We start from the raw sequence: 72,089 nt of genomic DNA, 5'->3' as shown, positions 1-72,089 counted from the left end.
TGTAAACATAATTTAGCGGCAGTATTTCAAGGCCTAAAATTACTAAATTAAAAGTGAGAAGAGAATGAAGCTGCATAAAACAATCATAGTTATGATTCAGAACAAGTGCATTTTGACTGTATAGAGCAAAAGGGAACACAAACATCTCCAGTTGCAAAGTTAATGATAACATATGGGCTTTTGTTTTTCAAGGATTTTAGTGAAGATTTACAATTATCATAGGACTGAGTGCAGTTTGTTTGCTCCCCACAAAAGCAGAGATGATTTTTATTGACCAATCTTTGATCCGAGAGATTAAAGAAAGTACTGCATGAGCAGTGAAAAGGATAACACCATGGGGGTCAATAGGCTTACTGCTACTTGGAAATGAAAGTGAACCATTCCATTGGGAGATGGGGTAATTTAGCATTCTTACTAGGAACTCAAGAGTTTTGCCTTTCTTTCTCTCTCTCTCTCTCTCTCTTTTTTTTTTTTAAAGGAAAAAAATTATTATTCTTACAGGTTTCTCCATGACTTAATACTATGGCCATAATATGAGGTCATTTAGAGGGCACTAGATTCTCCAGCATAATTCTGCACAATGCTTTTTAGCCCAAATGGCCTGGCTGTCACATATTCGCACTCCTGATTGAAATGTTTCGGGTAGACTTTTGGAATGCAGTCTGAAGGCTTAGTGACTCAATATTTTCAACATGAATACATTTCTTATCTCATAGAAAGTTTCCATGAACTACAGCAGAGTTAGTCTTTCTGTTCTTCCCTGAAACATTATGAACTTTACAGAAATCTGGTAAAATGGTCTGATTGGAGCAGAATGAAAGTCCAGTCAGTACAGCTTTATTTTCCATAACAGCATCATCATCATCATCATGGCTGTCCCTGACTGTTACAAAAAACCCACAAAGAGGGAGCAAATTTCTCTTCATTTTTCATCTTTAACAGCAATCTTTATGCTTTGCTTTTGCTAAGAAATTTTCCAGGACTGAAGGGTATCTCGCTGCTTGTTTGTTTGGGGGATTCACTTTGCTACAGTATCCAAGGTACTCTAGAGGATGGTAAAGAAATACCCTTGAATGACCCATAGGTTATGATCAGTTAAATTCTGTCAAATTAAACGTATAATGTGTATATACAAAGTTTGTATATTTCTCAAAATAACCATTAATATTGCTCCTTCCTTGAATAGGTGTTGGAAGTAGGGGTGCTGCCACGCTCCCTGGCTTGAAGTAGCAATAACAACCCAAATACATGGTTTCCACCTTCAGCATCCCCACTATAAAAATTATTCCAGCACCCCTGCTTCCTGGTGTATGAGGCTGAGGTTTTTTTGTTCTTTTTTTTTGGGGGGGGGAGGGGAAGAATGTTACATAGAAGACAAAATCATGCTTTTTCACTTTATTAAAGAGAATAAGTGCTGGAACAACAGCTGGTATAATTTTGACTGGGGATGTTCTCAAGTGCTGCTGTTTACATAATATTCACAGAGGCTCATGAGGCCTGGCAGAATTCTCATGTACCACTTCGTTGTCTCTCTGAAAAATTGCCAAAGAAATCTGATTGAAATTGGCCAGTTGTAGTCATTTCACTGTTTGCCAAAGACAGGTTTGAGAGTTTGGACATTTTTTAAAGCTTTACTCAATTTCCTGCAGGTAAATAGTAAATGATGATTAACTGGGGAAGGAAAAGCCTTAACATGTTCTAAGTTCTAGGCTTGCTAAAAGTTTTTGGAAAGCTCATAGTGTTTTAGGAACAAAGAATGTTACCAAATGACACATTTGTTACATGAGCAACTACTTAGAATGCACCACAAAATTTTCATTTGCTAAATATATTAATTTATATCACATAAATGAGCTGATCAATTAAGTTCTTTATATTCACAGCTCCACTGGCTGGGTCGATTTCTCAAGGTTGACTTCCATAATGTTGCTCTTTGACTTAGGCTTTTCCTTATTCCAGAGACCTGCCCACCTCTGTCTTTGTCTTTCTGCTTCTGAGGCTCCATCACTCTGCTTCTAGGACTTGCTCACTGTTTTAAAGACCAAGGCTGAAATCCTAGTGCCATTGAAATCAATAGCAACATTCCTATTGACTTCAACTGGGGTGGCCAAGATTTTTAAAAGAGACTCGTGATTTTTTGGGTGCCTCAGTTTTACCGATCCTTAAATACTATACAATTCATAAACTGAGTCTGAAAATACATGACATGACTCTGTGTTTATAAAATTATAAAACTGTATCAAATTAAGTTAAATGCTTTTGAGCCTTTGTTATGCAGGTGAAAAGCCTAGTCCATCTTCCACTGTAATTGCCTTGTCAGAAACGCATAGACTCATGCGGTAAAACTGTAGGATTCACCTATTGTTATCACACAGCGCTGGACTTGTGTTTTCCAATTCAAAAAGCATGTCTTATTTTTGGGTGTTCACAGGAAGAGGCAAGTGCTAAACATTTCAAATAGGACTAATCCAAAGGGATGGTATTCTTTGTGATACAGTACTTTAAGGGCATCACTGGAAGAAAATGATTACTCTACAAATCTTGTACCAGGGAGCAAACATATACCTTGCTCTCACTGTTGTCATTGAAATACTGAAGCGATATTTGATATCACTGCCAGACTGATGACCATGAATCCTGTTCCTTGTAGTCTTTCTGCCATCTCTCCACTGAGTATAAAAAGATTGGTAAGTATATTAGATACTTGCTTTTGCTTAGTTCATGTTTAATCCTAAAATTATCTCCCAGTGTGAGTCCTCTTGAGTGGCTACTATAGAGAAACAAGACTCAAAAGTTCAGTACTACCTGTCTGAGAAACACCAACAGATTCTTGATACCACCATAAAATGTCGTCATCTTATATGCTATTTTTTCCTCAGTAAAAGAGGAACTGGACTTCAAGGAGGAGGAAGAACTGACCCTTTCGCTTTCAGAAATACATTTGGGAGGTTCATCTTAAACAGCGATCTTTATGCTTTGCTTTTGCTAAGAAATTTTCTAGGGCTGAAGGGTATCTCGCTGCTTGTTTGTTGGGGGGATTCACTTTGCTACAGTATCCAAGGTACTCTAGAGGATGGTAAAGAAATACCTTTGAATGACCCATAGGTTATGATCAGTTAAATTCTGTCAAATTAAACATATAATGCGTATATACAAAGTTTGTATATCTAATATACTTCAGAGCTATCTCAGCAGAGATGGCACGGGGGTGGGGTGGTGGGGGGAGAGAGTTACTGCTTAGAACAGTAAGAGTCCCTTAGGGTGTCAACTTCAACCAAATTTAAAAAAAATGTGTGCCAGCCTCAAGTTAGCATGCTTGAGTTCACTTCACTACAGTCAATGAGGCACCTTAGCACAGTAAGCACAATAGAGACAAAGAGATGCCTTGCAACTGACAGAGAAAAGAGTCCTTTGAGATGAAATGTTAACATAAGAAGTGAAAATGGTTTGTGGTAGTCTCAAGCTGGCTCTTTTGGGTTCACTTTTCTATAGTTACTGAACTATAGTTCTGTACCTTAGCAGAGGAGTCTCAGCAAAATTAGAAAGAGATCCTAAAAAGGACAGAAAGAGAGAGAATGAGAGTGTGAGTGTGTGTGAGAGAGAGAGTTCTTTTTGATAAGAAGCTTAACAAAAGTGGGGGGAAATGGTTTATGTGAATGTTAGTTTTCATGAGGTCTCGAGCTGACACTTGGACTCCCTTTATTATAAACAGTAAGCTACTTTAGCAAACAAAAGAGAATAGAGATAGAGAATGCCAGAAACAACAGAGAGGAGGACCTCTTTGACAGCAACTAATATAACGTGCAATCTCTTATTGTGTTTCCATTTTTGAAATATTTTATTTTCTACAAGGCAGAAAAAAAGCCAACGTTGAAATCTCTGGCAAACTAAAAATGAATTTGGTAGCTAAATTAAACAAATGTTGATATTTTTACTTGCATAAAACCGTAATAGCTTAATTGTGCCCAGTTAAATGACAAGAGGGTCAGAGTAAAGTGCATTGAATTGCCTTTTTTGTTGTCTGCAAAGAACTTACTGTAGCATGCTGTTGATGTTTCACAAATGAAATAATTAATAGCCCAAAACAGGAAATTCTGTTGTAGTAATGAATTACTTTTAAATTCCTCCTCCCACGCTATAGTGAATAGAAAAGGAAAACCATGAAGAGGGAGACATCCTTTACTATAGCCAATAATGATGAAGAATTAACCTGTGTAGGGTTCGCATCTGGGTCATGTGATACTGTTGATTGGGGCAGCCATTTCAAACATATAAACAAAGAAGATGGTTACCTAAGTCTACACAGTCTCTAAATCTCCTTTCCTTTGCGTTCATTCTAGTGATTTGAGTTTCAGAGAGCTTATGTTCTCCTTCTCACTTCTAGTCTAAATTCTGAGAGGAACCTCTTCTGATCCCCATTCTTCTTGGGTTCTGATGCTTAGAAGCGAGCTGTCTGAAAATGTAGAAAATGGTGGGGGGTTTTAAAAAAAGAAAACTGGCATCATCAATAATTTAATCTTTTAATACTCAGCCACTAATACCAGCCAACTTCTGAACCCTCTATGATGACACATTTTTCTCAGAGGAAAGGTCAAATTAGTTTTCAGAGGTTTAGGCTTTGCTAATGGGACTCTAGGGTGCCATCAGCATAGCCAACAACAGCTTTTATTTGGTTTTGTAAGGTGAGTAGATAAAAATCAGGTTTCAAGGCTATAGTTAAAAGGTCTATGGAAATTAGCAGAACATCATTCATCTATGAGTGCCAAAAGGGCCTTTACATTTCTTGCTGACCAGCATTGCCACCCTGAACTTGATGATGTATGAACAGTGCTCACTTTCTTTAGAGTCACGCTTTGGAAGGGAAGGGGAGGCCTGGAATCACAAATTATTTCCCCAATCCATTAGGCCAACTATCAACTTTCTAAAATCAAAAGAAGATTCTTTATAATATACAAATGGATGAATATGAATGAGAAAAAAGCAACTGAACCACAAAGGATGAAGTTTCATGCCAGTGGAACTTGCTCATCATGGATTTGGATGTAATGAAATTTCAATTATGGAGACTCTGAAAACCCCCAACTTTTCCATCACATTTCAGTGTGAAATTCAAAGCAAATCTAGTTATACTGAACTTCTTTTTGTGAAGTTGGTCTGTGGGGAAAAATAACTTCACTCAAAGAGATTTAAGAATAAAGCACCCTTGCACCAAAGTGATTGGAGGCTAGACAGCAATACAATAAAAGTATTCTAAACATTATAAAATGTAGTTAAACAGAGTGTTCATGGATGGGATATAGATGAAAAATGAAATGACATATGCAAACAAATTTCAACCTGTGTCTTGTTGAGTAATTGTTCACTTCACCTATTTGCTATTATTCATGATGTGTGATTGTTCACTTAAGTCATATGTAGCTCATGAAAGCTTATGCTCAAATAAAGTGGTTAGTCTCTAAGGTGCCACAAGTACTCCTTTTCTTTTTAAGTTATATGATGCTTTTTCTGTATCCTAGCTGGATTATGGAAACTTTTTAAATGGGAATAACAAATAATGAATGATGAGTAGTGAAGAGCAAATAACTCACTCACAATATGGATTTTTTTCATGCATGCTAAAGTTCATGAAACTTTGGGGATTCAAAAACCTTTTTAGGAGCATCCAGCAGCCATTCAAATCCTCAACAACAAATGAACAGGATGGGACAAATAACAGCAAACTTGCCATTTTTACTTGCCAAAAATATTCATGAAAAACTTTTCATTAACATTCAGCCAGCCCCAGTTTAGATCTACCACTCAGGCAGCCCCCAGTGTGTGATGTTCCCATAAGCGTCCTAAGGCCTCTCTGGAAACCTGAAGATCAGGTGAGGGTTGCGAGGCTCCTGTGCTTATAAAGGAATCCGGTGTTTACAGGAGATTGAATCTAACGTGATGACTATAATTGAGCTGTGTCTGAGGAATCCAAGGAATCATGGTTCTGCCTATTTGTCTTATTTGGGGTATGTTTTACCACTTACTGTTTACTACCCAGCCCCCGGCCCCAGTCTGGGAAAGTTGCTGGGCAGATGAGAGAAACAGTAGAGGTGGGGAAAGTGACATGATCCCAGATCTGCCCTTCGCTGCCTGAGAGTAATAATAGCTTGTTGAAGGCCACACCCTCTCTGCTCTACACCTGATGGAGATGGCCATGGTCACAACAGTAGCACACATGCACAGGGCTCAGGCTAAGGCAGCAGTCTTCAGGACCAAATGCCTCTCCTGATACCTCATGTCAGCACCAATGAGTGCTGAAACACTCTATCATTTACCCTTATTCTGGTAAGGAAGAGGCAGTGGGCTGCCACAGAAGAAGAGTGCAAAGGGACAAAAATTAGAAAACAAATTAATAGGGAAAATTAAAATAGCAAAAGAACGGAGAGCAGAGACAGAAAAGAACAGGAGAGAGAAAATAGAAAAAAAGAGGACAGCAATCATGTCAAAGATGGGCACCCCTTACCAGTTCATCATAGTGAGGCTGCACTGATATAGGGGCCTATCTGCTCATCACATTGTCTCATTATTTGTGTGCAACATAACATAAAAAGCATACCAGCAGCCCCAACTTTTCAGTATACAATGTTATAATAAGAACAGGAATACCTGTGGCACCTTAAAGACTAACAAATTTATTTGAGCATAAGCATTGGTGGGCCAAAGGGGGCTGTAGCCCACGAAAGCTTATGCTCAAATAAATTTGTTAGTCTCTAAGGTGCCACAAGGACTCGTGTTCTTTTTGCGGATACAGACTAACACGGCTGGTACTCTGAATGTTATAATATTAGTTCACAATGAATATCTAAGTGTCTTGCTACCTGTGATGTGAAAAAATTGTTTCCTGAGTGTTAAGGTGGCAAAAGCAAATTAACTACACAAGCACAAAATCAAAATAGTCCCCATCTCTTTTCCTGGTAGAGAGAGAGAGGTGTGTGCGCGTGCATGCAGTGATGAGCTGCCAGAAGCTGAAGAACAGGTTCCTTCAGTCGCTCTGGTTCTTCGCCGGCACTGAAGGACCTGCCGCCAAAGTGCCACCGAAGGCCTGAAGCGAGTGAAAGACCTGCCACCGAAGTGCCGCCAAAGGCCTGGAGCGAGTGAAGGACCCACCGCCGAAGGCCCGGAGTGCTGCTGGGTGAGTAAAAATTCTCAGGGCAGCTTCCCCAGCTGAGAGCTCGGGTGGGACGGAAAGGACGGTCCCGCGGGACACAATTTGCCCACCCCTTTAAAAACCGGTTCTAAACCGACTTCAAAGTTTAACAACCAGTTCACATGAACCGGTGCGAACTGGCTCCAGCTCACCACTGTGTGTGTGTGAAAGAGAGAGAGAGAGATTGACTTATCCATCTGCTTAGACTATGAAGACAAATCTGAATAAACATGCAGTGTATTAAATGGCCCCCACAAGAACTTGTACTTCTGTTTGGCACATTGTATGCCATCCAGTTTTTTTAAGCTACAGAAGTTCTAACCTACTCCCAGATAGTTCATATATTAATAATTACTGCCAGTATCTGCCAAGAACAGTACAGATACTTACCGTCTTCACTTTTTTTTTTTTAATCGGTCAGTTTCACTGGCTTTGGTTTGGGTGAAGTGAGTCCTAGTGAATCAAATATATGGCATTTTCTCATTTGTATTAATTGATTACTGCTTGCGCGGTCACGGTTCTAGATATTCAAAAGTAAATCCTCTTGCATGTGCTCATTTGGCCAATTAGATCATGACTGAGGGGCTCCCACCTGCCCAAAGATACAGTTGGCACATCCAGATAATATAATGAGGTTTCAGGGGTTTAATCCACCTCTTCTTTCTTGGCTATGATTTACCTTCCATCTTCCATGTATACTGTTGTAGCCCTACTATGCTGACTTTATCCCTGGGAGAATAGTTGGTCTCCTGCTTGTGAGGCTGCAATGATACAGACTCATGGGTATTTGCAGGAGCACTGTGGCCCTCTTTGCTGACAAAGACCAAAAGATGCATCTTCATTCTTCCAAAGTTCCAGCCTAACTAATGGGACTGTCTCTCTGTTGTTCAAACACAGATCACTTGCATGGCAGCACATTTTCATCTACATGAGCAATCAAGCTATCGTGTGTGTACGGTTTTCTTGCTGTTTCTGCTATGTCTCTGCTATCACGTAATGTCCAGCCTGAATTAACACAACTGGAGCAGATGCTAAATGACTGAATCCAAGTCACTTGTGTCCTATTTTACAATTCACTTCATGATCTATGTTAGACTGTGTGAACATTTGATAGCCATCTCAGAGTCACACCATATGCCCTCATGTTTATGGGATATAAATCTGTAATCAACTAGTCAGCTGATGTCACTATTGCTTCGCTCAAATGCCAGTAAAAGAGAATGTATGTGGAAATAAAACCTTGACTATTAAAATGTGTTTTGTGAGTGCAACTGCGGGAAGAATTTGGTCAGGTGCTTCATGTCACATTTTACCAAGGGGGAAAAAAAGATGAAATAAGCAGTGACTAAGGCGCCTGGAAATACGTGGGAATTTTCACCAAGATCTATATAATACATCCTTACTCCACAGCTTTGTTTGCAAGACTTTTTAAAAGAAAACTCAAATATATGAAGAGAGCAATAAGTGTTTCAGTATACTATGTTTCATTACTATGTATTTTTCACTAACCTTTACTTAGTTTCACCCATCTCATCTATATTATTTTTCCCCTTTGAGATTAGAAACATTCACTTTCTCAGGATCTTCACATGCCCTGATTCCAAATATTCTCTAGGTCCACTAAACCATCTTCTCTCCCTTCCAGTGCACTATAATGAAAGAAAATCACACATTTGATCAAGGAAAAATGAATATAATTTTACTTTTAAGTCTTGTATCCTTGGAGTGTCCTTTCACATAGATTCAGCCCCATTGCATAAAGCAAGAGATAGTAGGTTTCAGAGTTTAGCCTCCTTTGAGGCAAATGGGGACAATTCACAGCTCTCCAACTCTAATTCTTTAGCATGTATTTTCAGTAGCTCTGGTGGTGACCCAAATTTTCAGTATTTAGAGAATTGTACATTCGTACACATTTGAACTCTAATGGAATAAGTTTGTGTAGTGGTTAAAGCACAGGACTGGACACAGACTGAGTACTGCTGGTTAGAGTATGGATCTGGCTCATGGTTTTTAAAATATATTCCTCAGTACTGTAAGATCAACAGGTATTCTTCATTCCTCTCTCTCTTTTAAGGACTTGAATCTTCATTGATTTACAGATTACTATGTAAGATAGTGAAAGAGTATTTTTATCGAACTCCTCTCTTAGCATATTATGTATCGTGAATTGTCTCCTCAGAGACAACAGTCCAGTTCATTATGGTTACAATAGACAAATTCCTAAGCATGTGGTCTGCTTTCATGGCCTTGATTTGTACATTTTTTACCTCAGAGACTTGCCACTCATGTTGACACAGATTTGTTGTGCATGATGAAGTGATAAAATCAATGAAGATGACACACATGCTTCTCTAGCTTTCAGAGAGACTTTATTATTTATTGTTTATTATTGTAACTTAAATCCACTCAACAATTTTCTGAAAAGGTACATTTACTTTTTGGATTTGTTTTATTCTGCCTGCAGCTTGGAGGTTGCTCTTAGACATATGGTATATGGGTACCTTTCTAAAAGCTGTACTTGAAAAAGAAGTGAATATAAATCTATGTGCCTTGGCAATAACTATACCCAAGGGGGAAGAAAGGCATTAAGTAAACAATTTTAGCAAAGCATGTAGCCTGAATGCCAAGTATTTCTGTATTATTTTTATCTTGCCTGCCCAACAAAACACCACATCACTATTTAAAGGGCTGAAGAGAGCTACAAAACATTTCTTATTCCTCTGCCTTGGGTTACACTAATAACCAGATTTACATGCACAATTTTGGCTTTTTGCCAGTTTTGTGAAAAGGTAAAAAAAATCACTTTTGCTTGTTTTCAATTTTTAAAATAAAACCCAAATATCACCACGGTGGGAAGTGAAGGGATTAGAGTGTAAATTTTGCATGCTATGACACGACAAACATGGTTCAGCATCAGCGCTCATGCTCTCAGCATGCTGGTGTATTGTAGGTGGTGGCCACCCATCACACTGGGACAATTTTGGAAGTATAGACCTTGAGAAATGGCAAAAAAATAGCTATTGAATGGTGAAAATTGTTTGGGGGGAGCAGAGTGAGGGGAACAACTGATTGGTATCTCGGTGAGGAAAACTGGGACAAGGTTGACAAAGATTTTGGGGTATGTGATATGTGTTTTGGAGAAAGGGAAATATTTAAAATAATATGTAGGGATTGGACAATGATATGGAGAGATGATACAGATAAATAGGGGACAGCGGCATCCGCGTCTACCTACCAAACTTCAAAATATATGTAAGAAAATAGAAAAAGAAACAGCAGCAGGACCATTAGGCTCTTAGTAAAGCGCCTGAAGCATCACCAATGTGATCAAATAAGGGGCTCCACATCTGTTTTAGTGATGGAGCCCCCATATTAGGCACCGTGATGGAGAAATGAGCTTTTCAAAATTTGGGAAGGTGTCTTTATTTTTTGTAAGTGCTATTTTTTTTTGTGATCATAGGCCTGGGGCATAAATAACCAAATGACTGTGTGGATGGCCAGCTCCTGTTACTTTGACTGCACAATAGTATATTTTTTAAAAAGGTGGTGGTGGGGAGACAGCTTGTCAGCTGCCGGAATGGAGTTGGGCCGATTTTCACCAGCTAGGGATCTAGCCCAGTGGCTTTAAACCATGTCTTTGCAGATGTCTGTAGAACAGATGCTAATATTTAAAAAGTATACAAAGTGACTGAACATACGGGATGTTGTCTGGTTGCTGAAGAAGGGACATAGCCAAAGTGAATTTTGTTTGCTCAAGACCTGGGGCCAGAGAACCCAAGTGTGTGAGTGCAACATTCACTTCAGAAGTCTCTTAAAGCTGGGAATTATACAAAGCAGTTCAATTCCAGTGTCTGGAGAAGCCTTTCACTGCATGGGTGTGAGAGCGGGGGTGGTAAACAGTGAGGCAATCAGAAGTTAGACTTTAAAGTATTTGATGCAGGGACCCAATCTACAGCTATGTTTGTATAACTGCACCCCCATTCTGTTTGGGACCTCTGGGCACTACTATAATACAGCTTGAGTCTCAGAGCTTGGGCACAGTGAAAGAAGTGTTTGTGTGTCGGGGGGGGGGGCATCAGGAAACTGATGCTGGTTCCCTGATTCTCAGCCACCATCCCCAGTGCAAGTTAATGCTGCAGAGAGCAATTTTAACTTATGCTACTGATGTAAGGTGCTTCAGTGACCTTTTGCAGTGAAGACCCAGGTGCAGCAAAATTACACTTGATTCCTTCTCCCAACACTCCCTCTCCCTCTCCCTACACAGGTGTTAGGAAGGCATTGCTGGCACAAGAGGCAATACATCAGAACTGCCTCCACCAGTTTTAGGCTTGCAATGTTGCCCATGGGTATGCAGTTTAGTGACTGCAGCTTTCATTGGCTTTCCTTCAGCTCCCTTGAAAATCAGACCACTGCCATTTAGGAGACTAAATACTGATTTAGCAAGCCTAACTTCAGACACCCAGGTTTGAAAATTTTGACTTACAAATAATATGCACAACCCCTGCAACTGTTGGGATGTGAAATGATGGAAATATGATGTGGCATGCAGAGTGACTACAGCTGATGCAGAATATTGCCCGGTTCTGTGATGCCTCTTAGCTAGTCTGGCAAATATATTCTTGTGTTGAACATTGTTTAAGTTTTAAGATTTTCCCCATAAATATGGCTTCACTGTTTGGAAGTATGGGAAACATTCAACACACACCTTGGATCTTCTCAAAATCAGCCTTGATTTGAGTCTGATCTGTATTCATAAAACAATCAGTTTATTTAAATATTCTTTCCATCTGAAAACTTTGTCAAAGCTTCTCTCCCCTCCCCACCCCCACCCCATTTGAACGTGGGAGTTTTCTGAGGCTGCTGCTTATGACTAGTAGGATCAGTTTAAATTGAATCTAAGGTGAACACTGAACAGAGATAGAAAAAGAAGATTTTTTTTTTTTACTCTTGCCTCTGAGTCTGACTTGCAGGCCATTGTCTGGATTAATGGCTGGTCTGTGTGACCCATTGAGAAGGATTTGTTTGTTAAACATACGACCAGGTATAATCAATAAGTTAGCACACCAAAAACCTAGGTTGTCTGGAAGATATAAGAGAAAAGATGATGAGCAACTGGCCTCAACTTTAATTCAGGAAGAAAGAAGAAATGAAAAATTGAGAAGAGCTGAAAAAAGTAAAAAACCTTTCCTTTTGATTGAGGGCATCTGACCATCTGTTGTCAAGGTAGTACGAAACCTTAGGATCCTGCTTGACTCCTCACTACCCCTGCATACATGGTGCATATTGTGCATTTTATCATCGTTGATTAGCCAGGAATCTGTAGCTGAGAATATTGCCACTGAGATATAAGCATTTAGTCAGCTCTAGGATAGATCACTGCAACTTATTCTGCCTGGTGCAGCATGCAGCAGCATGATTGCTGAACAAAAAGATCTGGTGAAGAACATTTCATACTAGTGCTCTGTGAACTCCACTGGTTATTACCTATTTGTTTCTAGATGTAATTAAAAGCCCTAGTCTTAATCTACAAGGGCCTTCATGATCTAAGACCAGGCTCTGCCAGAGGCTGCCTATCCATCCACATTGTATAGTTCCATAGGGATTCTACAACTAGAAAGGCCAAAGATAAAACTCTTGGGCACGGGGGTCTAAGCTTTCTTGGAGGTGGGATCTGGGATCATGAAACACTTTACCAGAGAACATCCTATATATACTGTGTCTAACCATGTTCAGACCAACCAGTCTGATAAGGTCTTCTGCCATCAGGGGCCTCTTCCTCTGATATCAAACCACCTGCTAATTTGTATAAACTGAGTGGAATGATTACTGATGCAGAACTCATAATGAGAGGCAAGGGGTTGCTGTCTGGGAAGGCAATGTAATACTTTTAATCTAATTTTATTTTTAAAATAAAACAGTCATCAGATGGACATGTAAACATGTAATGGACTCTATTTAGAAAAATATATATAGGCTAGGGATAAGTTACATTTTTGTTAAAAGGAATGCTGTGTTCCTATTATCCTGATCACTTTGCTCATTTGTTTTATCACACTTCCCCAAACTTCATCTGTTTTATTTTTTTTGTAAGCTATTAGAAGCCGGGGCCATGTATTCCTTTATGCCCCCAAACCTTCAAAGGCTTATATGTGTGCTTAAGTTTTGTATGAATGTGAGTAGGTCTTCTGATTTCAATTAAACTGTTCGCAGCTAGAGCTTGGTGAAACTTTTTGGACGAAACTTTTTTTCCACTGAAAAATGCAGATTTGGGTCAACTGTAACAGTTTGTGAGTTCACGTTGAATTTGACAAAATGTTTTGGTCAAAAAACCAAAAATTAGAAAAAGAATCTAAACGCTGAGTTTAGACATTTTTTTTAAGTGAAATGTTTTTTCAATTGCAAATTAATTTGTTTTGAAATTTTCTTCAGTTTAATTTTTAAAAAGGTAAAAACAGCCCTCAAAAATGAAACACTTTTCATTTCAACATTTGTTAAACCTGCAACATTTTTTTAAAATACAGAAAAAATCAGTTATTTGTGCATCGCTATTCAAAGCACGTAAAGTTAAGCCAGTGGATGTGCCTTTACAGGATCATGGCCTATGTTAATCCAGTACCTAGGATAATAGGGTCTTGATTCTGACGGCAGCGTTTGTGCTCTACTGATGGCTGAATAATCATTACTTTGCCTATGCACACAATAAAATGTAAGCATGAGAAAACAGTTGTTCCAACCCAATCCGATATTAATTTCAGGGCCTGCAAAGCTGTGCAAAACAGTTCTGAAAAAAAGAAATATGCAAAACATTCCAAATCCAACTTACTTGGCTGTGTTCAGTATGCTCCTAGTCCTTTAACAGAAATGTGATTATTCTCAGATAATCTAGTCAAGTACCTACAGAATTATAAAATGTAATAATACAAACATCTTGTCGTGTATTGTCAAACACAATGAGCAAATGAAAAAATAAAAACCAGGGTACTTAAAATCACATCAGTACTATTCTCAGCCTTGAGTGATTCAGCCCTTCAGTGTTCAACAGTATTATCCTATGCTTTTAAAATGATTTATTTATCAATATATTTTGAAACAGGGAGCTTTTCCATTGTCTCCAGAAACAGCATTATTGAATACTCATGTTTACTTACTGAAGAGCTTTTCACTTGGAATGGAAATGAGTAACATTAGTGCAAGCTTTGTGAAATTTGCCACTTCTCTGATATGTGAAAAGTACTTGAGATAAGGACATGATTTCAATAGTACAGAAGGGGGAGGACGGCACAAACCATAGGCTCTTCAAGAAGAGATATATTGTTTGTCAGTGTCATTTATATTTAACAGACACACTGATTCACTCACGATTCTGTCAGGATTTAATTTTACTGATTCCGTCAAAGATTATCTCTTTTCTTAGCTATGCTAAAACCCATTTGCTGCTCTGTTGTCTCTGTTTGTCAATAAATATTTCAAGGGTGCTAAGCCATAAAGCACTATTGACTAGAGCTGGTGAAGAACTGCTAGGTTCCACTTCAAATTATCTTGGCAAAATCACCTAATGGCGTTTTTTCTGTTTTGCAAATTTGGAGGAAGTCCTATGAATTCTGCTGAGATCCTAAAAATTTTCACTGTACAGTGGCTTTTGCATCAGCTCCCAGTCTGTTAGAATAATAACTTTGTACAGCATGCGTAGTCTACAAGGAACCCTAAATACTGTAGACCATCTGTAAAGTGATTAGGTATGGCTCATTCACCACTGAAATGCAACTGTACCTGACGTGAATCAGAGAATTTACATCACTCAACAGTTTTTAGGAAGGAAATGAAAAAAAAAAACGGAAATGAAAATAATAGAGGAGCAATTTTAAGAATGCAGAATGTAATTGGCCAAGCTAGAATTTGTCCAGGACTCAGGTTAATGCTCCTCTTCTTGCTGGGGATCTACAATGACACAAATGATCAGCAGGATCTTGTTTTTACATTTAATCTAAAAGCAACCATAGCTCATAATCCCCCTTCCCCCAAACCAGCACCATACTTTGGCATTGGTTCAGTACTGATTTAGCCAGAGACAAATGATTCAGCTTGCTTAGGAGCTGTGACAAGATCCTAAGGACACACCATAGGATTACTTGTACATTTAATATTTTTAAGGTATTTGTTTCAAATTCTGGATGTCTAAGAAGATGTTCACTGATGGTCTCCCATACTTGCCTTCATGGAATTCCTGATCCTGAGAGGTGCTGATTGTCCTCAGGCCCTGTTTAATGAGAACTGAGAGTGTTTAGTGCTTCCCAGTAATCTTCCAGCCTCTAACAGGATGCAGGAGGTTTGACTGATTATAAGTTCCTGGGGGACGTGGACCATGTCATCTCTTTGTTCCCCATGCAACCAAACACTATGTTGGTATCCAACAAACAACACATTATGGTATAATAACTGTTGGTTAATGAAAAATGGCTGTAGGGTGGATTTCTTCGTTTGTACTGGTTACCTAAGTTTCCTCATGAGTACCTGGCTTATTTTTATTTAAGACCATGACAGATTCTAATAATGGTAGCATTAAAAGTAAGAGAAGCTGCAGACAACGGCTAAAGTGATCAAAAATAGGGTTAGAAGTTAGAAACTTGGGTGCCTGAAGTAAATCTGTATTTGGACCCATGAACATGTGGCCTGATTTTCTGAGATGCTAAGCACCCCCAGACCCCACTGGCTTAAATGATGGCCATTCAGGACCTCAAAATCAGGTCAGTGTTACTTTCATTTGTGAGAACTAATAAATAAAATGAATATTAAAAATATAAAATATTAAAAATGGGACAGGCTCATAGAATAGCTAGATGGCCAAGCAGCCCGTTTGGTTGTTTTTAACTATGCACATGGTAATGTTAGAGTCACAATTTTTTGACTCCCTTTAAATTTTGTATAGTAGTCAGAAAATTTATGAAAGCTGTTTTTGTCATGATGAAAAAGAGCGTATGGGTCTTTTAGACTTTTACCCATTTTCTGGTCTGCCAAGTATTTTCCCAATCTCCTCATGTACCAATGCAACGTGAGAAGTTTTTAAAACATTTTTAAGGAATGATATTTTTTGCTAGCTTGGTACCCTTAGAAGCTCCTCCCCGCCCCCAGTTTGATAAGATTATGAAAATGACCCGTTTCACAAATGAAAAACAAACAAACCATAAAAAGCTGGGTGGATGGGAGCTAAACTGGAGGCTTGAAACAGCTGTTTAACTATACATCACTATGGAAAAGCAAAATTTTTATACATTACTATATTTAATTTCAAATGAGATAATGTTTTTGAGCCTAATCCTAATCTGCTCCCAAGTATAGCAGACTTGTATATAATGTTTTGTAAATTACCTTTTAAAATATTAGTCTTTTACCTTTTTGTTAACTTGCACACCTCACATGCCTTTTGGGGGGGGTCCTATAGCATAAAATGCCTAGCTACAGGCCACACTGTCTGACAAAAAGTGTCTATATAAGCAGTCATCCTGAAGTGCTGATTCTGTTATTTGATTTGGGATTAAACAGTCTGTTGCAAGCCATCTGTTTCCCTATGCATGTGTCCTTGAGAGGTTAGATTTCTACAGATATTGCCCCATAACTGTAGCTGGTGTCTGAGAGATCAGAATTAGCTGAGACATATGCCACTGAAATTATCTGCCTTATCCTAGAGGACTGTCCAGATTTTGACATTGGTGCCCAAACTGGAGAAAAGTTTACTTTACTCTCATTGTTGCTGGTATAGAATCCTTCTGCTTTTGGCCAAATGCCAGGAGCACAGGATCTGCTGAAGTTTTAACAGTTGATGCTCAGGGTGAACATGAAAAGCTCTACCAGCTTTTCAAGCTGTGGCTCTCCTGAAGAACCTGTTTCTCCATCTGATGCCATATGACACAGGAGAAATCCCTGCTTCTACTATCTGGGCAGCAGCATCCCTAACAGCCATTGTGACAATTAAGATCAGAAGACACTTCTCAATGTGAGTACAGAGTTAGAGAATGACTGTATACTAACAGGAATCTCACACATCTTTAATTCTGTGTGTATGTGTGTTCTGTCTCTCTCTTTCTCTGTATGTATGTAAGTGCATATGTACAAATATAAGGAGCTCTGTGTGTGACAGATACCTTCTCCCCAGCCCATTAATTGGTCTGTCAGTCTGACTGTGAACAATCCCAAAAATGTGGCCTTGGGTTTTGAAGGAAGTGCAGTCTAGTTGTGTGATGGTACTGCTGAAGCTAGTTCAATCCTTTGTGAGCCAGTTGTCTCAGCGATGGACCTGCCACATGTCATCTGCCTATGGTTTGGGCCCTGGTTACCTAGACAATTGCCTTTCTCCCTATACCATGCTGCCCCCGTAATATAAAATATGGTCACGTGCCATTCAGGCCTGAAGAAGTCAATATCACAGTATTGCCAACTTCAAGAGATCAAAAATCATGAGTCGGACCCACCAAACTCATGGGATTTAAAGTAAAAGATTATATTGTGTTTTTAGGTCAGTCTCTTGATTTTTGAACTCTCCCTGCCCATCAGCAGGATACGTGCATGTGACAGTTAGTGTTGCCCACTTTCCCACATGTACTGGATAAGATGATTTTGGCCCCTGCTGCAGGAGTTCTCACTCCCACACCCGCCCATCTCCTGCCCAGCTATGAATCCTGTCCTCCAGTCCCCCACCAGTTCTGTCCCCACCCAACCCCCATCAATTCAGCTGCCCCTCAGTTCAGCCCCCGGCGCCCATCTTTACCACCCCATCACTTCCTCTACCCCTCAACCCCCACCGTTGTTAGCTCACCCTCCCAGCACTCACCCCATCTACTCAGAACCCACCATCAATACAGTCCCCTGGCCATATTTCAGTCCTCCCAGCCTTACCTTTTAGAGTTCTTCACCTGCCCCAAGCCTGTGGGGGCTGAGGTGGAGTGCCATTTCCCAGGCTGGCAGCTGGAGTCTGGCCACCCAGGGCTGGCAGTGATTTCTAAGTAAAATTAAGCCTCATTCATGATATTGAGATAGAACTCGCAAATGTCAGGATTTGTTTTTTTTAGCCACCGCTTTTAAAAAAAAAAAAAAAGTCTTGACATTTGAGAGTTCTATCCCGAGATCATGAGTGAGGCTTAATTTTACATAGAAATCGCATCTCTCACGATAAATGTGCAAGAGCTGGAATGTGTGATGATAATGTTATAAACTTCATCTAAAAGAAATAGGTAGAAATTTGTCTTTTGTAACCTAGTCACAAAATACCACCTTGTGAATACTAAGCTCCCATCTTTGCAACTTAAAATCCACAGCTGAAAAGAATGGCTGGGTTCAGGTACTATATGGGTTTGATTCTTACCTCTGAGTTCTTTTCTTTTCTTTTGAGGAACCTAAGGGGTTATATGGGTTTTTTTCCCTAGATTTGTTTAATGTCCAAGGTGCCTGGATCCCAGTAGTGGTGTATTTTACCTTTTAGTTATAAATCTAAATGAATAAAAGTGGGTGCAGCTATTCCTTTAGATGAAAATTTGCTAGCTAAACCATTATGCGCAGGGAGAACCTACATTTGTGCGCACACAACAGTTGACTGGGCAAGCCATCATTCGCATAATTAGCTGTTGTATATACTGAAATGCAGGTTTTTTATGAGCAAAACTGATGTGCTTGTAAATTTTGGGTGCATTAAGGGGAGCTTGCTGTAAACGTGTCCCCTAAAATTTAGGTTTTTTTATTAAAAATACTTATTAGGCAATGCTCCTGACAGTCTGCAAATTTACATTTCCAGGTAAAGAGGAAGCTTTTAATCTTTTAAAGCGGTGATGGAAATAGAGGGTGCTTAGAAATAGACAGCTACCTAGAGTACCACATCTTAGTGGCAAACTGAAGGGGAAGCTGTCAAAAGTGGAACATGATACTCTTTTCCCCTCTCACTGCTAGAATAGTACCTGGGCTGTTGACGTGATCCAGAGCCAAAACACTTGTTCCAAATCACTCTCTTGTCTTCATCTGCCTGTTCACACTGTTCAAAAGAGTTCACATCTCTGGGCCTTATGACAGTTGAGACACCCTTTTTATTCAACTCGCTCCCATTGGATGTCTCCAATCTATACGGGCAGCAGATGTTGGGCTTCATAAACCCCAGAATCACTTGTCCAGTTGCTCTTTTGAACCACTTGTTGATCTGGCAAGTAAAGAGAACAGCTTCACAGTGCAAGTGGATTACCAGAAGTGGACTTGACACAGCCAGGAGACCTGATAGGTTGTCAAGCTGTGTGTCTGTGTGTAGAGAGAGAGGGAGGGGAGGGTGAATGGAAGAGGAGGAAGGGAGAGAAGCTGGGACTTATGATAGTATTGAGCGACTGCACCAACTGCCCTTTTCTGCCTGGGACACCAGTCAGAAGATTTAGCATGGTGAGGATTTGTACTTTTAATGCTGAAAGTACTCTTTTTGTTTGGAAATGTATGTTTGAACATAGGCAATGCTCAAAAATGTCCCTTAAAAATCATTGAAGGCACACTGCAGTCCAGCCAGAAAAATTATTCTTTTCATTTCATCTCTGCTCATGATTCTTTTCTTGTCATCTTGGATTTAGAAGAATATACCATTTCACCTCTCAGCCCTCTGAGCCCTCTATAATTTAGCTGAACTTGTTTTCTAATATTTCTGTGCTTTCAGGCTGGAGACTTTCGCATACACACACACACACACACACACACACACACACACACACACACACACACACACGTCTCTCATTGCCTTTTGCTAGATGCAGTTTCTTACTGATTTGTAGCAGTTAGCAAAATGAAAGTGGTGAGGGTTTGATTTGAAGGCTAAATATGCCTGGATTCTATCAGTGAATCAGAGGACCAGCCCAAGGCCTATGTCCCCATTAAGCCCCATTTTGAGGACTGAAGTGGGACTTCAGTATTTCATGAGCCTGATATTGGCCCTTTGCCTATGGTTAAATATCAGCCTACAAGAATATGCCAGCCACGGTATATTGAATGATCAGTATTTCAGTACTTTTTCCCAAAAATACTGAAATACTGATCTAATCCCAAAAACTTTAGGGAAAAGAATAAAATGAAAGCAGACGATGTTCTCCCTTTACATAAATATTTGCTTTAAGTCACTTTAAAAACAGTTTGCCAAATTGCAGGGGCACTACCTAGAGCTAAGTAGAAAAAGACAGAACCTCAACTCAGCTTCATCCTTCCACAGGTGCTCCGTAGGCTATAATGATAATTGTAATATTTAGTTCTTATATTGAACTTTTCTATTATCTCCACAATTATTATTTTTGCTAACCTTCCACAGACTTGCTACAGACTGTGCTCAGTCCTGATAGAATTTAACTGTAATATACCTTCGTTCTTTGCCCCATCCTTAAACCCTCTGCTTTTGCCCATTCATAACAAATCGAAGTACTTGCTCCTCTCTGTTTTTCTGAGACATTATCATGAATTTCTGTGATTAGTTTAGTTTTAATACCTGCGTGTTTTCATCTCGTCATCTGAGGGAGGCCTTTCTCATCATTCCACCATTTTGCACCTCTTTCTTTCCACCTCATGGCCAACTGAAAAATATATTCTCCTTATATGTCCCCAAACTCCCCTTTTCATTCTTAAAGAGGCTGTTGTGTAATTGCATCCACTGAAACTTCCTTAGCATGAGTGGCTACATGTTCAAAAAATGAAGCATAAGAGAGAAGGATATCAGAGAATTGTCAGTGGCTGAACATGCTCTTACGTGGGCCTGAAATAGATGTCAGGTGTGGCTGCAAGAAAAGGCTTCTCTCTCTCAAAATTAACTTGCTGCCAATTCTGAAGAATAGAATCAGAGAGGAATTAAAAAACCCATTCAAGAGGAAAGAGTTTGAAGGAGTGTTGCTTTTAAAATCTTTCTGAGGAGAGAGGGTTAGTTTTAGTAATTTATCATAATTATTGCTATTGTGTCAATAGTTCAAGCAATCATCGGAACATTTTAAAAAGACAGTGTTTATTTTTGTTTTCATAGTCTCAGATGTTTCTTTCTAGACATGGTTACAACTTTGATCTATTTCTCCACCTTTGTTCATCTTCCCTCTAGGTGGCTACATCAGATGAGCATTTGTTGTGAGATTTTTCTCTTCATGCCATCAGTCTTCATGGCGTTGTGCCACTTGGCATGTAGCACAAGCACTCGTGGATGACCCAATGTTTTAACTGTCAGTCACCATGAACTACTCTATGAAACAGGCTTACCAGCTCATAAACTGAAAGCAATCCTATTTACTGCCATTTCTAGATTCATAGATTGCTTTCAGCTTGTTACTGTTCTAGCAACACTTAAGGCCAGACACCTACGGTACTTTGTTTTTCTTGATGTTTCTTGGGTAGGGCTGGTCTTGTATTCATGCTTGTAGTTTTTCATCCAGTATAATGGGATTAGACCTTGGGGTGACTATATCAGAACTCCTGACAGGTTTCTAGAATATATTGTGCATGAACAGGTTCAACACAATTTAAAAATTTTGGAACAGTGAAATTAGGAGTGTTACAACTGGTCCCATTGTGCAATTTTTGAAGAAGAATAAGATGGAAAAGAAAATTGTTATCGGAATGGGTTAATTAACTTTTTATATTGTCTCTTCTGCTTATTGGACACTTTCTCAGTCAGCAGTTTTTGCTTCGGTTCTCATTGTGCAGTTTGCTGAAGGTAGATTCATATTCTGAAAGTAAACTTGAAGCTATTAAAGCAGCTAACGTACAGCAATGTCACTGTTTTGTAAATTGAATTAAAGGCATAGGCTACCTATCTGTTGGCAGCAGTGGAAGTGCCTTTTTGTTTGAATTTTACTGTTTAAGCTTTTAGAGTTGCTTTTGAAGATGGAGTGGGGTCAAGGTAGCATAAGATTCACACATTACTGTATTCTTTGAAGATTGAAGAATCTGACACAAGTATGCGTAAAGCTTCCCTGGCTTTGGGCAGTGTGATCATTGTCTTTTATGCATGATAAACTCGTTGACTGTTGATGTGTACTGCTTTTTATGGTACAAAGAATTCATCTATATTTGATTAAAAAGTAAATGAAAATAGAGTAACATCAATTTCATTTGTCAGTACACCTCTCTTGAAGACTCCACAAAGTCGCTAAAATTGCCCTGTGGTGGCTTGGTAATTTGTTTTGTTGTCTTTTTGTCATGACACCTCGCTCTAGAATTGAGCTAGACCAGGTAGATTACTGTATCTCTAATTTACCTATATTGCACCTATCAGCAGGGAATGTGGATGCTAGTTCCAAAAAGTTTAGAAGAAAACCAAGAAATAATTAAGGAACAACCTATATTTTCCACATCTCTCCAAGAATTTTAGTGCATCAGGGTCAGTCAGCTTGCCTGTGAAATCACAGGCGCTGAGGGGTACTTAATGCAACAAGCATCTCCCATCACTTTCCCCTCATTTCTCATACAGTATCTACATTTGTGAGAATCTCTAAATATCACCCGTGGGGTCTGCTCCAAAGCCCGCTAAAGTCAGTGGAAGGACTCCCATTGACTTCAGTGGGCTTTGGCTCAGGGCCTTGGTGATTACTGTCAAGGATCTATCCCCAACAGAGAACTCCTTTTGGCTGCTGTGTGCAAAGTGCACTGGCACAAGTCTAGTCCTTCCAGTGGAAGTGTTCAATGTCAGTCGAGCAATGACTGACTCTCAGACCGCTGGCTGAGACCTTCTGACTCTTTCTCCCCTTTTCAGTGAAACATACGAACAATCCCAGGTCAGCAAAAGAGATTAAACAAAAGGGTAAAGGTGGTGGTGGTGAGGGAATCCTGTTGGGAATTCTAGCCAGGATATTTGGCCTCTTTCTTCAGAGAGGCTCTGGGTGGGCCACAGTCCATTCTGAAGTTCGCTGGTTCTCTTCCCTCTGTGTAGCCCAGGAGATCTGTGCAGGCAGAGGCTCTGCTAGCTTCTAGGCCTCTTCCTGGGAGCTGGGAACCTCAATGGCTTGCTCCCTTCCCAGGGCTGCTCCACTACTGAGTGGAGCTTCCTCCCTTTAAAATTCTCTTTTCCTGGCACGGTAGGTTGTGGTATAGGGTTGCCAGTTTTGGTTGGCTGTATTCCTGGAGGTTTCATCACATGACACAAAAGATTAATCTTTAACTCCTGGAGACTCCAGGACAATCCTGGAAGGCTGGCAATCCTAGTGTGGTGGGGGTTATAGCAGCTCCTTAACCCCTTCCATGCTGGTGCAGAGTTTATACACTCAGTCCCAATTACATTCTCAGCAACTAAACTTAACAAGCTTATGTTCCCCAAGTTCTGCTTACATAAAATCAATGGAGAATGTAAGTAAGGAATAAAATTAGGACAGCAGGAACAAATATATTCTTTCTTTCTGTGATTATTCTGTTGCCTTTATTTCTAATGAATCCTCTTCCCAATACCTCATTAGCAAAGCACCTAGCAGCTGGCCCTTTCTGCAGTTGGAGCAGTGATGGCACACATCCAGCTATGTATCTGGCACAGTGGAGTGTATTTTTTGTAGTTACTAGCTAGGTAGTAAATCTTGGGAAAGATTCCCCCCAAGTTGTTGTGTGTGTACTGGAGTAGATAACTACTCCAATAATTACTGTCCACAAATGGCTCTGTGCTTTAGTTAAAGCCACTGATTAACCCAGTCCATTAACCAGGCCATGCATAAAATTGACTTGTTCACCCTCTGTCATAATGGATGATAATGCAACAGTAGTAATATTTTGTTTACTTATCCAAAAATAAAACAAACCTCACTGAGGGAAAGTAGAATTTTGAAAAGTGGAGTAATTGGAATTCTTTTTCTCGACATTGGAATCATGATGGAAGTGGAGAGACAAGTTGATTCAATTACCTAGGACCTGAAAATCCTTTGGAGAGTCCCATTTTGGTCCAGATTGTAGGAGATGTGAGAATGCATTGTCTCTTGGTGCATAAGTTCTGTTAACATTAATGAGATGGGTGTCATATTGTAGCTGTTCAAACACTTTGGCCAGTTCTTCTTGAGCTCTCTGCCTGATATGTTCATGGCTGAAAACTGATTTTTCTGCCTATTCTGTCAGTGGAAAAACTGAAAGGACCAAGCTTAGAGAGCGCTGACAAAAGAAATTTCTCCAGGGGTGGCATTTCATATCTCTCATTTCCTTCTTTTCTCATTTTATGACTGTCTCTTTCACTGATAGGCTTGTTCTTTCCGCTGGTTAGCTTCTTCTACTGGAATTATCTTGTATGGTATATAATTCTCATCAGCTCAAAAAAAATTAAAATATTTCTAGCAGGTTTATAAATCTTGAGTCCTAAGTAGTTTTCTTGTAATATGGGGATGGGGTTACGATGGTGCTAAGCATCTCCATTTTTGTAAAATTCACAGAATGAAAGCTCAGTCTTGTCCAGCTATGTGGCATAGGATGCCAGAAAATCAAGGGATTCTTCCTCCTTTACTTTCTTTGTAAATCCCAGGCTCCTTACGAAACACTTGTTCAGTCTTATTATAGCCCACGTAGTGTTAGCACACCCAGCACAATACAATTGTGATGCACAGCCTGCATCATGCAAAACATTTATACAGTATTGACAGCAAGATAAGGTGCAGGCTTCAGAAATAAAACAAATGTTGGATGTCTTGGTGTTTAAGTTTCAAACTATAGCAGTTTTTTTGGTCTGCACCAGTAAAATATATATGCATAAAGTATACATCGGATATATGTGCACGTGTGTGTATATTATATATTTAAACTGTGTGTGTGAGTGTGTAATGAATAGTATTTTCTTTTATGCATCTTCTTTTCTTTAAAATTAATTATTTTACTCTGGAGAGAAGAAAGGGCTCTCTCTTTTCCTTGGTGTGGCTCCAGTAGAAGATAACTTAATGCTCTAACAGCTTGCTAGTCTGAGAACTGCTAAAATAAGGCTGAAAGAAAGAAAAGCTCCATTTACTGTGGAAATCCCTAGTGGGATGAAAACTATAGTTCATTTCTTTGGATAACAAAAGACACCTCCATGTTCTCCTCACTAACAACTTTTTTGCCACAAAAGGCGGAATGAGGGGGCAAGTGATACCCTTAATTTTAACCTCCTTTTCCTGAGAGTTTTATCCTTCTTTGCTCGCTTTGGCTTAGCGGGACAACCTGCTCCATTTTACTCGGGTAATAAAAATCAGGCTTACAGAACACCAGCAAGGGGTTAAATTTCCATCTTTAATGCCTTGTGCAATGTGTTTTTTTGGAAGGACAGCAATATGCAATGTTACTTTGACCTTCTCATTGTTCTATAATTTGATTGGCTGACTAGCCTTGTACTCTTTCACAGCCTCAGCAACTTACAGTATGACAAGGAGGTGTCATCAGTGACCAATCAAAACATGGATCATTTTAAAGGATGAAAAAAATTACAGATTATTGTAGACCTTGAAATTATGACACATTTTCAAGGAACAAAGATTAAACAATAATCTACTTTCAAGGCAGTAATTATGATGGAAGCAGCAGCAAAATTTTGTCTGCACTTTTCAAATCATCAGATTTTTAGAATCCACTATTTTAAAAAAAATCCTATGATCTGAAGTTTAACATTTGGAGCAATAATTGTTGTATTGCCTGAAAAAACTGCTCTTTATGTTGTGTGTTTTAACAATCTTTATACCATTATTAAATTCTTCAGCCTGCTTGTTGCTATTGCTCATTTTAAAATTCTCTTTTAATGTTGGTGTCATTGTCATGATGGGATAGGATAAAGCATATACTAAGATCAAGGTAGGGGGAGGGGAATTTTGTTCTGACACCTCTGTTCTGAGCAATGAACAGGAAGAGTTTTTCTTAATCCTTTAAAAAGGGTATTATGCCTTGGGGGACAGGAGAGTGGGAAGCCCAACATGCAGCTCCGCAGAGGAAACCGAGGCAAGCCTACAACTTTTTCCTTTAACAAATTGGGTTTATGTGCTAGCAGCCAGAGTCTGCCAGCAGAAATATATGCACAAGTTGTCCATGTATCTCTAACAGTGGAATTTGGCACCAGGGCACTGCTGTAAATTAATCCACAAGGCTTAGGGTTGTGGGGAGGGAGTAGGAAGAGAAGTGTTGCTGGAAAGTAAATAATTTGGGGGTTCTCCTTCAGAATACTGGAGATCTTTGTCCCTTCCAGAGCATGGGTTTCATATGTGCTAACCTGCCCCTCTTCAGGCTGCCAGGGGTGATGGTGTCCATCTTGGGCAACACAGCAGGGCCTGGATGGGGAACTCCATAGCTGAAAGAAAAGGAGTACTTGTGGCACCTTAGAGACTAACCAATCAGCTTCATCCGATGAAGTGAGCTGTAGCTCACGAAAGCTTATGCTCAAATAAATTGGTTAGTCTCTAAGGTGCCACAAGTACTCCTTTTCTTTTTGCGAATACAGACTAACACGGCTGTTACTCTGAATCCATAGCTGAAAGCATCATTGTTTACAGATAGAGCTAATGCCCCAGGGTCTGTAGTGGGAGCTGTAACAGACTCATTTCCTCTGTGGATTGGGCACAGAGAGGGATGTATTACACACACTGACCAGTGTGGCCTGTTAACATATCCTTAAGTAGAATAACAATTACAAACATATTCCAGCTACCTTCCTTTCTAACTTAGTAGAATTTTACACCCATTTTGAATAGTTGTGGGTGACTGCAAGGAGGATCCGGCCATCCGTCTTCTTACTGGGAGCAATGAATACAGTTCAGAAGTTCACTGTCAAGCATATTTCATTTAATGTAGTGTCAATTGTGGAAAAACACTTATTCCATTAGAGAACACTCCACTGAAGGAAGGAATTCCTCCCCAAGGGATACTGTGTATCATATTGGTTGCCTGCTTATGTTTATGCTATACAAAGCACACAGGATCTTTTATAAGAGAGAAGGCAAATTCGCCATATTTATTGAAAATACAACAGTTAGCATATGCTTTTCAGTCACACACATACATACACATCATGCACACAGTCCTGCCAGTTGATGTTTTTATAGTTACCAGTCTGTTGTAGCTCGAGTCAATCTAATGGCCAATTAGATTGAACACGAATGAGGAGCTGGGCTCTGTCGGTTGCGATCCGTTGCTCCGAGGTTTTGGCAGGAGTGAACCCAGAGTTTCATGGCAAAAACCCCAGCTTTATACTTGTAAATTCCCATTTGAGTCCATGCATTTTGCAATGTCATCCTGTAATCATTAGTCCTTTAGTGGTGGTAATCTTGGGTTTTTCCGCTGTTATCATTTGATGGTTATTGTCGGGCTTCCCATTGTTATCTCCTATTTGTTGTCTTGCCTTCAGGGGTGGTTGCCTCACCTCTGAGGCTGTCAATGCTGCTAACATGTATAGCATCGGATACAATGGATGTTTTCTGATTGTCTCCTGGTGTTTCCAAGTCTCTCACTTTTTCTTGTTTCAGAGTAACAGCTGTCTTAGTCTGTAGTTGCAAAAAGAAAAGGAGTACTTGTGGCACCTTAGCGACTAACCAATTTATTTGAGCATAAGCTTTCATGAGCTACAGCTCACTTCATTGGATGTGTACTGTGGAAAGTGTAGAAGATCTTTTTATATACACACAAAGCATGAAAAAATACCTCCTCCCACCCCACTCTCCTGCTGGCAATAGCTTATCTAAAGTGACCAATCTCCTTACAATGTGTATGATAATCAAGGTGGGCCATTTCCAGCACAAATCCAGGGTTTAACAAGAGGGGAGGGGGCGGGGTAAGAAAAAACAAAGGGAAATAGGTTACCTTGCATAATGACTTAGCCACTCCCAGTCTCTATTCAAGCCTAAGTTAATTGTATCCAATTTGCAAATGAATTCCAATTCAACAGTTTCTCGCTGGAGTCTGGATTTGAAGTTTTTTTATTGTAATATAGCAACTTTAGCTGAACGAGCCTCTGATAGTGTGGCTGATGTTATTAGACCCTGTGATCATGTCCCCTAATAAACGATGGTCACATAAACACCATCCTATACCAGAAACCTACTGACCGCTATTCCTACCTACATGCCTCCAGCTTTCACCCTGACCACACCACACCACACGATCCATCGTTTACAGCCAAGCTCTGCGATACAACCGCATTTGCTCCAACCCCTCAAACAGAGACAAACACCTACAAGATCTCTATCAAGCATTCTTACAACTACAATACCCACCTGCGGAAGTGAAGAAACAGATTGATAGAGCCAGAAGAGTTCCCAGAAGTCACCTACTACAGAACAGGCCTAACAAAGAAAATAACAGAACGCCACTAGCCGTCACCTTCAGCCCCCAACTAAAACCCCTCCAACGCATTATTAAGGATCTACAACCTATCCTGAAGGATGACCCAACACTCTCACAAATCCTGGGAGACAGGCCAGTCCTTGCCTACAGACAGCCCCCCAACCTGAAGCAAATACTCACCAGCAACCACATACCACACAACAGAACCACCAACCCAGGAACCTATCCTTGCAACAAAGCCCGTTGCCAACTGTGCCCACATATCTATTCAGGGGACACCATCACAGGGCCTAATAACATCAGCCACACTATCAGAGGCTCGTTCACCTGCACATCCACCAATGTGATATATGCCATCATGTGCCAGCAATGCCCCTCTGCCATGTACATTGGTCAAACTGGACAGTCTCTACGTAAAAGAATAAATGGACACAAATCAGATGTCAAGAATTATAACATTCATAAACCAGTCGGAGAACACTTCAATCTCTCTGGTCACGCGATTACAGACATGAAAGTTGCTATATTACAACAAAAAAACTTCAAATCCAGACTCCAGCGAGAAACTGTTGAATTGGAATTCATTTGCAAATTGGATACAATTAACTTAGGCTTGAATAGAGACTGGGAGTGGCTAAGTCATTATGCAAGGTAGCCTGTTTCCTCTTGTTTTTTCCTACCCCCCCCCCCAAAACGTTCTTGTTAAACCCTGGATTTGTGCTGGAAATGGCCCACCTTGATTATCATACACATTGTATGAGAGTGATCACTTTAGATAAGCTATTACCAGCAGGAGAGTGGGGTGGGAGGAGGTATTTTTTCATGCTTTGTGTGTATATAAAAAGATCTTCTACACTTTCCTCAGTATGCATCTGATGAAGTGAGCTGTAGCTCACGAAAGCTTATGCTCAAATAAATTGGTTAGTCTCTAAGGTGCCACAAGTACTCCTTTTCTTTTTTCACTTTTTCTTGACCATCTGGACATTTGTGATGGCTTTCACACCTTATCTTTTCCTGATGCATGCATTCCTCATTCACACAAACAATCTCTCACAGAGAAGACAGCAGTATTTTATATTGAGCAGAATACATGGTGAATTAAACTTCACTAAATCAAAACTCTTTATGTTGTGGCTCAGGCCTTTAACTTTCCTTTAATCTAATTAACACAGACACAATACAAGATCCTGTCTTTTACTCACTAAACCTTAAACCAAAGAAATGACTAGAGGGAAGTTTATAATGCATGTAGGAAACAAGATCCCAATCTCAGATGGTCATTCCTTTCTGTTATTCAAAAAGGGTGGCTGGCAGAATTAATTCAAAGTTTACACCAATTTTTATAGTACAATTATAAAATCCTGCCCCTACAGGAATTCCTCCCCAAGGGATACTGTGTATCATATTGGTTGCCCGCTTATGCTTGCAGTTTTATATTATAAAGCAAATGGTCATTATTTGGCATCATTATTGCTTAAAGGATTCCCAGGTAATGTTAAAATATTCTAGGAGATTGAGACTGCCAAGACACCTGTGAATAAAGGGATTGTTTGTTCATCTTGTGGTCTTACATCTGCGGTGCCTCAGTCATCATTTACGGTTGAACCCATGCTAACAGCCCTCTTTTAAACAGGTCAGTCATGTTTTCCCATGGACAAAGTGACCAGGGACTATTTTTTCCAAGAACTGTGATGGCAAGAATGTGCTAATGTCTATGTACGCTAACTTTTGAACAGTCTAGATTTATAACACTATTCTCAGAAAATAATCCCTAGCCACATTGATCAGAGAAACTTTACTAGCACAAGCATGGTTATGGCAGGCATTGTTGCAGCTATAGTATGGGTAGGGACCAAATTGGCAGGTATTTACAGCAAATCATAGACGCTAAGAGATGGAAGCAAGACATGGCAATGCGAAAGGGCGTCTAGCCCAGTCAATGCAAAATTGTTCCCTATTGTCCACTTACTACTAGTAGTTTGTTTCATCTTGTTTTAGATGGGACTTTTACCCTTCTCTGGAAAAAATATTTCACAAGCTAATATGAAGGTTTACAAACAACACGTGGAAACCAGTGAGTGGGCACCAGGTGTTTTCATCTGAGCTGCTCTATAATGTCAAGTTGCAATGGCACATTATGCAATTAGATTCCCTATCAATGAGTTTATTGGATACCATAGTTACTAATATGACAAATATATTAAAATACATTGCAAAATGCCAAATATGCAGCACAGAGGACCTTCCATAATAATCATGGCAATCTGAAATGTTGGAATTTGAGCATCACTTTATCCTGAAAACAAATGAAATAATTTTGAGCAAAATAAAATATAAATATAAAATATAAAATTGCTTATAAAATAAGAACAAAGAAAGTGGCCAAGTACTAGTTTTATATTATTCTATTCTCATTTAAGAAGGCTTCTGATGTTAGAAATTTAACAAGAAATGCTTATAGAAAAAGGGGATGTCACTTAAGTGTTGGGTTGAAGTGTGGTTCTAGCAAACTCAAAGATCCTGTTTGATTTGCTTACATTTGCCTTTTTTTGTTTGTTTCTGCACTCAACAAACATCAGCAGCTTAACTTTGAACCTATGGGATTAGAGGGGAGAGCCCTGTGCGTAATGCTTCCTAGGGGGCTTGGTAGTTGGTGGCAAAAATCAATGAGATTCCTCAAAAATGAATACTTGGGAATAGAAGATTGTAAATCCAAATAAATTGTTAGTTCTATTCATAAGAAGCAGTCATGGAGTAAATAGCACTCAAAGCTGACCTGATGTATCTTTCCTACCCCAGAGACCTTTCTTTGTGACTGATGGAAAAGCATCATAGTCTAAAATTTAAAAACTGAGCCATTCCCTTTACTCCTTTTGTTTAGGTGATACATACAGCACTATACACAGCTTAAGCTAGATGAGGGATAGCTCAGTGGTTTGAGCATTGGCCTGCTAAACCCAGGGTTGTGAGTTCAATCCTTGAGGGGGCCATTCAGGGATCTCGGGCAAAAATTGGGGATCAGTCCTGCTTTGTGCAGGGGGTTGGACTAGATGACCTGCTGAGGTCCCTTCCAGCCCTGATATTCTATGACTTTGTGACTGCATTGAGTTCCACCTCACCATCTTTCTCTGATCTCCATATTCATTCCCAGTGTTATGTTGCACTACAGATTCCCATCTGAAAAACATTTTACTAAAGCCTGTGGCTCAGCAGTACAGTATCAGCATTTCATGTAGGCTCAAGAGCACAGATATAATCTCCCTTGCAGTGTGATTGCTTTTTTAACTTTGTTTTTTATGTTTGTAATATTCACTTGTATAATACATATGATTGTATGTAGGGTGTCTGTTTATTGCTAATAATTATTTGAAATGAATTGAGTATTTTTCAGATGCAGACAATGCTCTTGGCACTGTACATAAGAGGATGAAGGAATGAACAGGCTTTGACCCAGGGAATTTTTAATCTAACAAATATATATAATCAAAACTCCATCAGTACAGAGTAAAAGGGCAGGTATTTCTAGCTGAAAAACAGAGCCTGGGACAATCTAAATAAACTTAAAATATGAGCTCATAAGTCACCAGTCACGTTGTGAAATTATGCTATATGACATTCAAGAATAGTGATCACAATCTGATCATATTAGAAATTCTCCACTGGAGAAATTTCCCAGCAGTGTACTGTGACAAAGTGGGACTGTTCTTAATGTTTCCTCTGAATATTCTGGGGGTGCCTTAGTTTCTCCTATGCAGTTCTTAAGTATCTAGGTGGTGGGGTAAGGGTGTATGATCATTGCAGAGCCCTAGAGGGCAGGTGTGTGCAGGGGTCTGGACACAGAGAATGGCCAACACCCTGTTTCCTGGCAACTGATGGCCTGGGCCCTTTCCCCCCCTGCAAGGTGAAAGCTGAAGGGTTGGAGAACAAAGGAATCAGGTGACCACCTGGCCCAGGAAAGGAACAAAGCCCAGAGGAGGAGGGGCTGGAGGGAGTTTCAGTTTGGGGCTGGCTGGGACATGGAGTGAAGGGCAGACGTGGTTGTCTGGCTCGCTGCCCCCCAAAATGGACCCAGCTGAGGGGTCCTGTTCTCTGCACCTACAAGCTCTGTGTTAGACCATGTTCCTGTCATCTAATAAACCTCTGTTTTACTGGCTGGCTGAGAGTCATGTCTGACTGCGAAGTTGGGGTGCAGGACCCTCTAGCTTCCCCAGGAGCCCTGCCTGAGCGGACTCACTGGGGGAAGCACACGGAGGGGCAGAGGATGCTGAATGCTCCGAGGTCAGACCCAGGGAGGTGGAAGCAGTGTGAGCTGTGTGTCCTGAAGACAGGCTGCTCACAGAAAGGTGACTGGCTTCATGGGGAACAGTTCCAGAGCATCACCCAGGGACTCCGTGACATGTACCACTATACACACACTGTTCAGCCAGATAAGGTGCTGAGGCAAGTTGCTTATTCAGCTGGAGTTCTGCAGCTTCCTTTTAACTGGTGATCTACCTGGAATACAGTTGTAGTCCAGGTGCATCTAATCACTGGATTGAAAACAAGCCTGAAATCAGTCTGTATTTGTATACAGTATTATATGTATACTGAACTCCTGAATTGCTCCATTTGAGAGTGGGATCACTTGGAGGAAGTGACTTTGTCTACCCAGCATAAAAATAGCATATTTGAAATATTTAACTTTGGATTTCATGAACTGTTACCCATTAAGTTTAATTGTGTTCTCTCTAGGCTTATGAACCTTAACATTAAATAAACAAAGGTCTGTGCATGTTGGTCTCCAAAATTTCCTTATCAGCTATATGTACTGTTTGCATTTATTCTGATAACTTGTGCCACAGTGCTGTAAAGTTCCGTGTTTCACATGGACACTATTTTGCGGTATAAAATGGTAAAGGTGCCATTATGTTTGGATGCAATCCTTATCCTCTGACGTGGGTATTGGGTTCATGTGTTTCAGTGATACTATATTTCTCCATGTCCCACAAAGCTTTTATTTTGGGATCAAATCAGTGTCAGCCAATCTGTATTGAATTGTGTGTGCTGTTATTTCCAAGGGGTTTCACTTTGGTGGGCTTGTCAACACCTGTAAATGCAGTTGATAGTGCCAGCATGCCTAGGTGTTAGAATGCGTGCATGCAAAACCCGTCATTTATGCATCCAGGTTTTAGAAACTAACAATTGCATGCACACTGTGTTAGTGCATCAAAACTATACATGCAGATAACCATGCACAAGATTGTGGCCTCACTGAAAATTGGGGTGTATCTGGCTGGAGGGCACTAAAGCTGGCTGGAGGACACTAGCGCATATTAGAGATTTCTTCTGTTTTTTGTCTTCATTAGGTTTTGTACTGTGGCATTGTTTACCAGTCAGACGCAAAGTGGAACTTTCTAGAAGCTTACACTGAAGTCTAGTTAAACTGAAAAATAATAATAAAAAAAAAAAGTGGGAAAGAGAAGAGAGAACTCAGAAATTGTTGGAGGTGTAAAATAAGCAGAAAACACTACAGCATTTTTCACAGTACAGCTTAAATCTGCTATCATGTGGGCCAGCATTATGCAGCCACTCTCTCCCCTCAGTTAAATAGTGACAATTCTGCTGTAGAGTGGAAAATGGCAAATGGGGAGTTATGGAATTAAGGGTGTTGCAAATGGGGAGTGATTTCTGGGTGTTAGCATTTTTTATTTTAACTGCAGCCTCTGAAGAGGCTTGTGAGGAGCCTCCAATGTGCACACATGTGCTGCAGTGTGAATTTCAGATTATATAGTTCAGAATTTAAAATAAAATAAATCTCACTGTTTCTGCACTGGGACGTTACCTATTCATATGTGAATTTCCTTTGTTTCTTGAGTAGGCTGATGAGTTGTATTGACTGAAAGCAAGCAGAAGTCTGAATCACAAATAGAGTTATTGTAATCAGAGTTGTAAAAGTATCTAATATAGAATACAGCTTGGTTTTTATTTTTCATATATTTTTACAGTCTTTCACTTTGTGTTCTTTAAATACATTTTGGTTGTGTCCTTTTACTTTTTTGTGTCTAACTAGTGCAAAACTTGTAGTTAATTGTCAAAGTTCACAATTGCAATATTTTTATTCTTGGTAGGAAAGGGGAAAAATGAGGGATTTTTCATGTCTCTCAGATATATTGGCCTATTCTCCAAATGACAGGTTCCTGACTGATCAACTGTACCACCTGCTACTAAAGCTCAGTAATATTAGTCTGTGGAATGGTTTCATTCTCATCTCACACCTCAGAGATCTTGAGCTCAACCCCAGGCATCCCTTGTGTGTTTAAATCAGCTTAACGGCTCATACAGTGTGCTGATTTCCTTGTAGGCCGCTGTTTTCTCAAAAAGTGATCACCTTTTGCCAATGCCCTCAGGATTAAACAGGGCAGTCTGGTGTTCCTTTTCTGCATTGGCTATACCTTTGTAGTCAATAAAAGACTAACTAGAAAAGAATCAGCTGATGAGAGAATCAATCTTCTGGAAGCCTCCCCACAGTTTTCTCATCATTTTTGTGCCGTCTGTCATCTCAGATTGTAAAATGGAAACCAAAACTCAGTATGTGGGAAGACTTTTAGTGCTCCTTGTTAACAAAAACAGTAAGACCAGGAGTTTTGATCTTATGAGTGTATAGGTAAACAGTAAGCTGTAAGTGTGCACTCTTGAAGTGGCTTTTCCATGTTTCTAATAGAGGTTTGCAAAGAATTATCAAAGAAGTATCACAAAGGTCTCATAACATACTGTAGTGAAGATATCCATTCTGAGTAGGTCAGGTTAAATCTGAAGTTCTTCAATATGACAATGCAGGGGTATTTTACAGTACAGCCGTACAATTTACTGCTGTATAAATACAAAAAAATGTACAATATGTGTGAAGTTTTTTTCCCTTTTAGTTGCTTGCTGCATTATGAGTAAAGTCTATCTTGATAACTACTATTTAACACATTTTTAATTCTACCCCAAGTTGGATTTTAATGACAGATGGGTCAATTTCATAAGATTTTACAGTCCATTTTATATATTTTTAAATAATCATACCTTACAATTCATTTGCATCTTCCATTCTGGATCTCCAAGCACTTGACAAATATTAATCCAGTTTCACAACCCGAAGCCCCAGAAGGCAGGTGATTTTGCAGGTGAGTCAATTAAGGCACCAAAAATAGCAGCAGCCAATTTAACTTCAATCAAAGTCAATGATAGCCTTTCCATTCACTCTGAGGGAAATTAGATAGGGTCCTTAGAGACTTTCCCAAAGTCACACAGCAAGTTAGTAGCAGGAGTTTGGGAATAGATTGCATATCTGATTCATAGTCCTTGCTTTTAATCAGAAGACTATACCTACACTCAATGTTTCAGGTAACTATCCAAACATTTAGATGCTAATGTGATCTTAGTGGAATGCGATTAGCGTGGAAGTCTGGCTTGTGAGATCAGGTTATATTGTCAAGTTATAGGTACTTCCTGTTTTTATCTGTACTTGAAATGCACTGAACACCTTTTCTCATCACTGAAAAAAGGGAATAGCAGAAGGACACAAAGTTTGCTTTCTGGTTCAGCTCAAATTTTGCATGAAGTTTTCAGCATGTTGCCAATAGACATGAACATAAACCTCAACTCTAGATCCAAACATCCCAACTTTGGGGAAATTTGAATCTGAATATAAATTTTGTGGGTTTGGTGCATCCCCAGTTATTGTTTGCAATCCAGTTTTAGGTAGACGTAAGTCATATATCATATAATTTTCTAGATGTGTTCACTTGTGCTTGAAATACACAGGACTGTAAATTGTGTTTTAGTAATTTAGAGCTGGAAATATTATTTCATTCCTTCTTTTATTGATATAGGTATGAGATGCCATGGTAAATTGGTCTTCTTGAACCACAACAGATGAGAACTTGATTAGATAAGGAAACCTACTATTTCACTGGGATGTTTAGTTACTTAGAGTCAAACTTTTAAAGATATTTAGGCACCTAAAGATGCAAATAGGCACCTAGAGGGATTTTCAAAAGCATTTAGGCACCTAACTCACATTGGAATAACTGCTGTAATTGAGGAAATAGAAGACTCCCTTTTATAAAAGCTACCTTTCTGACTTTATGTATGCTTGGTATCCGTTTCAGGCAATGTTTATATTTGGCAATACCTAGGCTTGTGGCTTAGAACAGCACCATAAAAACATGGAATTAAAATATTAAAAATAATGTAAATTCATTAGATACAATTGAGAAGGTTGTAAGTATTTCTTTTTGTTTTATTTTTGGTAGGGGGATTTGTGTGTGTGTGTGTGTGGTGGGCAGTACAAGATTCTTTCCTTCAGTGGTGTCATATATCTGGGCTCCCTAGACAGAAGAGCATAGAAAACTCACCTATCCTTCTAATAAGAGAATTATACTAGTACATGAAAACTATTCTTTGACTTTAAAGTGTAAATTCCCTCCCCTTCCTCCTGTTCCTCCTTAGTGAACCCTAGTTGTGCCTATCTAAATCCAAGCTCCAAAACCTGGTTTGAATACTTGATTATAATCTAAACATTTAAAATACTATTGGTCTCTTTTACTGTTGCCATGGTAAAATTGATGTTTATAGTATTAGAAATTTATCAGAAAAACAACTGACCAACCAAAACAAATGAGGTAAAACAAAACACCCAAAAAACAAGATAATGGGGTTTGGGACTACTGGGAAAGATAAAACATACATTTCTTCTTTGAGTATGTGCTAGTGTGGATCCCACTATACCTATGCATGTTCCTTAATATGTGCAAGAGTTGATTTTTTTTTATTAGCTGTGTCCAGGGTAGTGCATGCACCCTATGCTGCTTCATGCTCTTGTACAGAGGCATAAGGGGGTAGGGCAGCCGTGATCCCTCCATCAGTTCCCGCCTACCACCCACGGCAGTGATATGGAACCCAGAAAGTGTCTGATCACTGTCCTCTTTGATGAAGAACGAGTTTAAGTTCTCTGATCTATTTGGTGGGAAAATATCTTATCTTAACATTTTCATCTAAAAGGGCATCCCTTTCAAAAGAGGAGGAGAAGAAGAAGAAATGGATCAATGACTCTCCTGCCAACCATTACGGCTTATGGGGAATCCAAACTCTCAGGTTCAAACCTTCTCCATCAAGGATAGGCACAGCCCAATGCCCCTTCTGCTTAGGAAAGAGCCACCTTCAGATAGGTGTTTTTGTATCATTCCTTCCTTGCCAGAACCTTCAAATCCAATGACACTTGGCTCAAGTGGTGTCTATTTGAGTTGTCCCCGTGGGTCACTTTGGATGCAGAGACGACAATTATGACCATAGCAAGGCTCATAAACCAGTATTGGTCAGCAATCATCATACTCCAGGCTTGGCCAGAGGAAAGAAGTTGAAGGGGATGCCAGCAGATGGCATCAACCATCTCAACATTAGCAAAGGTCCTGGTGCACAAGACCTTCATTTCTGACCGTGCTGGTGCCTCTGCATCGACAGTCCCAGCACAATGATTGCCTGGGCATCGAAAACCCCACTGCTGACAACTCTGGCTCCTGCACTAGCTACTTCAACACTAGCCTCAACTTAACATAGCTCCAAGATTGAAGGAAAGTCCTGAGGAAAATCCTGGTGGGAGAACACAAGACATTGCTTTTTCAAAGACACAACCCCATAGCAATTGGGCAGATTTAGAGACCTGGCACTGATTCTGGTACTGACACTTACAATGGAGCTAAGCAAGAGCCTCAGATATGTTGCAGAATATTTGTATCACTTCTAGAATATTTGTATCACTTCTAGAAATGTTCTTGAAGAGGCACTGGTTTTACACTATTCCCCAGGGAAATCCTTCAAAGAGGAGATATATTCATCCTTGCAATCACCAATGTATTCCTTCTTGACAACACTGAGTAGAGAACCTGCTCTTCTCCTATGCGAGAAGGACTCTAAGGAGCATATTGGGGAGACCTGTTCAGAGTGCCGCCCCAACTGGTGATGGAGTGGCACAGAGCCAGTCAGTCTCAACCAGGCCAATACCCATATGTCATATTGGCTTTACAGGGAACTGTTCTCCCATATGTCAAGGAACAGGTTGCCCTCTCATGGGTCTAGAAAAAGGAGGAGATCATATTCCCTATGGCTTCACTGGCTAGGTCACCCATGCCCACAGGAATTGGCAATAATAGAGGGAAAACAGCAACCTCAGTCTCCTCCTAAGGAATTCTCCTTATTACTGGATGAAGTGGTAATACCAGCACCTTCCCTGTGCCAGATGGCAGAGATCCTGGACATTGAAATTCCATTCATACAAGAAAAGTCTCAGAAGTCCTTTGACAAGCTGAGCAAGACAACACTGGACAGTATTGCTCTTCTTATTAATGAAGGGATCCTAAAACTGGTGAAAAGGGCTCTGGCAGATGCTGGGCATTCTTCCTTTCACCGCAAGTACATGGAGAAAAGTTATCAGGTGGCAATACCTGGTATCAGAGGTTTTGAACACTTTTGTGCCCACCTAAATTCAGGGCCCTTGGTTATATCTGCAGTGCAGGAGAAACTGAAGCCCTGAAACCCCTTAAAGTTGTTCCTAAGGAGAAGGGGACAAAGAAGTTTGACCTGTTTGGCCAAAAGGCAAATTCATCAGCCTGATCACAGCTGTGGGTGGTGAACTGCCTGGCATTGTTTGCCAAGTATAATTGCTTCACATGAGGGAGAGTCACCCCGCTCCTATAGGAAATCTGCAGGATTTCAGGGATGAAATAAAAGAAATCATCAAGCCAGGGAGACGGTTGCAAGCACATTGCTGCAGATGGCCAAAGATACATCTGATATGGCCACAAGGTCAATAGCCACAGCCTCTTGGCTCCATGTGAAGTACAGGCCACAAAGGAAGAACTGGCCTTTGAACAAGCCACCCTTCAAATATCAACCCTAGCAAAGACGGAGGACTCTTTCTTACTCCTTGGGCTGGAATATCCATAAAGGAAGAAACACGAGGAGGCACCCATCTCCTGCTTGAACTCTGAGGCAGAAGATTTGACAGAAATGTCAAGAGTCACACCAGAAGTGATCTGGAGCCTACCCCTACCTTTGGGAAATAGTTCTGGGCAGGTATCACAGCCACCAAATGGGCATTAGATGTTCTTGTCCAAATCTATGCCAGACAGTTCCATTCACTACCAGCCTCTCTTTCTCCTCCCTGTAAATGAAGTCTTTATAGACCCAGCAAAAGTAATTTGGCAGTCCCCAGCTCCCACAAAACAGACAATAAATACCATCTTCTGTCAAGGGCCAGCTACTGCAGACTTTGAATTGTGAGGGAGCAGAGGGAGAATTGTGGCTGCTGCACTCTTTATGCCCTTGCATGGGAGCATGAGAAGACACTGGGCACAGGTTCCACCCCAGCAGTGGACACTGCTACTGAAAAATATCTCATCTTACATATGTGAGGCACACACACATCTACAGTGGGATCCACACTAAGTACACTTCAAAAAATCATCAGTAACCATTCAGTTTTTCTTGTTCTGTGATTGTGAGCCAAAAGTATCTGAGCACGGACTCCCACCCTACCCAGTTCAAAGCAGGGCATCTCTAATGCCTAGATGCTTTTGAAAATCCTTGTAGGTGCCTTATCTTCATCTTTAGACACCTAAATACCTTTTAGTAATTAGCCCCTCATTCACAAAAAACTTAACAAGCCCTGAAAGGGAATTTTATTCTCCTCTTTCTTCTGCTCCAGCTTGTTTGTCATTATGAACACTTTTCTCCACTTTATATTTCAGAAATGCTCTACTGCTTTTCCTCTTGTGGTTTAGTGGGCAAAGAAACTCCATCTTTAAGGCTGTAATAACTGAACTGCCAATGTATGAATTCATCCTAGTGGTTAAAATGCTAGAGGACAAGCTGTCATTGTTGAACTCCTATGAAACATGTCTCTCAGCTATAGCCATTGTGTGCCAGATTCATCTGTGATATAAGTGGGAATGGCCTCCTCTTACTTCAGTGTGAGTAGTGCCTGATTACACCGGGGCTGAATTTGGTTCTGTGTCTCCAAACCATTGTCCTGCAGCCGGGGGGGCTCAAGCAGCTGCCGCCGAATTGCGGCCGCTGCAACAGCAGTGGAGCCGCTGCCAAATTGCTACCGCGGCTGGAAGAGCAGCGGAGCTGCTGCCCAAAAGCTGCCGCAGCGGGAAGAGCGGCAGGGCTGCCGCCGAGGGACGCGGACTGCCGCCGCATTCTGAATGCCGCCCCAAGCACCTGCTTGGAAAGCTGGTGCCTGGAGCCGGCCCTGCCTGCAGCATAGTTTCACTGAACAGAAGACTCAGAAATCGAGGATTCCTGTTGTAGTGCTAGTCAAACCTCAAGAGGTGCAGCTCAGCTAAGAGATGAAAAATGTAGATACTTTGTGACGTCACGAGAACAGACGTTCTTGAGAGACTGCCAGTGCTTGTGGTCAGATCGGAGTACCACAAGAAAGTCTGGCCCTCATAGTTCCATTTCCAGGGCATTAGCTTCTATTATTTTCTTCCTTCCATACCGTAAACACTAACAGACAGGAGGAGAGGGTGTGGGATCAGTATCTCTGACAGAGTGTGTGCCATAGCATAGAACCCATTCAGGTCAAAAGAACCCGAACTCCTGTGTTACCCTATCCCCATCAGTATTCTTTTTTTTTATAGTAGGTGGCCGTTATGGTACATATCTCTAGTTTTTATGTACTGACGCTGGCAACATTCAGGATAAGATTCAGTTGTCACTCCTTTTACTGTGTTTTTCCCGCTATAAATTGCTTGGTTTTTATATAGCTTGTTAAATTTAGCGCTCTGTGTGTGCTACAAGACACTAACTTGTTCAGGGCAGAATTTAAGATGAAAAATATTCTCAAATAAAACTCCCTTCCAAATATGCTTTGGGTTGTCCCAAGGTAATTTTCCTACTGAAAAATGCATTTCTTAGATAACTTACTTAGAATATGCGCTTTTCTTATTACTAATCCAACATTATGTGTTATGACATCAGTCACCCTCAATTCACTCCTTGGAATGTTTGATAGCTAACATCCGATAAAATGGAAAAGAAATCTTCCATGTCCTGAGTGCACACAAAAGACGGTGTCCAATTTAAAACAGACTAGAGTGTAGGATTATATTCTGGGGATTTTATTTTGCATGCAAATTAGTTTTGATAAAATGAGACACCCATGTAAACATACACAATCTCTAGGTATAGCTCAATTAACCTAGATTATCAGGAACAGTATCTCCGATAATGTCACGGCAAACTTGGTGGCTGACCTTTGTGACTTTGTCCTCACCCACAACTATTTCACATTTGGGGACAATATATACCTTCAAGTCAGCGGCACTGCTATGGGTACCCGCATGGCCCCGCAGTATGCTAACATTTTTATGGCTGACTTAGAACAACGCTTCCTTATCTCTCGTCCCCTAATGCCCCTACTCTACTTGCACTACATTTGCTGACATCTTCATCATCTGGACCCATGGAAAAGAAGCCCTTGAGGAATTCCACCCTGATTTCAACAATTTCCATCCCACCATCAATCCCAGCCTAGACCAATCCACACAAGCGGTCCATTTCCTGGACACTACTCCACTAATAAGCGATGGTCAGATAAACACCACCCTATACTGGAAACCTACTGATCGCTATACTTACCTACATGCTTCCAGCTTCCATCCAGGACACACCACACAATCCATTGTCTGCAGCCAAGCTCTAAGATAAAACCACATTTGCTCCAATCCCTCAGACAGAGACAAACACCTACAAGATCTCTATCAAGCATTCTTAAAACTACAATACCCACCTGCTGAAGTGAAGAAACAGATTGACAGAGCCAGAAGAGTACCCAGAAGTCACCTACTACAGGACAGGCCCAACAAAGAAAGTAACAGAACGCCACTAGCCGTCATCTTCAGCCCCCAACTAAAACCTCTCCAGTCCATCATCAAAGATTTACAACCTATCCTGAAAAATGATCCCTCACTCTCACAGATCTTGGGAGACAGACCAGTCCTTGCTTACAGACAGCCCCTCAGCCTGAAGCTAATACTCACCAGCAACCACACAACAAAAACACTAACCCAGGAACCTATCCTTGCAACAAAGCCCGATGCCAACTCTGTCCGCATATTTATTCAAGTGACACGATCATAGGACCTAATCACATTAGCCATGCCATCAGGGACTCGTTCACCTGCATGTCTACCAATGTGATATGTGCCAGCAATGCCCCTCTGCCATGTACATTGGCCAAACCAAACAGTCTCTATTGAAAAGAATAAATGTACACAAATCTAACATCAGGAATCATAACATTCAAAAACCAGTAGGAGAACACCTTAACCTCTCTGGCCACTCAGTAAAAGGTTTAAGGGTGGCAATTTTGCAACAGAAAAGCTTCAAAAACAGACTCCAATGAGAAACTGCTGATCTTGAATTAATATGCAAACTAGATACCATTAACTTGGGTTTGAATAGAGACTGGGAGTGGCTGGGTCATTACACATATTGAATCTATTTCCTTAAGTTAAGTATCCTCACACCTTCTTGTCAACTGTCTAAATGGGCCATCTTGATTATCACTACAAAAGCTTTTTTTCTCCTGGTGATAATAGCTCATCTTAACTAATTAGCCTCTCACAGTTTGTATGGTAACTTCCCACTTTTATATATCTATATCTATCTTATTATACGTTCCATTCTATGCATCCGATGAAGTGGGCTATAGCCCAAGAAAGCTTATGCTCTAATAAATTTGTTAGTCTCTAAGGTGCCACAAGTACTCCTGTTCTTTTTGCTAGATTAGCAGATTTATTCCTTGGCACCCAAAGAGTTAGTTATTTATTGGAGATATTCTCTACTATGATTGTCATTCCCTTAATCCCATCAGAGAGTAGCTGTCCAGGTGTGTTCATTTCAATCTGGTGTCGATTGGCACAAGGGCATAAAATTAGGAGTGCAGCAAACAGGTCATTTCTACAGAAGAGGGGAAAATGAATAATGTGAAGAAACAGCTGAATGGGTAAAGATTAGCATTTACTCTGTGTAACAGTCAGTCCAGATTGTAGAAATAGTGGTGTACCTGTCAATCACTGGTTTAGCTAAAATGTTGTGTGCATCAATATCTGCCAGCATCATGTGGAACCTTTTCAGAACATTATGTAAAGAATAGAAACTATTGCTTAAAAGTGCCTTTTTCATTTCAGTATTTTCCACATATAGTAAATATACAAGGAAAACTGAAAGAATGGAATGCACTAAGGATGGAGGAACAGAATATAAAAAACGTCTAGAAAATACAAAGTGTCTGGCACAAAATTAATTGTGGATTATAAAACTATGTCAGGAAGAATTGAAAAATATTGAATCTATGTGTATGTGAGAGAACACTTAGACTGTACCTCAAATAATCTCTGCTGATGCTGAATCCAGTCCTGCACCATGGAGGGAGGGAGGAAGGAACAGGCCCTTAGTAAACAAATGATCCTGTAGTTCTTGTTTTCTATTCTCAGGCAAATTGAAATGGTGGTCAAGAACAAGAGTATCCTTGGTCAATTTTCTTGCCATTAACCCTGGTTTGCTGCATAGGGAAATGTGTTCTGATATGACACCATTCCTTGAGCTATCAGACGAGATAAAACATTGCGTCTCTTTTTCCTGCAAGTTTAACATGAAATGTCTGTTAAAATCTGGGTTATTTTTTCAAAGCAAACACATATGGGAGGTTTGTGTACATAGAAAAACCTGTTTAATAGCAGCACAAATTTTCATTCTCCACTGATTCTTAAAAAGCATCAACATTAATAAGAGATCCACCCACTGCCTCCTGTCCTTTCCTATATGGTCACCACATTTTCCAAACTGAGACCTGGGAGGAGGGTGAAAGAGTTTTTACAGGGAGTCAGGAAGCTGTGCATGGGCATAAGCAGGAAGCGTGCCCACTTCTCCCCTTTCCCTCCTTATTGCATTATCACACTCACTTCTTTCTTCACCACCACCACCTTTCCTATTTAGAATGATCATCTGGGAGATAGAGCATGGTGGGAGAAAATGATATTTCTATCCTTCTCCCCTTTTATGGTTTTTGTCCCAGTCCTGGTTCTTTCACTGTACTTCGTTCTCTTTTGCTGGGCACCCAGTTCTTTTCTAATTTCTTTTTACTCCCCCATACTCTTCCTCTGTTATGTCTTACTCTTCTTCTTTTTGTTTCTATCCTCTGTCCTCTTTCTGGGGTTTCTGTCGTCTTCTGTTCTTTCATTTCTCCTTTTTTTAAAAAATCCCTTTCTTTGTCCTTTGATGTCCTTTGATTTTTCCTTCTCACTCTCTTCTCCTGTTTCAGTCTACACCGCATTTCCTGCTAGCACTTCCTCTCTGCTTTGCTCTGTTCAGCCTCAGCCTACCAGCTTCACTCATTCCCTTTCTTGCAGCTCTCCTGTTGTCTTCACTTTTTTCTTCTTGTCTTCTACCCTCTGCCTGCTATGAATGCTTCACTGCACAGGGAGAAAAGGAGGCAACATCACACATCCAGCCTGCTCAAACCACCATCCCTCAGCAGCAGAAGCAGCTTCAGCTCCCTTCAGGGGAAGGGGAAATGAGAGAGTAGAGGGTGCCCAGAGAGGTCTAAGCAAAAGGGATGATAATTGATGGGGGAGGCAAAGGGAGGGGATGAATATTGCAGATGAAGAAGGGAGACACTCCAGGGTGACTGTAAAGAAAGAGGAGAGAAGAAAAGGTGAGAGCAAAGGAGTGCACCCTGGATGAATCCACTAGGGGGAAATACCCCTTGGATAGAGAGGGAGAAAAGAAATGCCATGAAGGGAGAGATGTAGCTAAGGGCTTTCTTCCTATTGCTGCTTTCTCTGGGTACCTACTAGCAACTTAGGTAGAAAAACAACACAAATGTAGAATTCACTCAGGTTTGTTTGGCATGTTAAGCTTTTTTTCTGAAAGACAGCACTTCCTGTACACTGTTGGATATTCATTCTGCAAGGTCATTTACATTTTTGCCTCAGCATTTCTGAATCTCATATTGATCTCACAGTTATTCAGTGATTGTAAGTTTTCCTGTGTCATGCCCCTTTGTATCAATTTATTTAAACATGTAATAAAATATATGATAAAAATGTTGGAAAGAGTGGGAAAATAGAAAATATTTCAATTTTATAAGATTCTTATTTTTTTGTCTTCGTTGGAATGGGCTTTTCTGGATACATCTTTCTGTGGCCTCAGAAATGTGCGGGTGAGATCTTCATAGGTGCAAAGGGCTGTTTGGGGGCTCACCTTCGCTTTGTGATTAAATGGCACTACATATATCAATGCAATGCACACTATTTATTATTAATAATAACAAAACTGCAGTTTACTTATAAGAAAAGCAAGCAAAAATATACCAGGCAAAGGAAAAATGTGGGACTATTTTGTAAAACCAGCAAAAAAGTTAAATCTATACATTTGGTTTTGATTGTTAAACTTTTAAATAATGCTCCAGTAACAATTGCCCTACCCTAAAACCTTTGATGAAAGATCTTACTTACGCTTTCTCTGGGGAATAGCCTTTCCCTAAATAGAGCAACTGGACATAAAAGCTCATTGTGGTTGCAAATTTCATGTTAGTTTGGCATGCTGACATACAGAAAACATCTGTATGCAGCACATGCCCAGTGTTTTTGAGTTTGTAATGTAGTGGTTTTTGTGCTGGATGGAATGTCAGACCTGTTCAAGTATTTTATTAGGTAATGCTCTCCTACTCTAGTGGCTAGCTTGAAAAGAGGATGTAACCCCACACTGCTGACCGGGAAGGGAGGGTCTCTCTTAGCTCAAGTGGTAAAAGCCTGTGCTTTTGGAATGAAAGGTTATGAGTCTTGTTCTTCAAGCCACACACATTTTGATTAGCTGGTGACCACATATGTATGCATTCATCCGTGGATTGTTACACATTAACAAGCTTTTCCTCCTGAAGATTTACTTTTCTGTTTTTATTTCTATAAAATTACCAATGTTACAGAAACTCATAAGCATACACAAACCAGAGCCACTTCACCTACTCTCAGAGAGATGACAAGCTTATTTTCAAGGGTACAGTTCTCCTACAGCTGCTGTACAAAAGATCATATTTATAAAGCAGATCTCTTATCTGAAGGAGTAGCTTCATTATTCTACCTCATTGCCTGATAGCCCTGACTTGGAGAGCTGCCTGAATGGTAACCACAAAGCTGTTCCATTATTTAACTCTAAGCTGCTCTCCATGACTCTCTCTGGGTAGATTTCATCTTTTTCCTCTGTGTAGGAGTTTTCAGTTTGTTCTGAGGAGAAAAATAAGAAGAAGAGAGAATGAAATAACTTGGCAGGACCAATCTTGGGCGCCGCTGCAAAGCCATTCATTTGGGGCCCCCTTATTTAGTGAAGGTGACAGTTACCACAGTCACATTCTTTGTTGCTTGATGATGCTTTATTTAGAACAATAATAAGTCAGTAGGGGCCTCAAACTAGAGTTGTGTGGAATACAAAATGCATGCATCATTAAATTTCATGTGGAAATACCCGAACTTTTTATTTTTCATTGTTGCACGTATTCTATTTTTTATTTCCTGTGAAATTTCCAGTAGGTGGCTGTTTTTCACTTTGTAAACAAGTTAAAAATAGGATTTTTGCATGGTTTTCAGTGGTATTTTCTCTCAAACTCACCTATTTTCAAAGCTGAATTTCAACTGAATCTTAGTAAAAAAAAATAAAGTTCTACTAACGTGTACAAATTATCTTGAGTAGATTTACATTTAGTTATGAGTAAATTACATATCTTCATCTGAAATACATCAGACACTGCTACTTCACTATCACGTAGCAGCATTTACAAACTTTACATTCTACAATGCCATGCATCGTTTCTTACCAAAATTACCACCATCACAGACCTACATGTAAGGAAAGGATTCTCTGAGAAACCTGATATCCACAGCTTTTTTTTTTTTTTAAATTTCCAACTCAGGACTTAATTGGACATCAGAACCAATATTCTTTTGCAAAATGTCAGAATAAGCTCCATGAAAGTTCTAAACAACCTGATTTATGATGCATATCAGTTCAGGACCAGTCCCTACATTTTGTATCTAAGTAATTAGACTCAAAATCTCAGCAATTGTTGACAAGAATAATAAAATGCCCTTCCTGGAGAGGTGGCTGATACTTATCAACAGACTGTTGTCCAGTTAAAACTAATTGCTGCACATTTGTTGCTTGAATTGCAATTTATAACCTTTTTTCCTGCAACATTAGCATAGAAGGCTGAAGTCCTCACCTTAACACCTCAAGCATAGGTGCTGAAACTAAGGGTGCTGGGGGTGCTGCTGCACCCCTTGGCTTGAAGTGGTTTCCATTATATAGAGGATTTACAGTTTGGTTCAATCGCTCTCAGGACCCCCACTATGCAAATTGTTCCAGCACCCCTGAATCTAGTTGTCCACTATTTCCTTCACCTGGTTCGTGGATGGCAGGAGAAACCCAGTCTTCACTTCCCAACAACAGAAAACACCTTATTCTGTTCAAAGAGGGGAAAGTTCCATTTTCCACTTCAGCACAGCAGCCCAAAAGTAAGACTGCAATGGTAGCGGTCTGATGGAAGGTTTACGTTGGATATTTGGAAAAACTTTTTCATTAGGAGGGTGGTGAAACACTGGAATGCGTTACCTAGGGTGGTGGTGGAATCTCCTTCCTTAGAAGTTTTTAAGGTCAGGCTTGACAAAGCCCTGGCTGGGATGATTTAGTTGGGGATTGGTCCTGCTTTGACCAGGGGGTTGGACTAGATGACCTCCTGAGGTCCCTTCCAACCCTGATATTCTATGATTCTGTGAAAAGGACCAAGAGTTCTCCAGCCAGGTTTACATATAGTGGGATGTTCTTCTGGGAATAATGCCTGAGCCAAGCTCATGGCTTTCAACCTAACTTCTAGACTATGTGTGGATTCAAGGTCAGCAGTCTAACAGCAGTAATACGAAGAATTTCTACTTTATTCCAAGGATCCACACAACCCCAGGGAGACTGGTGTAAGAGGTAGGGCTAGCAGAATACTCCCCATTAGATGGAGGAGACTTTCCCCCTTAGAGAAGGTCTTGACAAGGTTGCATGACTTTGTGTAGTTTTGTTTGTTTGACTCAAAGAAACATTGCTCTTTCATAAATCACACAATCCCTAATAAATCCACAATGCATTCCATTTTGCTTTAAATTTAGAAATTACGGATTGTATTCAAATGCATTTTAAAATGATAGTAAAAGTATGAATTCAAACAATATTTCCCTAACTATTAGAATTATGTACTATAAATGGCATGATAGGGACAACTGCTGTTATATTTGCCTAGTATTTTTATTCTAAACCCAATTTTCAGTTGCTTATATGTTCCTAAATGTTTGCTGTATGGAGGTGAGATTTTCCCGGTCTGGACATATATATATATAGTTTACAGGTTAGGGAAAATATATAATTAAGTTATAAACTAAATGATTTTAGTTAAAGTTAAACAATTTTATTTTAAAATTGCCCTCTCTCAGTTAGTTTCATATTCAGTCAAAGCAGATTAAGCCTATAAATGTTATATATAACAGATTCTTCTAACTCTCCAGCCTTCATTCTCAGTAGCCCAATTTGCATTTTCTTTAAAGATAGCTGACTTCTGTTTAAATGCCAACATATTCACAACTTGTTGCAGCTGGAGAAGAATCTTTTCCATGACTGGACCCCAAAATTGAATAGATGTTGTCCACTCTGAAGCCAAGCTTCTCTATCATAGAGAAGAGGATGCGAACCCAAATCTCTCCCCAAGTTAAAATCTCTTCTTGTGTAACTATCTGTTGCTTTTATACTCAGAATTGGCTTCAGGTTATACATTAAAGAAGTTTTTAATAATTAGAGAGTTTTTGAAGGAAATTATTTCTTGAGTTAGTGTAGCACACACAAATTAGAATATGTATAGTAAAGCATTGCTCTGCTACAAGATGCTGAATGGCTGCTATCATGGGAGTCTGATTCAAAGGCAGTCACAGACCTCGTTAAAGCCAGTGAGCATGCCAAACACTCTTCTAGACTCATGAGAAGAATTTAGTGCTTCAGTGAGATTCTCCAGCAACGGGGCTTGTGGCAAGCTGTGTTTGTTTTGTTTTTGGTTTTGTTTTGCATAATACAAAAGTTTTAATAAAAGGCTTCAATTTAAAATCATCCCTGTCCGGGAGGAGTGTAACATTTGGTGAGACCTGATCCAACCCCTATTGAAGTCAATGGCAGCCCTGCTCTTGACTTCAGTGGGTGTCGGATGAAGCTCAGAATAAGTACAACATTAATTTGTGTTTTAGTAAGTAAAATTTAAACTTGCTAAATTTTAAAATGAGTGTTCACATTTTAATCTTGGAGGAATTGGTTTGTCTTTGGAATTAGCTTGTAGTTCTCTCTTAAGTGTAGGTTAGTAATTTTGAGGCACTTTTATAATAATTCTACACAGGGTGGGATTCAAATCTGGGCAGAGTGAATTTCACTGTATGGTACGTAGAGAAAAATAATTCTACAGGAAAGTAGTTTAAAGGGTAAAAGGAAATTTGAAATGTTGTCAGGATGCATGGTAAAAATTTATTATCATCATGTTGGCTTTCTTAACACTGTTTATATCAAATTTAATAAAGTATATGAATTTCTAAAGATATTACATGGAATAAAACTGGTTGAAATTATTTTTAAATAATTTCCATTTAGCTGGATTATATTAAATAGACTGACATTGTGTTAAACAAACAAACAAACAAAGTATACATTCTTATCTCTCCTTTTCTCCCGTTGTTAGACCTCATTATTCAGATGAGTAGGATAGTTCTAGTCCTGGATTCTGTATTTATTTCTCTAGAATTAAAATAAGAGAAACCCATAATATTTCATTACTGCCAGTACAAATTTCTCATATTCTGAATGACTATGAAACCTAGAAACAAATTCTCAAATGGCAAAAGCTGTTCTAGTGTCATCAGTTGCCTCTCTTTAATTGTCTAAGCTGAAGAGGAACAATTATCTATACTGACCATTTCAAGAAAATATCTTGACTGTTCAGTTAAACTGTCTTTAACAGCTAGAGAACATGATTTGAGTCGGAAAAGGTATTCAACCTCTTCTCTTTGCTTTGCTACTGTACATATCCTAGGGTTCTGCTGCACGTCCACAGTCAGATTGCCATTCTCACATAAATTCAGTAATGATGGGGTTCTTCAGGCTCCGTGCCATGGGAGGATGAGTAAGATGTTTGGATTGGCTGGGCTGACTCTCCCTATAACTCCTTGCACAGAACCTCTACAGAATTTTCTCTGCCTCCAAAGGTGCAGCAGACTCGAATCAGGGCCTCTGAAGACTGGCCATAACCTGATTTTTGTTTTCTTTTTCCCTTTTTTCTAGGATCTTTTTTTTTCTCAGCTCCCCATTGTTTTAGTGCAGGGTTACCGGTATTTTAAGGGCCACAAAATTTACCTCTTTAACTCTGGCAACAGTGGGGACTTTTACCAAACTTTCCCCTGAAATTAGCTCTGATAGTGGCTGAAAAAGCATAAAAAATGGTAAGGGTAGGGTTTATACCCTGTGCTCAACACTCTTAGCTGAGTGTATTGCAGGGGGAAAGTATTCCTTTTGCTCCCCTAACCTTGGTGCTGCTGTGGTTAGGCTGCTGGCCTGCCCCACAGGACAGCATCGCAGATTTGCAGCTGCCATAGACAAATGGGGACCAAGTCAGACAAGGCACTGGGCTCCACCTCCCATTTCCATATTTAATTTGTGGAAGAATTAGGGAGTCGAAGGAATCCCCCTGACTACAAAAACATGCAACCACGCCATTTTAACTTGCTACTTAAAGGGAGTCACTCTCATCTTCTGATTATTTGGTATATCATCCAGTGAATGATCTGAATTGTACTTTAAAATAAATTTTTTATTTAGTGCTGATGAATTATTTATTTATTTTTAAATGTAGACATCTGCAATCAATTTTTCCCCTTCAGTCTCTATATTTGGAATTTGCTGATAGTTACTGGAAGCTGTTTGGGGATTGGAACACTCAGCACTATTGTATTGTGATCAATAATTAAATTTAGTGCTGACATGCATCTAGTTTATGCAGCAGCCTCTGACAATCCCATCTTGCAAAATTAATCCTATCCAATTTATTTAATAGAAGACTTGAACAATAAAATAATTCAGATGAGTATGAATGCAGGATTATTTCTGGTCAATACTACTTTATTATAAATTGGGTCCACATAGTCATTAGTAAATTAACTGTCAAATCTGAAAACAGCTTTTTGTTTTGTTTTTGTTTTTGTTTAAAGGTAATTATTGGTACTGAAGACAAGAAGGCACTTAACCTTGCTGTGCAGTTGTTCTTACCACAGTGTTTTTTTTATATCAGGCTATAACTAACCCATCAAAGCTGTAGAGGGAAAATAATTAGTGATATTAAATGGATGAAATATTAACCATTACAAAGCCATGGTCACTCAGAATAAGAGAAACTAGCTAATCCGAGAATTGTTATAATCTTTATACTCTACGGCTATGTCTACACTATGAGCTAGGGTGTGATTTCTCTGTTCGTGTATGTATAATTGCACTTGCTCTTATTAAGCTAGTGCTAGGATAAATAGCAGTGAAACCATCGTAGCATGGGTAGTGGCAGCAAAGGCAAAGCTTAGCCATACTGAGTACAAACCCACATGAAACTGGTGGGTACATATTCAGCATAGTTAAGCCCTATTGCAGCTAGACTGCTGTTTATACTCATGCTAGTTCAATGAAAGCTAGAGTAAGTGTATACGGCCAGGGCAATCACAACCCCAGCTCAGAGTGTAGACACAGCCTATGTTTGCAGAGAGATTTTTTCCTGTATATGTTTAAAAATGTTGTCACTAAAATAAAAAATTCCACTGAAAAATGTGCAGGGAATAAACTGCAACTTCTGTTGAAAAAGACAAAATACACATTGTACATGTATTCATGATAAATAGTTCATTTCTTTTAGGAAGTCAGGGGGGAAAATCCCCAAACCTTCATTGAGTCTTTCATCTCCTTGATGTCATTATTTTAAATGAATAATAAATTTCTTAAAATACGGTGCAGTTCTTTAAAACTGTTGTGAGACTGGATATTTTCTCCCACTTCATTTTTAAAATAGTTCAACAATTTATCCAGAGTATTTCTGTTACGATTTTCCATGTAGGCTCTTTGTAGAATTAGAAAAAAGCCAATTTTTAAACTACAGGGAGGGACCAGAATAAAATAACACCCCCCCCCAACCAAACAAATAATCCCACCACTACCAAAAAAGCAACCCCACACCAACTTAAAAATAAAAGGCAGCAGATCACTGAACTTTGGGAAAGTTTGAAACTTGACTCTCTAATGGGCAAACCAAAATCCTGAGTGTGAAATCCTGACCGCTTTGATATCAATGACAGAATTCCCATTGACTTAAATGGGGCTAGGATATCACCCTGAATCCAAATTCCAAATATAGGAAAGTTTGAATCTGGATCTGAAATCTGGGTTTTGGGCTCACCTCTGCAAAATGTTTATTTAAAAATAAGAGACAAGGTGGGTGAGGTAATATCTCTTATTGGACCAACTCCTGACGGTAGAAGAGAGAAGCTTTCCAGCTCCACAGAGCTCTGCTTCGGGTCTGGGAAAGATGTTCAGAGTGTCACAGCTAAGTATAAGGTGGAACTGATTGTTTAGCATAAGGAGTTAACATGTTTAAGAGACCATTCAAGATTAAGTGGGCTGTTAAAACCTCTACAGTGAACAAGTAACGTTCACTTCCAAATAAAGGTCTTTTTAGGATATCTTCGGATTCTGTACACTGCACAATGACTAGCAACAAAAACGATATATTTGGGTGGGGGGTTAGAGCAGAATAAATGATTGACAGGAAAGTGCTGAGCTTTAGTATGTTTCTTATTGATATTAGATGTACATGAGAAAAAGCGCAAGGTATGTGTATTCTGATGATAATGTGTCAGATAATCAGTAGCCTAGGAAATGCAAAATTCCATTAATTCACTGATTTAAATATATAGTAAAACATTTGGAAAGTCACACCGGAATAATATTTATTGTATGTGTCTTGAAAATATTGGACAACTACATCTTTAATATTGAAAGTGACGTGAACCAGATGCTAAATAATGGAAATTAAGCTAGTTAAACATATACAATTGACTGAAAAACAACCTGAGGTTTAATCAGCCCTCCTTTTCACTTACAGAAACATGTTGAAAAGTAGATATCTCTAATGGCATGTATCTTGCATTCTTAAAAGCGATTTGCAAAGCAAAACTGTGTTAAAAAAACTCTTCTTCGCAGCATATTTTGAGTGAAGATCAAACTATTTCAGACATTTTCTGAAGACTGCTACTTTGCATAGTTCATTTTAAATAGTATTGAAAGCAGTCTGAACTGTTGTAATTAATATTTCGCTTTTGGCAGGTCATAATTCCAACCTAACTGGGGTTCCTTGAATGCAGAAATCAATTTGGCGAGTAAAAGAATTATTGTAGACAGACCTCGGTCATGCGCTTAACCAAGCGACTACAGTGCACAAAAGCATATATAGGTAGGCTGCAGTAGGAGCAGGGTAGGAGCTTACATATAAGCAAGATGGGGCCGCTAGATGATACTGTGACACAAATAATAAGAAAGGATACCAATAACACAGTGCGTGGTTCTGTCAGGCCAATGGAGTGAGGAGGAAAATGGACCTTCAAGCCATTGATCCTGCTATTTCTATTTTTACTTGTAATAATAAATAAAAATGTAACTACCAACAAACACAGTGCAGACACTGGGTAAGTATTAGAGGCCAGAAAGAGGGAAGTTCCTGGTTAATGCGTGTGGTTCTCCTGCTTAATGTCACAAAAAGCCTGGTACTCGCAAATCCTCATTTTCCGCGGACTTCAGAAGGCTTTGGATCAGGGCCTAAGAGAAGGAATCTTTGATCTACTTATCACCACTTGTCCTTCCTGTCACTCAGCCCTTCTAAATATCTATAGTGATACATGAAGCACATAATAGCTGGTTTAAATCACATTTATTCAAAGTGCTGCAATGATGTCCACAACTAAAAAAATTATTTTCTTTCTTATGTCATTCTTCATTCATTAAAAAAGAGAGAGATCTCTACTAGAACCTTTGTTTACAAGTATTGTGCTAATCCTGGCAAGTGCTAGTATATTAAGACCATGGGCAGCTGTTGCCTAATTAAATATCCTAATTGAACATTTTTGTTAAAGATGGTATGCCACGAAGTAACACAACCATTTGCTAATGTCCTTCACTGATTCTTCCATGATGATTTGCAGTAGAGAAATTGTCAACTTCTTTTTAACCATCTGGAAGTACCCACCAATCCATTGCATTACTTGGGCAGAGGGATACATATGACCTGGTTATTTCTGTGCTTTGTGCCACTGAACATTCTGAAAACAAACTAAGACTGCAATGACTTGTCCTTTTCATCTCTAGTATATCAGACATAAAAATCTGTCCATAATACTGTGAATATGCCGTTTCTGTGGAGGCCAATGATGTACATGAAAGCTGAGGGCTTGATTCTGCTTCCAGTGAGGTCAGTGGGAACATGTATGAACCCTGAGTAAAGAAATGTTTCCTGTTATTGAACTGAATGATTTCCAAATGTGCAATAAGTGAATGTTATTAAACAGTCTTAATTTCTAGCCATTCTGTCAAAAGATAAGTGGAAACATTAGAACTTGCCCCCTGTTGTTAAGGGTTAAAACATCCTCACTGCCTTACAGAATGCCACTAGGTTACATGCTACTTTGGAAATGTTATAAAAAGTATAACTGTGAGTGCATGCCCCATGGGTTGTCAAATTTCAACAGCATTTTTTAAATTAAAAAAAATTGTGCTTTTCAAGTCTGAAATTGTTATGCCATGTCAGTAGATATAGACATATCAACTATATATTAGATCCTTTCTATTAACTACACAGCCTATTGCAATCAATAAAATGAAAATGAATCTTAACTCGTTAGATGGCTGGCCATTTGTTATTTGCAAGGAGGTTGTATGCAGACTAGAATGAAATATAGGGAAAGCTATTTATTATTTACATGTTGGTATGGCAGAGTACATTGAAATATTGTAAAAGCATTTACAAAAAGATTAGGGTGAGCAAGTAAAATATATCTTAATTGGAATCTGTTATTGTGCTTTGCATGTATATTTTTAAACCTGCCATTTCTCAGTTATTAAACAGAGAAAAATTTGTTTTTAAACCTCACTATTTGAGTCCAAGCATTTTCTCACCTTCACTGTGTAGCTAATTTAAAAATATTATTAGTGGCAAATATGAATTTAGTCGGAAAATCAAGATGTGAATTTTTGAACATGTTTCTCCAAAGGTGCACTCTTCAAATTATTACTGTGAAAGTAATTTATTCCAGCCAAACACCCTTCCCACATATTGTTAACAGTAGTCTGCACTCCAACTCATTTAACAGCTTTTTAATTCAGTAGTTATTTCGTTTTAGTAGAGCCATTTCTTCATCATTCTGTATTTAGTGATAAATGGTGCCAGAACGTATGATAAATTAAACCACAAAGAATTATGTTAAAGTAATCTTAAGATTTAATTTAAAAGAAAGCAGCACCTAGTTTGCTCAGCATAGCCATTGGAAAGCTCACATAGTGAGAAAAGCATCTTGCTAAATATAAAATGTGAAATACATTTGGAAAGAGTTTTTTTTAAATACTGTTTTTCCTTCTGAGATTACTGTTAGCAGTGGCCACTTGTAAGTGGCCTTTGTAAATTGTCATAATTAGTGGCACGGCTGTATGGAAACCTATTGTAAGAGGCTGCAAACCAGTTTCCTTCCTGCCTTAATTCTGGGTTTAACAATTATAAGGTATTTATTATTTAAGATCTAACATTAAACCTGCCCACAGTAAGTCACCTCATAAGAAATACCAGTAGTGCTATAAAATGGAACCTGAGTGGGCAATGAAACTTAACTCTAAAAGACACACAAATGTCTGAAAAATCTAATTTGTGTGTAATCTCTAGAATAAAAAAAATCCTCACTGATCAATAGACTGTAGCTGTCACATAGGCTTATGGGGATTATAGTGCAATAAGTTTATTATTAGGTAATAACAGATATCTCTATCATGAATGCCAATAAAAAAAAATAAACAGTTGCCAGTCACTATTCCACTCAACAAATGCAAATGCAGTATATCAGTCACCACCTATGGTTACTCTGAGTGACTGTTGACTCTGTAATGGTGACCACTGCGGCCGATCATTCAGATGTCTGTGGATTCATGATAATACCTAAGGTGAGCTTCTTCCAGTCCCCACAATGAGTATGTTACACAATTTCGACTCCCTTAGACTTATGAAACTCTCAGCCATTTGTCAATGTGTGTGGAGAAGTTACACTGCCTCTGTGCTTGGCCCACTGCGTCTGCCTGAATTAAAGAGTCTAAGATGTTATAATTAAAATCTGAAGTGAACATTAAGAGGCGTGTACCAACCAACCTGAAACAGTACGAATATGTAAGTTAAAGTAGGTTATTCCTTTTTTAACTTACACATTCTTCTAGCTCCTTATCATATAAGTTGTAGTGACTTAAACTCTTTTAAACTCCCAAAGACGATTGCTTATTCAGCTTCCAAATACTAAAATCACATAATTACGTGTGGTTTCAGAGTAGCAGCCGTGTTAGTCTGTATTCGCAATAAGAAAAGGAGGACTTGTGGCACCTTAGAGACTAACCAATTTATTTGAGCATAAGCTTTCGTGAGCTAGCTCACGAAAGCTTATGCTCAAATAAATTGGTTAGTCTCTAAGGTGCCACAAGTCCTCCTTTTCTTTTTGCATAATTATGTGTGAAGCACATTGCTGTCTTACTCTCACTAGTGCTACTGAAGCTAAACCTTCTTAATTATAGAGTTTTATTTGGTATGGTGAAGGGTAAACTTCAGGATAATGGATGACTCAGAGGAATCATAATGAGATATGGGACCTTTAGATTAGGTTTTGAATCTGTTAATAGTAAATGGTGAATTGAAGTCTCTTTATGTGATGCTATTCAGTGGCTTATGCAAAATATGTTGGAGGTCTTAGTCCAGTATCTAATGAACATGTCCACTTAAAAAGAAACCTTACCAGTCAGAAGAAAACTTGTTGGCAATATCAAATAGGATTGAGTAGATATGATGGCTGAAATGCAATTAGTAATACAAGGCGGGTGAGGTAATCTCTTTTATTGGACCAAATTCTGTTGGTGAGAGAAACAAGCTTTGAGGCTTACACAGAGCTCTTCTTCAGAAAGCTTCTGCCTCACCCATCTTCTCTAATATTCTGGGACCAACATGGCTACAAGAAGACTGTATAATTTAGTAGACAGTCTTATATAGTTAGATTGTTATGTCATCTGGATAGTCGATTTTTTTAATTAAAACAATGTTTAAAAGCAGATGTTTCTGTTAAAATGACTTAAATAGCAAGCTGAGTTTTGAACCAAATTGACATAGGAATTGGAAATATTTTGTAATCATGTAAGCAAACTGGTAGAAGATTGAAAAATCCCCTTCAGTACCTTTCTGGCTCAATAAATCAATGGGATAATAGACAAAAAACATTTTCTGTGATTTGGAATTTTTCTAGAGTGTGTTTCCCTCTTTGAAAACTCTTTTTTCGGTGTATAACCAAGGAAAAGAAATACTACCACTTCGTGGTTACTTTAACATATTGTCTGTCTTAAACTTAGAAACTGATCATTTACTTTGAGCAAATGTTGAATGACTTTCTGCACTAGTAGTGAAATTCATTCAACCTTGCACAAGTCCTATGCACCTTAAAAGCCCCATTTAATCTCCATGTTAAGGGCTTTTGTTTGGCAGGAGACCTTTTGCAGGGCCTCTACACACAGCAATTTTCACCCTATATTAGTAACGAGTTCTTTAATACACTCAGAAATGATGCTCTGATGTGTAGTTAAAATACTTGCACATATTTTTGACTCAGCACTGAAACTAGAGCCAAACCCAAAGCCCACACTGCCTAGCACATGCTGTGTAAATGCACATAGGCTAAGAAGGAGGAATCGTCCCTTTACCCCACAAAAGATCACTCTGAGAAGGATAGTTCCAATGACTGGGGGAGCCTATGTTGGCCTTGATGTGCAATCCTACCAATGAGAGAGAGGGAAGATTGCATGATTTCCATAACAACAGATTGTCTGCTTCTTTCCTACTTCCTGCAGTGTTGTACCTCCACAAAGAAGGGTTCAGCAGTGCATAGAACATGAGCATTCCTCTTGAATTCAGATCTGTCCTTTCTGTGCATGAAATCACCCTGGTTCCACTACCTGGAGGACCTCTGCAGCTCAGGGAGATGGGGCAGATTTTGCTGTTAGTGCAAAGTTTGCTTAATGGCAGTAGTGAGCTCAGAAATGTTTCTGCAATCTGATATATCAGAGTTTGAACAGAAAAGAAGATTACCGATCAGATCAGAAAAGTCACTGCTTCAAACAGTAGAAGGTAAAATTTAAACTTTGGCCATTGGAGAGAAAATATTGCTTTGGATATATTGAATGTTTTAGCGATAAAAGAAATTCCTTGTATTCTCAGCAAATGTTACCCAAATCTTAGATTTTTCTTCTTTAAAAAAAAAAAAAAGAATTTCTTAGATTGTAAATTTTTGGGGGCAGGGATTACCATTAACTGTGTTTATATACTGCCTACCACAGTGAGGCCCCAACCTAGTTGAGGCCTCTAGATGCTATCACTATATAAATATCAAATAATGATAATGGGTAAATTTTTTTTTAAAAAGTAATGCATTTTAATTATCGTTACCACCCAACTTTTACAACATTGTAAGCCCATTTGTATCACTTGCAATATTCAAAAGAGACTTAGGCACTTGGGTATATGTCCACACTGCCTCTGGGAATGAGCCTCCCATCCCCAGTCCACAGATTTATCCCCAGTCCACAGATTTATGGCAGTGGAGCTTGTGCTAGCATGCTAAAAATAGCTGTGGAGACTTTGTGGCTCTGGCTGGAGCTCAGGCTCTGAAGCTTAGCTGGTGGTTTCACTGAAACTTGATCATAGACTCCGTGTTCCCTATTTCACTTTTGAAAATGGGACTAAAGCTGATAAATCCAATTTCCAAAAGCACCTCAGAATAGTAGTACACCACCTGTGTGATCTTCTGAAGTTTCATTTCATAACTTGTTTGTGGCTAAAGCCCAGATTTTCTCAAAATGTAGCAAACTTCCTACATCCTCGGAGTCCTTCAGTATGTTGTCCATTTTATAGACCCCTGACATCTTAGATGTCCTGTAGGTACCCCTTAACCATTGGTCTTCCTGGGAGAGAATAGAACAATATTAAAGTGCAGCCAGAGCGGGTGCTTTTTTGATAGTGGGCCCTGTGCTCCGCTCTGGATAGCGACATAAAACCCAGTCTACCTGCATTCAGGTAACGCTCTAAGACACATTTTTATGGCCATGCCTCTTCCTCACTGCTGGCTCCACTACACTAACCGTTCAAACCATCGATGAAATTTCCTAGTCTATGTCCTGTAAAGGCGTGATGTTACATAGCACCATGGGAGATTTTTGCTTCTTATACTTGGGAAATATAGTTGTTCATAATGCAAAGTGTGTCTAGATATTGTATGGCCACTGCATAAATTCTTGTAGTATGTAAATTCCTAGAAATCACAAGTATGGCTTGCAGCCTCAAACAGGTGCCACGAGAAACAGAGTTGTAGTGGCACTACCTTGGCAATCTCCGCAAAGAAGCCTTAGGCGGAGGCCTGGGCGTGCAGACTGAACTGTACTCTCAGCCTTAGAAAGAGCCACCACCAAAGTGGAGGCATATTAATAGAGTCTAAAGGGAGCTAGCCCTGACTGCCACTCACTGAGCTGTACATGTTCTGTCAATAAATAGAGAGCTTCAGTCTCCAAGATTGTCAACCTGACACCTCTCATCATCATCAAAATTCACACGGAACATTATTTTTGCCATAACATGAATTTTTTGCAGTGCTGTACTCATGAGCTGTGTCCTGGGAATACAAGAGGATGGGTAGATTTTAAAACATATTGCTGAAAGGAAATAAATTCTTCTTAACTTCTAGAAAGTTAGCAGATTTTGGACAGAATGAAGCCAAAAGCCCCATCTACTGTAGCTCTCCAATGGGGCAGTTATACCCCATAATGTTTTTTTTTCCCTATTTGTTCAACATTTCTTTTTGAATGCTGCTTATTACTATGTCTCCCCTTACTAGGTTTTTTCACTAAGGGAAACTGTGCAAGAAATTTCTACCTAAATTATTTTAGTCTCCAATTCTCCCTCAGTTTAAGTTCATGCCCCCTTATTCTTCTATTTAACACTAGCTCAGATAGCCTGCAGCAACTCTCTTCTCTGTTCCCTTCAGGATTGCGTATACCTTAATCGAGATCCCTCTTAAACTCCTTCTCTTTTCATCATCCACAGAATTTCCCTTACCTTTATAAATAACTAAGATTTCCAAACCCCAGTCTCACTCTGGAAAATTGCTCCCTTTAGCTCCACTCTCGACAACTTTAAACTATTCTTTTTCTAATCAGGTGACCACAGTTGCGCACATCCTCCCACATGTGACCTTACTGCTTGTTCCTTATGGAGGGCTTTCTTGGTCTTTTGCTGGTTATCTGACTCAGAATTTGACATGCTGTTTCACTGTTGTGAAACACTGGAATATGTGAAATACTGTAATGTATATATATCTAGTACCTAGTGCTGGCTCTTGATCCTTCTTCTACTGCATTCTGCGTTGAGGCGGACTTATTTTGATTTGATATTTTGTCATCTCTTACCTAATTATTATACATTATAGTGATGTCTTTAAGCCTGTTTTGATTCCCTCACTCTCCTACTCAGTCCTAAACCATTATGTATTTCTCTTCACCTTTTTATAGACTGATTTCCCCACCTCATTTTTGCATCAGCAGAAAATGTCTTACTTTTCTGCACATTTCTTCCGCCCATCATTGACCTATAAAACAAGGAAACCAGTCTAAATTCTGATGCTTATGGCAGTATTCCACTTATCAGCTCCCACAAGTAGCCTTTGTCTTAGATATCCAAGCCAGTTCTCTAGCCACCTTTAGTGTGATACTTGCTGACCTTTATAGGGCAGACTTTTCTGCAACACTGTATCAAAAGCATTCCTAAAGTCCAGATGAGTTTTGTCTGCAGATTCTCTCATCAAAACTTTTTGTCACTTTAACAAAAGAAAGAGTTGTTATAATTTCCTCTTCTCATTTTTCCATTCTGGAAACAGCTTGGAAATGCATATATTTTCCTTTGCTTTTTTCTCTATATCTGGTTGTTATGTACTAACCTGGTAGTCTGGTGTGACAACAAATACCATAGAATTATTTACCATATCAGCCAGTGTGGTCCCATCTCTTCAAGAGTTACTACTAATCTTTGCTGTTCCATGTCATAATATCAATTCAATACTACATAGCCAATGCTAATATACCTTAAAGGCAGACATTAGCGGTTGAAAGCACTTTGTTTTAGCTCTAGTGCCTAACACCACGGCTAGGTATGTCCCTGTTACACATTACTACATTCCCCAGAGTGTCTTACATTTTAATTATCATTACCACCCAACTTTACAACATTGTAAGCCCATTTGTTGCATTTTGACTTCACTTACGATATAAAGCTACCTGCAGTGCTATGGTTTGAGATCTAGTAATTGCCAGAGAACCCTATTTCATTTCTAAAGAACTCTCTATAGATTACATTCTATAGGACTTTTAAATATGGCTATCCTCTGAAGCACGAATCTGTGATTTGCCCCAATACAATATGAAAGTAAAGGCCCATCACTAAAGATGTTGTGTGGTGAATATTTTCTTTTAACAGCTTTCTTTCTACATCAATTTTCCATAAGTAGGGTCTAGAGTATTAAAACTTGAACACAGAAAGCCCACTAAAAATGACTGCATTGAGATTCTCTTGGAGGAGGCTTTCCTCTGAAATAAGACATTGATATTCAAACTATTCTTTGCTCATTTGACTAATGAGCCTTTTGTTAGTTTCATGTGCTAAAGACAGTGGCTCTTCAACTGCTTATTAAAAAGGTCTGACTGACTGACTTAGACATTAATGACAGAGAGGAAAGTTTCCTTTAAAGAGACATGCCTGTGAAGAAGTAACTAGACATCAAATCCTTGTGCTGGTGTTAAAGCATCTTCTGAAAAAAAAAAATCATGTGAGTGTTCAGTGGTGTGGAGATGGCTATGGGCCTTTGAAAAAAATATTCTAAGATCTGCCAGACTGAATATTTTTTTGAGCTGTCACAATTTTTCTAAAGATTTCCAAAGGAGGACACAGAGGAGGATTTGGTGGGAAATGTATCAGTAGGCTTAGAGTAGTAAAATATATACCAAGGCTCTATAACCTTTCAAAGTGGGGAATGAAATGATTTGTGGAATCCAATCGCTTCCACGTAAACATGCAGTGAAAGAGCAAGTTTACAAAATCTGCCAAAGTCAAATATCTGCCTTTTTTTTATTAGTTTCACTAAAACGACTGATTTTCTAATGTTTCTCGAAAATCATATAGGTCATTTTTAAACTAAATGCATTCCTTTATATAAAAACAAAAGGATTCATGATTCTGAAGTCTATGGCATTTAACTTAATCCAGGCCTAAATAGTTTAGACTCCTCAAACATCAGCACAACACAACCTCCGTTTTGGAATTTTTGAATAACAGGATCATTATTTTTTAAATATTGATTCTTTTGTACTAGCCTAATTCTATAAATGTTTAATGTAGTTAACAGTGATTTATAATCCTTCATATTCATCACAGCATGTCTATTTAACGTATAGGGAATATTGTGGAAAATCTCTAATGTTGTGAATTTATTTAGGGCTATCATTCCAGAACACCCAGGTGTTTTAGCTAGTCCAGAATGTAGTCTCCAGTTTAAACGGATCAAGATACTGTGCTCGTTAAGGTTGCCTAAAAGATTTGCATTTTCTGTAGTAGCCAAGGAAAGGGGACTGAATTTACCACTATGATATATTGACACTACTGCAGGGACTGTGGCAGGCAAATTAACACGTCACCATAGCATTAGTGTTATATGCTCTGCACTGTCTACCTTTCAGGTTGGGGTGACTGTTATGATCTTCAAAGCCTTAATCAGACTGAGACCCAGCTATCTGAGAGATCACCTTTCCCTCTGTGTACCATTCCCTCAGTGGTGATTGTGATCTGCTGGACCACTCATGTCTTCAGGTCTCTGAGTTAAGCTCTCCAAGTTTGGTAGCAACTTCTTCATTTACTTTACTTTAGGACTTGTTCATTACGGTACTCTGTAAGGGTGAAAATTGACCCTCTACAGAAGACACCCACAAGGTCCTATTTTTCAATTCTCACTTAAGACCTTAATTTAAGTGGTACATAAGACCAGTGGACGTTGCCCAGGGATGAATTTTACCCTATAAGGTAGTTTTCAATTATGTATTTTTCTAAGTGCTTTTAGCAATGGGCACATATATAAATTAAGCCCAAAATTTTCATAGCTGGATGCCTAAAATTAGGCAGCTAATTTCTTATGCTGAAATATAGCTTTAGTTTGACAAGTTGTTAGGCCCCCGAGTTTGAAGTTTTTGGCCTAAATATTCATCTAGAATAATCTTAGCTCAGTTCCCTTCTCCGCCACAGGACTGCATGGCTTACTGAAGTCTGGAAGTGTTGTAGCCTTGTAAATGACTGCAGAAGAGGCCTTGTGTCTTTAAGGCTTTTCATTTGTGCACAGTCCACCCATTGATAGAAGTTGCATTTTTAAAATAGTGTTTATCTTTGAACTAAAAGTGTGTTTGCCATTTGGAAGGTACAAAATATGTGGTCCAGTTTGAAAAATCAGTCAGGCATTTTTAAAAATGCACTGAAATCTCCAGGTAGTTTAATGAACATGTGAACAAAAGAAGGGATTGGTGAGGTAGGTGTGAGGATAAGGAAGATGCTGAGGGAAGACAATCCACTGCATGTCTGACTTTGAATTACTGTAGCCTGTAGAATTATGGTAAACTGGTTTGATCTTATTACCTTTTGGTTACAGGCCTGTGTATTCCCTAGTAATGATATGTATATAGTATTTGAGCTAAAAAGGGTGAGCAACGATAATAATATGATGATGGGCTGCCTTTGCATGGACATCTGGATTCCTTAACAGAAATAAAAACACAATTTACGGTACACTGGCAGCATGCTCAATTTAAATCCCAGAATGGGAATAAAGTCTGGAAATCCCTGCCAACGATACAAAATACATAGCAGCTTCATAATAAATAAACAAGCAAACAAACAAACAAACAAGCACCCCCCCCCCCAAAAAAACCCCTAAGACAGAAACAAAAAAGTCTTGAGACTAGCCCTGCAGGATGCTCCCCTTTGTTCTTCTGCATATTCTGAGGTATGATATATATTTCAATACCCTCTGTTACATCCACATAACGCATAAAGGTTGAGTTTATCAATTAACATATAATGTCTGGCAGTACTGCCAAACTATATTCAATATATTGTTATTAATAAGAGGCCCAATCTGCATGTGGTGCTTAGCAGATAGTGAGCACCCATAACTACAGTGACACCTATGGATGCTCGACAGTTGCTTGGCATAGATCAGGATTTGACCTAAGAATTTTTATCTTCTATTTAGCCATATTGGCATGGTGTGTTGTTTTTCATAGCAAGACAGACTTCCATTCCTTTCCTGATTTCTACTTTTTTGATAGTGCTGCGAAGAGCTCTGTGCTAGAGATTTGCACTATGCTGAACAAGTCCTTCTAGGTTTGTGTGCTTTAGATTTGAGATTTTAATGTCCTTTACCCACTAGGCAGTGATAAAGGCCAAATCAAAGATTGTTCTGCTAACTGCTCCAAAGATGGGGGCTAACAAAGGATCCAGTGCGTCACAGTAATGGACAGGCTCTCATTCTGTACAGTTTTTTTTTTTGGTGGGGAAATGGAGTGTGTGTTTATGTGTAATCCAAGGCTTCCGCATGACAGGGAGAGAGGAGCTTCAAAAGAACTCTTTTAAGAACCCAAAAGACCAAGGACTGTTGTGCCTATTTTATCTTTAAGCATCAGAAAGATTTTAATTGAGCTCTTCCTGGGATCATGTGAGTCTGATTCAGCTTAACCATGAGGTGAGTTTTCTAAGCTCTTGAAACTCATTTTTAATGATACTACTTCGAGAGAGATGTCTGAGGAGAACCACTGAAAAGGAACTATATTGCATTATCTTATCATACAGTGTGATGCTGATGTTATAACTGCATGATCATGGACTTACATGAAAAGTAAACATATGTGGTCTAGTCTGTCTGCAGGAAAGAGAGACAGAAACAACTCAGTTTTAATCACAGCTCTGACACTGACTCCCTCGGTAACCTTGAGACAGTCACTTAATATCTTTTCAGCCAGATTTTTCTCCCCGACCCATGATTATCACCACTTTACTCAAGGAGTAAATTCCATGAACTTCTATGGGGCTATGCATGGAGTGAAGTGCTATCCAATGTGAGAAAGGGTGTGGATCTTTGTGTGTCAGATTCTCAGCTGTAAAATAGGGATGATAATACTTTACCTCACAGAGGTGAGGTGCTTAGCTACTATGGTAATGAGGACCATAGAAAAGCCTATTAATTATTTAATTAAATCAGATAATTGTAAATGGAAGACTTGAAGACTGAAAGCACTAGTTTGTATAAGTGCTAGGTATTATTGTTATTAAGTACGTATGCGTCTTCTTTTTTAATGAAGCCAAGTTGACAAAAAACTGTGCTGGAAATGGAAGTCTCCTTTCAGTATCAAAAATGGGTCAGTATAACAACTGTAGTTTAAAAAGACAAAAACCAAAATAATTAGTCTCTACAATGTAAGAACTTATAGTACATTTTCTTCTTATGAAAGCCTACCTATTCATTTCAATTACATTCTTACAAAGAATTTATATTGGTATATGTAGTAGGCAAGGACCAGAAATTTTAGATCAAAATACCCAGGCTACTTTGAAGAAGTTGCATGACTTGTGAAATTATATTTAAATCAGGTTCTTTGAAATGACACACATATAGGTAAATAGATATATTTATCTATTTATTTTTTAATAAACCTCTGTTAAGGTTTCTTGAAATACTAGATTACTGTGTCAATGATTTACTTACAAGAATATTGTTAATATTTTCTTCTTACACAATCATATTAAATTTTAATGACATGGATTGTAATATCTAACTGGTATCTAGAAGCTTGTGGATAGCCCAAAGGTTTTATACAAATTTATATGTATAAAGCTCTCACTGATATACTTTCCCAGTAGATATTGTACCTTGAGTAGTCAGCTTTGCAAATCCCTTCTCACAAAAGATTAAAAACATCCTCCTATTACATCTAGAGATTTCTTTTTGTTATTCAAAGGCATGAATATATTTAGAAAAATGTATATGATTTTAATGCCTTAAACCCAAAAGCTACCTTGATTCCCATTAAAAATTGGAATATTTAATGTTTTGCTTCTTCTGTAGCTGTTTTTTGATATTGTGAAGAAGAACAAAAAAGATTTCTGAGAACATATAAAACAAAAAACTGTGTTTGAAGTATTATAATAAAACAACCTTCTTCTTTTAATGTTAAGTCCCTTTTAATGAAGATCCTCTGGCAGCTCTTGAATGTATAACTAGTTTATATCATGGGATGAAGCTGTCTGTTCTGATGATTGACATGAGCCCACATTACAATGTGATTCTGAAAATTAGTCCATAGAGGTCCTTTTCAGGTACTTCTCAGACTGAGAGCTGCCCTCCAACTACAGTAGAGGCTTTTTAACCCCACTCATTGGTATTCTAATCTGGAAGTGCTGTCCTGCTTTTTAAATAACTCAGGCATTCAGGCTAGTACCCCCCTTGACACATTACTTAGCCAAAGGATTCAAATGAGATTCAAGAAACATGCAGTACAGCACAAAGGGACTGGAATATGCACAATTAATAATCACACAGTTAATTCATTTTTAATGCAAGGACGTTTTCTGAAATTTCGCATTCAAATTTGGAACACAAAGTAGTTGCTATCTATCCCCATTATGCTACCAAAACACTGAAATGGGAGAAATTTCCTTAAATATTTTTCTTAGTACATGTTTTTTAAAAAAAAAATACAAAAATTTTAATAACACTAAGGTTATGACACAAACTAATCAAAGCCAGAAAATTCAAAGTTAAGGATGAGTAAAATCAACCTATTATCAGGGGGAGGAAGACACTGGGCATGAGTTAAAGTAAGGATGGCACGATAGCCTTAAATTGTGAATTTCCTGGCCATTGTCAGTTTGTATGAAACCAGAATATGTTTTAATCAGTTATTTGTGTTTTATTGCCTCCTGTTGTTGTTTTGTGTCAGTCTGAGAGATAGATTGCTACCTTACCCATTGCAACAGGTCTTTCAAGTGATGATATATATTTGTCTCAAATGGATACTCACTGTATTAAAAATTGGAAAGTTGGCATTACCAACATATTTTCTGAGCACATAGTATGTATTGTTTTGGTGTACTCTGTGTATTATTTTAAGGGCTTTTATTCCTTTACAGTCTGCTTGGTGTTTTAGACAAAATTAAATACAGGAAAATTTTAATGAATAAGTGGCAGCTCTGAATAAAGTCAGTGGGAGCTGCGGATCTTCTGCAAATCCAGCCATTGATTTTTATCCCCAAAGGCGTCATTGTTCTTAAGGGCCTTTGTATAAACACTTTAAATTTATAATGGTTGCCAGTAGGAAGTCAGCATTTACCAACTGTTACCACACAAAAGTATCAGAGATACTACAGCTGTCCTGTCTCCCTTCCACACCTGAACAGGCTATTCATACCTTTGATGGGTGAAATTCACCCCATGAAGAGAGCCAGCACAAAGTGTATGCACTACGTAAATGTCACATAAATCCCATTTTGAACACTTATGTGGCACATAAGCTTTATGCTGTTCCTGTGCACAGGGGTAAATTTCACCCCTAGTGATTAGATTTGCAAAGGTCTGTGTGAACAGATGAATATAAATGTTCATGTGCCCATTTTTAAAACAGAAGATATGAACCACTTTTTTACATACTTGGCGGAATTTGGCTTGTGGATAGGATACAAATCCCTTACTAGACGAAATTTATCTGGAAACATGCAATAAAACTAGTAGCAGGAAATTGAATGTAGTGTATGTGAACCAAATAATTCAGACACAAAACAAGAAACTCTTAAAGCGAAAGGACTGGATCTTTTCAGTTAAATACATGAAGCTTGTGTTATAAGTTAATATTAAAAATCTATTCTGAATCAGCAAAGCTACACACAGGTAAAAGACTTGCCATTTCTTGTATGCAGACAATATCAAACCAATGCAGGCAAGTTTTTGCAGACCTAGTATAGGAACTACTACAGAACACAGAGTTAGACGAAGACCTAACTAAATGGCAATGAGAAGCATTCTATTTTTAGCCTCTACTCTAGCCACTAGTGACCATACACATATTGTGCCCACCAAGTGCCTGAATAATTCTCAAGAGGAGAGGAGAAGAAGGGGTTTGTAGTTGTAAATTCTGGATCGGGGAGGGGATGTATACATGCATATATATCCCCTATCCATAGGCCATGCCTCACAATGCCTATCCTTGGCTTCTATCACCGAAGATCCGAATGGGTGTTGATGGGGCCAATGTATGAATGGAAGGTCCTGTTCCCACTCTTGACTCTTCTTTAAACCAGCCCATTTCTTTGAGACAACAAAAATGCCTCTACTGTAAATTAATGTTTACAGTTCAGTTGTTAACTTGGTCTTAACGATTCATTTTCTCTATAATTCACATGTAAGGCTGTCACTGTGGACTGATTGGGTAGAAAGATCTTGGATTATGTTTATAAACTCATGTTTATAAACTGGCTGAACTCATGTTGGTCAGTTATTTGGAGCGGCGTTGTAGCCATGTTGGTCCCAGGATATTAGAGATACAAGGTGGATGAGGTAATATATTTTATTAGACCAACTTCTGTTGGTGAGACAGACAAGCCTTCAAGCTTTACAGAGCTCCTGAAGAAGAGCTCTGTGTAGCTCGAAAGCTTCTGTTTCACCAACAGAAGTTGGTTTAATAAAATATATTATGTCACCCAGCTTATCTCTCTAATTGGTCAGTTATGTAATAGACATTCAGAAACATGAGGGTTGTGTGGTGTTAACTGCTTTTATCTTTTTGGTGTGTTGTGAATCAATATCACTTGTTTTTAAAATGATATTGATGACTAGTTCACAGTGTGGATCAATCAAATGCTTTTGGACAGTGCAAGACGGTTAGCACACATTCACAGAAGCGAGTTAGACCAAGGTGTATTTGTTGTATGGTGCTATATACATGAAGTGTCTCAAAACAGATGTTCACACAATGGCGTTAATATGGCTTTGAAGGAGTATCACAGACAAGCGTGTCAATAATCCATGGATTTAAGCCATCCCTAAATAGGATTTGACATATCCATAAAGTCTAAGCGTTATGTCTTCTGTGTCTGTAACACATATGTGAGTCCACGAGTTTGCCCTGATACCACAGCATGTATTTGCCACCAAGCAGCAGTTGTATTTTATTGTTGCAATTGAAACAAATGTATGGAGAACAGAGCCTGATACACTGCTGGAGGGACGTTTTGTTCATCCCTTCTTGTTTTGTGTTTCTCTTAATTGTAGGATCAGATTCTGTCCTTTGATGCCTGCTAAGGATCCTTTTGATTTTAATGAGAGTGATGTATGCATGTAAGGGCAGAATTAGGATGGTAGTTTTCAAAAATGGGGGGGGGGGGAGAGGAGGGAGGAGATAGGAACCCAAGGAAAATAACCACCCAATACGAAGTACAGTACAGTAACATTGACTTTGGGTAGCAGAACCCAAGCTCCAGGCCTGTGGAGGCAGAAAATCAGCCAAGAAGGGGGGCACTATGTTGTGAGCCACTTGCTTCCCCCACTCTGCTGTGCAGCCCTGAAAGTGGGCAGGACCAGAGCAAAGGGGGTGGGCAGCCTCAGCTGGTGGGGATTCTGTTGAATCTCAGCAGAAAGATAAAGTTACTTTGCCCCATGCCTTCCTCCAGGGTGAATCCTCTGTCTGTCTCAGCTGCCCCATGGAGATCAATATGGCCCAGTAAATTCAGGGCCAAAGCTGAAATTCAGTACTTAACACCATAGTGACAGCTCAGTTTTCAAATCTCAGTTTTAAGAGGGGATGAGGGAGTAGTGTAAGACAGAGCCTAGTAGAAAGGGGAACTTCTGGTTTCTAGCATTCGCCGTAAAACTTTATATCATTGCCTTAAGTATGCATGCATAGAACTCCCACTGATATCACTGTGAGCATGTGCCTGTGTAAAAGGTGTCACCCTAAAAGACCACACAGTCCACCAGAGGTTCCAGACTATGATTTTTCAGTATATTTAATAAGAAAGAAACTCTCAAAGCTTGCCATACCAACATAAGAAATAGGTAGATTTGTCTGGCTAGGCTGTACATTTCTTTGCATTTGTGGATTTAAGTTATATTTGTAATGTAAATGTAACAAAGCTTTTCTGGTGTAAAAATCAAGAAGGTAGTAAAGAGGCTATAATATATAATGGAAATAAAATTGTTTTTGTTTGGTGGAGTGGGGGTAAAGGTACTGTTTTGTTTAAAATGGATAATATAGCGAGATGGAGTGGAAAGGTCAAGGAAATGTAACAGTTCAGTATGTAATTCTTTCAGCTTCCATAGGTTGCTATTGAGTACAGGTTTCCATGCGAAGCAGTTATTTCATCATTATTCAGACTACAGGTACTGTAGGGTATTTCATATCTTGGCTCAACACCAGCTCTTCTTTTCCTTTTAAACTGCTACAGAATAATCTGACTAGTTCTAAAACATTGCCCCTCCACAGAACCCAGAAGCTTAGCCTGAAGGAAATTCTCTCCTGTGGTGGCATCTGAGTGCCAGCCCTTCTATCCTGGCCCTTTCCCAGGCTTTGGCTGTTGATCTTGTCAGCCTAATGTTTCTGTTCTGAATTGTCCTCTTGATGTCATTTTTCCACTGGCTGTGAGGAATTCACTTGCTGTTACTTATTTGGCAATAAGGTCTTGAGCACATTTTGCCTGAAAAGCATACGTATGATCAAAATGTCCTCCTACCCTACCATGCTCATTTATGTTCACACTATAAATCTGCTTTCTGGCCTTAGAGCTGATCTCATCAGAAGTAAATCCAGACCATCACTTTAGACAGTTATATTGAGAGTGTAACCCCGGATGTGTATTAGCCGCTTTCTTTTGTGAAGCAACGTTTAAACGCTACATCAACAGATTTAAATAGACAGTTATTGAAATCAGCAAGATAGTCTTGGGTGAGAAATCAATAAATTTTCTGTTGAAAATATTTTGAATGTGAGACCATTTTCTTAGGTATTGGTTGCTGCTCTGGGCAATATTTTCTAAGGAACTGATACATTGGTCTCAGCTTCTTTTATT

The sequence above is a fragment of the Caretta caretta genome, chromosome 11 (assembly GCF_965140235.1).
Source record: "Caretta caretta isolate rCarCar2 chromosome 11, rCarCar1.hap1, whole genome shotgun sequence".
In the NCBI taxonomy this organism is placed as follows: Eukaryota; Metazoa; Chordata; order Testudines; family Cheloniidae; genus Caretta; species Caretta caretta.
This window is presented reverse-complemented; position numbering follows the sequence as displayed.